This window comes from Crocodylus siamensis, chromosome 6 (assembly GCF_052110815.1).
Source record: "Crocodylus siamensis isolate JL-2025a chromosome 6, ASM5211081v1, whole genome shotgun sequence".
In the NCBI taxonomy this organism is placed as follows: Eukaryota; Metazoa; Chordata; order Crocodylia; family Crocodylidae; genus Crocodylus; species Crocodylus siamensis.
Genome location: NC_143400.1, coordinates 8,684,110 through 8,752,719, shown reverse-complemented (window position 1 = coordinate 8,752,719; position 68,610 = coordinate 8,684,110). Strand labels below are relative to the sequence as shown.

Genomic DNA, 68,610 nt, shown 5'->3' with positions numbered 1-68,610 from the left:
GCCGGCAAAGCCCAGAAGCTATGACTGCCACGGGGCTGCACAGCTCTACCCCAGCAGCAGTCTTGGCCCGGAGGCTGGGGACTCATCGTGCCCTCCAGCTTGAGGACCTGGCCAACATCCCCAGCTGCAGCAAGCAGCAGAGCCACGCATCGCCACCGCAGCCGGGCTGGGGACGACTGCAACCGCCCCAGCCAGCGACAAAGCCCAGGATCCACAGAAGAAGGGAGCAAGAGAAAGGAGAAGGGTCCGGTGCGGGGGTCAGTCCTGGGGCAGCAAGGTCTGTGGAGCTGCCTCCTGCCTACCTGGCCTTTCAAAGCATCTATCTCCGCCTGGATGCGCTGGATGGTCCTGGTGAGCTCAGAGATCTCGGCCTTGGTGTTTCGGAGGTCGTCCCCGTGCTTGCTGGCTGTGCTGCGGAGCTCCTCATACTGCATGGCAGGCAAAGAGATGAGGGGATGGGGCAATGCAAACCACATCACCCAGGACCTTAGGGAAAGGACCCTCATGGCCAGGGCCAGCTCCTTACAGCAAGGCCGACTGCAGGAGCTTCCTGCCAGGGACACGGCTCAGCTGGAACCGAGATTTCAAAGCACCTCGCACCCCCTGCGTTGACTGCCAGGCCCCCTGCGCTGGCAGAGATGCTCGCTCCCACCATGCACGTGAGACTGGGGACATTTTGCTCGCCCCTCAGCCGAGCGGCAACCCAGGACAGGGATTTTGCAAGGCTGCATCCAGTTGAGAGCTGGGGGGGGGGAGGGGGTCAGAAACTATGGGGAGCTCAAAGCAAGCTCAATGTGACATTGCTTCCCTGGCATGGGGAGAATGCCACACAGCCAACGCTGGGGGGCATCCCAGGAGCTGGGACCCGTCCGTGGGGCAGGGAATCCCAGCAGCCCCTCGTGGGTTCAGCCGTCTCAGCCCAGCAGGCACCTCATCCGGGTTGGAGAAGGCCAGGGCAGAAGCAGCAGTGTCTCGGGGAGCGGCAGCAAGGGGTGGTTCTGGCCTGGGCCATGTGGGAACCGGGACTGGTCTTGCCAGGGTGTGGCGAGCCCAGCCCATGTGCAATCCCAGCCCACACAGACTGCAGCTTCAAAACAGAGGAGGTGAGAGAGGTGCAGGGAAATCCCTGCCTGGATTTCCACACGGACATATAGGCCCCCACCCTGAGCCCCGCTGTCTTCCTGCTCTTCCTTGGCCACTGCAAAGCCCAGCCTCAGCCTCAACAGACCAAGCAACGGGTCTCGGGGGAGGAATCCCGCAGCCTCGTCACCTGGAGTCAAGTTGTTTTGACCCCGCTCCCTCCCCCATCCAAGGCTCCTCGAGCCCCAGGCCCCACTGCCGTGCCCCCCGCAGCCTCCAGGATTGGAAGGAAGTGGGATTTCTCAGCCTCCACTTCAGACCTGCTGGGCACCAACCAGCTCAGCAGTTAAGGGCACTCGGCAGCTCTCTGACGATGAAGCCCAAGGCTGTCTCCAACCCTGGGGGACCAGAGGCCAGTGGAGGGGAACAGGAGGGATCTCAAGGCTGCAAAAGGATGGAGCAGGCTCCACCGCTGTGCCTGCCCCAGCCACTATGGGTCACTTGTGGGTGGCAGGCATGTAGGTGACTCTTAAGACGGACTGGTCCTACTGGAGAGTGGGGCAGTGGCCACAGAGCTGTCTGCTCACACCCCTGGCCCCCACCCCACAGCCTCACCTTGACCTTGTACATGCCCTCAGCCTCCGCCCGGCTCTGGTTGGCGATCTCCTCGTACTGGTTTCGCACGTCGGCGATGATGCTGTCCAAGTCCAGGCTGCGGTTGTTGTCCATGGACAGGACCACGGAGGTCGTGGAGACCTGAGACTGCAAGTTCTGCAGCTCCTGTGACATGGCGGCAGAGAGTCAGGCTTGCGGCAAGCACCGGGAACTCGGTGCACCCACCAGCCGCCCCGGGGCCTTGCAGCCGGCTCAGGTGAGTCAGCGCTGGATGGATAATGCCTGTCCCACACTATCCGCTAGGCCTTATGTCACCGGTGGCAAGGTGACGTCTGAGCTCCCCTCCTAATAACAGCAGATCAGATGGGCGTTGTCTGGCTGCTGGCGTGCCCCAGGACTGGGCCTTTAAGCAAGTTCTTCCTTGCCTGCGAGAACTCAACATAACTCGGTGGCATTCACCCTGCAGGACAGGAGGAAAAGATAGTGCCGGCGCAGCGAGACATACCTCTTCGTACAGCTGCCTCAGGAAGTTGATCTCGTCGGTCAGGCCCTCCAGGCGGGACTCCAGCTCCACCTTGTTCATGTAAGCCTCGTCCACGTCCTGTGGGAACCGAGCACAAGCGCCGTTAGGGGGGCGAGAGACAGAAACCCAGCCCAGCGCTCCGCAGCGATACCCGCCGGCCTCACCTTCTTGAGCAGCACGAATTCGTTCTCCTTCTCGGTGCGGTGGTTGATTTCATCCTCGTACCTGCCAGCAGAGGAAGGGAATTGTGCATTAGATGTGGGCACTGCTGGGGGACAGGGAAGCCCACCTGGGCACCCTCTCAAATAAAACCCAGGACAGGATTTCAGGGAAACCAAGAATCACAGAAAATGAGGGTTGGGAGGGACCTCGGGGTGTCACATCTAGTCCAACCCCCTGCTCCAAGCAGGACCAGCCCCAATTTAATCATCTCAGCCAAGGCTTTATGTAGCCAGGTCTTCAAAACCTCCAAGGATGGAGATGCCACCACCCCTCTGAGGAGCTTGTTCCAGTGCTTCACCACCTTCCTAATGAGAAAGCGTTTCCTAATATCTAACCTAAACCTCCCTCGCTGCAACTGGAGACCATTGTTCCTTGTTCTGTCATCTGCCCGCACTGAGAACAGTCCAGCTCATCATCCCTAATCATTCAGACTCGGGGGGGCAGCCTGGGCTGGGGCATCATGCTTGCTCCCTCTTGCAGCGGTGGAGGGGGACGGTGCAGCAAGACTGAGAGCAAACCCCAAGGTAAGACGTGGGCAAATGCCACCCCTCCCCAAGGGCTGTCTCCACCAGGCTGGGCAGAATTAACCCAGGTTAAGAGCTGTGTCATCTGTCCACTGCTTTGCTGATGTGGGTGCATTGCACTGCAGAAGACACTGGTGTGAGAACATCTGTCCATGCCCCAAGAGAAGCAAGGCCATGAGGCAGTGGGTGCAGCCTGCCGGAGCAATGAGCCGGCGGATTCCCTGACCGGGGACAGGTCCTGGGCTCCAGAGGCAGGGGTAGGGGTGGCCTGGCATTGCCCCTTCCAAGGGTCAGTGGCACTCACTTGCTCCTGAACTCCTCCACCAGGCCCTGCACATTGCCCAGCTCAGACTCCAGCCGCAACTTGTCCTGGTCCAACCCCTCCAGCTGCCGGCGCAGGTTGGTGATGTAGGCCTCGAATATGCCCGTCATGTTGCTGCGGGTCGTGCGCTGGCCCTGAAGCAGGCTCCACTTGGTCTCCAGCATCTGGTTCTGCTGCTCCAGGAACCGGACCTGGGATGGGGGAAGGAAGGGGAAGGAGGAAAGGGGTGAGCCCGTGCCCACAGCCTGGCACCCATCCATGCTCTGGAACCACTCACATGCTTGCAACCCATGTACTGGCATGACCAGGGCCCAGTCCTCTAGCTAGAGGCGCAGAACTGGACCAGAGCCTGGTACCAGCATGGGGCAAACAAGCCACAAACCAACACACCGCTGCATACTCCGCTCCCAGCTCCCCTACTGCAAACTGCAACAGCACTGGGAAGCAGGCAGGGCCAAATCCCATTCCCATTTGCACCATCAAATTCACTTCAGTGGAGAAACCTGGATTGAAACCAGTGTAACAGAGAGCCAAAGCAGGCCATAAATGCATTGGGTCTGATTTCCAGGGATGCCAAGGCCAATTTACCCCTGTTTGGGTGGCCTAAAGGGGCCTGGGTGTAAATGAGAAGCAGGCCCAGTTCAATAAGTTGAGTTGCTGTTGATTTTCACCCGAGAAAGGAAGAATCTGGCCCTTTAGGTGCTTGGAAAGTGAGGATGATCCATGAGGCTGGGGGCAGCCAGGGGTCACTGCACCACCTCAGTCCCTACCAGAGCCGTGGGGGTCTTCGCTGCTCAGAGCAAGCTGTATCTGCAGGAAGGCAGCCTCCATGCAAAAGCCCCATTCGCCTCCAGGGGCAGGGGCAGCAGGGCATGCCTAAAGGGGCACAGTACCACGGGTGGGAGCGCCCCACCCCCAGCATCTCCCCAGAGCCGCCACAGAGACCTTGGGGGCTTGCCCACGGGTGGATCTGGGCTGTAGCACAGCCTGCTTGGGAGATGGGAGCTATGGGAACCAACTGGGGGCTGGGGACAGAGCCTGCATCGGGCGTTGCTAAGCAAGAGATCAGACACCGGCACAAATCAGGAGGAGCTGGCATAGGACAGAGGAGAATGGTGCATTTCTACCAGTGTGGCCAGCTGCTCCCTGCCTGCACACCGCCAGGCAGGCCCACAGCAGGTGGGCAAAGGGACACGAATTGATTATTAAGCAGCCTGCAAGCCGAGAGGAGCTTGGGGTGTTTGGACGCCAGGGATGCCCCAGTAACGGGTGGTGGGATGTCGAGCCCCACACCCAGCCTCAGTCTGCAGGCCATGAAAGACACATTTGCTTTACCCCTCGGTGCAAACAGCTCCCCGTTGCCCAGGGTGTGAGGGGCTTTCAAGAGATCAGGATGTTTGCATTAGTTAATCATTTCCACCACGGCCCAGCTTTGTGACGTAGCCCAAGATGAACCCAGGTGTCAGAGTCCCAGGCAGGACGGAGCGGTGAGAAGAGGCAGAAGTGGGCCCAGGGGCAGGAGGTGAAGGCGGGGGCTGGCATGGTGTGACAGGCAGCGAGCAGCCTCCTGCTGCGTGATGGGACCCCAGGATCAAGCAGCTGCCTCCTGGCCTGCTGGCCCCGGGGTGCAATGGGGGGTCAATGGCAGGCAAGCATTTCAGAAGCCTGGAGGTGGGGAAAGACCCATCGCAGGGGTGGGGAGCCTCCTCGACAGCATCTGTTCCAGGAGCAAAGATCTGGGGCCCCTTGGGTGTGGAGGTGCCTGGCTGGACCCCCAAGACTCGGCTCTCAGGCGTGCCCCACCCTGCAGGCCTGAGCTGAGGCTGGGAGCCAGGACCAGCCCAGAAGAAACAGGTACACACATGCACACACGCACAGCTTGCATTGAGAAGAGCAATGAACTGTTACACGTGTACACACACCCGCACTCACAACTTGAACTGAGAACAATAGACTGTTACACCTATACACACACAAACACACACACGCAGCTTGTACTGAGAACAATGACGGCTGTTACATCTGTACACACACGCATGCATGCACGCACACACTGAGAACAATGAAATACTACACCTGCACACACACACATACACACAGAGAGAGCTTGCACTGAGAACAATGAAATGCTACACCTGCACGCACGCACACATACACACACACACACACACACACACAGAGCTTGCACTGAGAACAACGGACACATACACCTGCACGCACACACACACGCACATTCCTTCCATGCAAAATACTAGCGACTCACACCCCTGCTTGCATGTGCGCGTGCACACACACACACACACACACACACACACACAGCCCTGCCATGCAGAGCACTGGGGAATCCCACCCACCCAGGGTCCCCTGTTAAGAACAGGCCGGATCTCGCCCACACCTGGCACAGAGGCCAGTGGAGTCACACCCACATGCTCCTAGGAGAGCTCTAGGGGCCGAGCCCTGTGCAGCACTGTGTGGACACACAGGGAAGGGACCACGTTTCCACGCCCCTAAACCCACATGGGCAACACGCCCAGTGTGTCCAGGGGTGCTCAGGCTGACATCCCAGGCCGCTCCACAGATACCCCTGGACACCAGGAGAGCCGGGTTTGCACCCGCCCGGGGACTCTGCCCTTTCCCTGCCAGGAGAGCTCGGGGCTCTGCTTTCCCACCCCTGCAGGAGATACTTTGAGCTCAGGGGAGGCCCCAGCACTCTGCAAACCGGTCCCACGGTGGGAACCTGAGCCAAGATCCTTTCCTCTTCCATGGCTGCAGGGGTAGAAACATGACCCCTTGGTGTAACCGCTGGGCCTTGTCTCCCCGCCCTCCCCCCGGTGCCAGCCCACTCTGGCCCACGTGGGTCTCACCGGGGGACAATGGAGCAAAACCAGACCCATCTCCTCCCACGACAACAGGTTGCACCGGCCTGTCGCCGAGACACACCTACCTGCCGCCCTGCCTCACCTTGTCGATGAAGGAAGCAAACTTGTTGTTGAGGCTCTTGATCTGCTCCTTCTCCTGGGTCCGCACCTGCTGCAAGTCGGGGTCAATCTCCAGGTTCAGGGGCGCCAGCAGGCTCTTGTTGATGCTCACAGCCGTGATGCCACCACCGGCGCCCAGGCCCGGCGCTGGGCCTCGGAGCCCCCTGGCATCCACCCGGGCATAGTTGGCAACGGGCGGGGAAGCCCGGGTGAAGTTGGAGGTGAAGGAGCGGCTGCTGAAGGTGCGGGGAGCCCCAGTGTAGGAGCTGCTCTTGAAGCTCTGTCTGCTGCTGACCGACATTTTGCTCAGGCCAGGCTGGCAGGGGCAAGCTCAGGCTGGAGGCTGGGACACTGCGGGCGCTGGGTGTGCGCAACCTTATATCCCAGCCAGAGAAGGGGTGGGGAACCTGGAGCTTGGATACCTGAGTGGCTGCAGAAGGCAAAAGGGGCTGAGCTAACCCAGGCAGCACCTGCCACCTCCAAAGTTAACTCCTTCAGCAGCAGAGAGGAGCTGGGGGCTCGCCCCTTCCAGCCCTTCAACTGGAAGGGGTTGCAAGAGCTCTCTGCCGGAGGAGGGCAGCAGTCCATGGGATAAAGAGAGAGCAGGAAAGCAAGCCAAAAATCCACGGGGACCCTTGATTCCCAAACTGACTTTAACCCACGACTCACTGCCATTCATAGAATCATAGAAATTTAGGGTTGAAAGGGGCCTCAGGGGGTCATATCTAGTCCAACCCCCTGCTCCAAGCATGAACTGAGATTAGGACCCCCTTGCTCTCCCAGGAAGCAGCCAGAGCACGCACAAGTCCAGGCCAGCTTTATCTCCGCCCGCACATCATAAATAACAGGCCAGGCAGGAGCAGGGGTGATAAGTATTCCTGCAAGAAGCGGTGCCTGGATTGCAGCCCCTTGCACACACAGAGCTGAGGCCTGGCATGGATCAGGACGTGCGTGCTCCCCTCCACCAGCCCACTGGCTATAGGGCATGCCAGGCCTCCTGTCATATTGCTGGTGCCAGTCTAGTGGGTCCCCTGGCACCCAGACCCACCCCACGGCAGTGGCAGCAGGGGTGGGGAACCACAGCACAAATGTCTGGCATGCAGGGTGGGGGAGGCAGGACGAGCTGTATTTGTGCAGCTGGGCTAGAAAGGCGGCCGCGGATGCAGGTCGGCGGAAAGTGGTCCCGTGGCCAGACTGTGGAGGGCCAAGCCTGCGGGGCTGGTGTGACCCTCTGCTAGGGCCACACGCAGAGGAGCCAAGAAGGCTCCTAGGAGGCATCAGCAGAGAAGGCAAAATGTGTAGCAAACCGTTCTCCAGCAGGAGCTGCTGAGCCGGGAGGCAGCTGGGTTGCTCAACGGCCCATTTTGAAGGAAATAAAGACTCCCCCCAGGCTCCCGTGTCAGCCTGCCAGCTTCCAGCCCGACACCCCTCTGGCCAGGGCAGACTCGCGTTGCATGGCGTCCCTGCCTGTCATCTGAATCCAAAAACGCTTCAAACAGCCCAGAGGCCAAGCAGCAGCAACTTGCTTCACTCACGCCGGACAAGAGCTCTCTTGCCTTTCCAGCAAACTGACCCGCCCCAGTTTGTTCCTCCCTGGCCTGCCTCCAAATGAACAAGGGGCTTTTCATTTCAAATTTCCCCAGAAATCAAATGTCGGCTGGCGTCGGTCGCAACAACGCACTTACAGAAGAGGATATGTGAGGTTTCCTGTAGCTATCTATACATACACATGGCATGTACATGCATGTATCTTGGATCTTGCATGCATGCATGCATGTGTGCGTGCGTGTGTGTGTGTAAAGAGCCAAGGGTATGACAGCAGCATGCATGCATGTGTGCGTGCGTGTGTGTGTGTAAAGAGCCAAGGGTATGACAGCAAGTCTCAAAATTATATTGGAAGAGACTCATCTCTCATGGATATGCTCCCCTCCTCTCTCTACCCATCTCCTTGCCATGCATCCATCCACACACATCCCCACGTATTTATGGCGTGTGCCACGAGGTGGTCTCGGCCCAGGTGGTTGTTCTAAGCTGGCAGGGGAGACCCCTTCTCAGCCTTGAATGACTTGGTGTAGTTGAGGGCAAAGGCCTGTCCCTTGCACTGCGGGCAGGCTGACCCCTGCCAGGGTCTGTAATGCCTCCAGTGGGTGGATCTATTGATCCCAGGCTTTCCGTCTAGCTTGTTCCTTCGGCTCGGGGCCAGCATGACTAGCAGTAATCTGAACTCCAAGGCCTCCAGGCTTGGGTCTTGCACATAGGAAGCTGCCATGGCTTTGGGAGTATCTGAAACCAAAGCCCCGGGCTGAAGAGTCTGGGAGGGAGGAGACGTGCCGGTGGTTGCGCCACCTGGACTGGAACGATTGAGCGATGCTCGGTAGAGAGAATTTGGACTTGATTGGTCTGATTGGGCCTGAGAGACAAAATTGCAAAAAGAAAAACCCCGTTCCTGAATATTTATTGTTCTGTCCATCCACAGTCCTCATGTTCTCCCCCCTGTTCACACCCCCATACACTCCTCCCCTGGCACCTCACGATGAGGCTGCCTGCTCTGAGGCTCTGCCTGGTTTGCAGCTGCTCACTGCCGGGAAATGCTGGGCCTCAGCACAAAACCGAGGAGGGAGGCTCATCACCCGCGTCCTCGTCCCACGACCAGCAGAGGCTTCTCACAGCCATGGCAGGGCAAGGCAGGTTGCGCATGAGGGTGCATTGCCTTGCCTTGTGTCCAATGGGTTCATTTACACGCATCCTCCCGTTCTCCCGGAGCTGGGGATTAGCTTGTCTGGGGAGTGCATTGTCCTTCTGTTCAGGGCATTGTAGGTGAATCAGGGAGGGGAGGATGCAGCAAAGCTGCCGGGAACTTAATGCCCTGCAGGTCCATGCACATGCCTGGCAGCAGAGGCATGCAAAGACCAGGAAGAGCTGGGCGTGCAGAGATCAAGGCCGGCTGGTGGGCTGATCCAGGGCAGATAGAGGCTCCCAGAACAATAGGCAGAGAGGACAAGGCAGGAGTAGAGGCTTTTCCCAGTGGTGAGGACAGGAGTTCCTCCGTGGCTCCAGGGCTGGGCGGTTTGGTGCGTCCCACCCTGCAGGGGACGTGGTTGTGGTCATGCAGTCTGGTCCCCTTCCCAGGGTGGGGACAGGAGCCAAATCCACCAAATCAGTCCCATGTTCTCGCAACTGAGCGGAGCTCACTCGTTCCAGCCCAGGCGGCGCGGCCACCAACAAGTCTCCTCCCGCCCAGACTCTTCCACCTGGTCTTCAGATACTCCCAAATCCATGGCAGCTTCCTACGTGCAAGCCCCTAGGCCTTGGAGTACAGATGACCCCTAGTCTCACTGAGTCAAAAGGCAGAAGGAGCCAGCAGTCCCCCCATCACCATAAATTGTGGGACCAAGATCCTCCCGTTGGGAGGCATTAGACTCTGGCAGGGGTCAGCCTGCCCGCAGTGCAAGGGACAGGCCTTCCCCCTCTAACTACAGGCAGTCCTAGGACTTAGGACACAACTGCTTCCTGAAAACCCTGTCTTAAGTCGAAACGTTGTAACTCAGTACCAATTTCCCATAGGAAACAATATGATAAATGGAGGTTTGGTTCCTGAACCAAGGCCCGATGCCCTATTTTCACCAAAAATAACCCCGAATTTTGTACTCAATCAATTATAGATGAGTAAGATAGCAACATTAATGTATTTATATTGTAAATAGCAATCCTATTGATTTGGAAGGACTTCTTTGAGGAGACTTTGCTGAACTTTTTGAAGGGCTCTTGGTTGGACTTTTTGAAGGGCTATTGGCTGAGGTCTTCTCAGGAGTGCTGGTGGCAGGTTTTTCTGGAGTCTTGTCATAGATTTCATAGACATCAGGGCTGGAAGGGACCTCGGGAGATCATCGAGTCCAGCCCCCTGCCCAAAGGGCAGGAAGTCAGCTGGGGTCATAGGATCCCAGCAAGATAAGCATCCAGTTTACTCTTGAAGGTGTTCAATGTAGGAGCTTGAACCACCTCCGCTGGCAGGCTGTTCCAGACCTTGGGGGCTCGGACAGTAAAGAAATTCTTCCTTATGTCCAGCCTGAAGCGGTCTTGCAGGAGTTTGTGACCATTCGACCTCGTCATCCCTTGGGGCGCTCTGGTGAACAAACGTTCCCCCAGATCCTGGTGGTCACCCCTGATAAACTTATAGGTGGCCATCAGATCACTCCTGAGCCTGTGCTTTTCCAGGCTAAAGAGCCCCATGGCTCTCAGCCTGTCATCGTAAGGTCTGTTTTCCTGACCTCTGATCATGCGCGTGGCTCTCCTCTGGACTCTCTCAAGCTTCTCCACGTCCTTTTTGAATTGTGGAGCCCAAAACTGGACGCAGTACTCCAGCTGCGGCCTCACCAAGGCCGAGTACAAGGGGAGAATGACGTCCCGGGATTTGCTCGAGAAGCATCTATGGATGCAAGCCAGCATTTTGGTCGCTTTATTAGCCGCAGCATCGCATTTGAGGCTCATGTTCATCTTGTGGTCAATGATGACCCCCAAGTCTCTTTCTTCTGTAGCGCTAACCAACGTAGCACTGCTGAGCCTATAAGGGTGCTGCAGGTTTTTCCTCCCAAGGTGGAGAACCTTGCATTTTTCGGTGTTAAACACCATGAGGTTCTCGTCTGCCCATGTGCTGAGCTTGTCCAGGTCAGCCTGGATCACCCGCCTATCTTCTGGCGTGGATGCTTTGCCCCAAAGTTTGGTGTCATCGGCGAACTTGGCCAGTCCACTCCTGACTCCAATGTCCACATCGTTAATGAAGATGTTGAACAGGATGGGTCCCAGGAGAGAGCCTTGAGGGACCCCACTGGTTACAGGGCACCATGATGAGTGACTGCCATCAATCACAACCCTCTGGGTCCGACCACGGAGCCAGTTTCCCAGCCAGCGGATCGTGGTGGAGCCAAGGCCACAACTGGGCAGTTTGGCCAAGAGGTGATCATGGGATACCAGATCAAAAGCTTTTTTGAAGCCAAGATATATGACATCAATCTCATCTCCCTCGTCCAGGTGATAGGTCACCTGGTCGTAGAAGGAAATGAGATTGGTCAAACAAGACCTACCCACAACAAACCCGTGCTGGCTATCCCTTAGGATGTTAGCCTGGGCCAGTCCCTCAAGGATGGCCTCCTTAATAAACTTTTCTAAGATCTTCCCCAGGATAGAAGTCAGGCTAATGGGCCTGTAGTTAGCCGGATCCACTCTCCTCCCTTTCTTGAAGATCGGCACCACATTGGCCTTCTTCCAGTCTTCGGGCACTACAGCAGAGCGCCAGGAGTTTTCAAAGACCCGTGCCAGGGGCTGGGCTATGACGCTCGCCAGCTCCTTGAGTACCCTGGGGTGCAGGTTGTCAGGGCCGGCTGACTTGAAGGTATTCAGCTTCTCAAGGTGTTCCTTCACGAGGTCAGCATTTATGGAGGGTAGGGGATCCCCATCACCCGGATCTCCCTGTCCCATAGCTGGCATGGGCATCCCATGGGACTGATGAAAGACTGATGCAAAGTACCTATTTAATAGGTTGGCTTTTTCCTGGGCGTCAGTTGTCAGTTGCCCCATCTGGTTTAGCAGGGGTCCAGCATTGCCCTTGCTTTTCCTCTGGCTCCCCACATATCTGAAAAAGGACTTTTTGTTGTCCTTGATGCTTGAAGCTAGTTGGAGTTCAGTTGCAGCCTTGGCTTTCCTGCAGGACCGGACCAGCGCAGAATAATCCTCCTTGGAGGTGAATCCCGTCCTCCATCCTTTGTAGGCTTTCCTTTTTAGCCGCAGGAGGTCCGCTAGGTCCCTGGAGAGCCTGCTTTCTTAAAGAAAGTGTCCAAGGAAGTTTGGACAGATGCTCTCCAGGGAGTTGGGCGATGCAGCGACCTTGTTCACTGGCACAGCATGGCATTGGACCAAGCGTTGCAAAGTCAAAACCGAGGTCAGAAAGTTGAAACAGGGTGTCAGTTTGTGAACATTGTAAGTGCAAAATGTAACTCGAAACGTTGTAAGTTGAGGACTGCCTGTACACTGGGTCATTCACAGTCAAGAAGAAGTGGATCTCCCCTGCCAGGTACGTTGTTAGCACAAACTACAGAGGGGAGGCACCTTCGCCAGCGGGTGGAAGGAGCTGTGCTGCATTGCCGGGCACTGGAGGCCCCCCTCCCCTGACACGTGCCCTCTCTACCATGCCCTGTGCTGATTAATCCCCATCGCCAAACTGCTGCAGCCCCTAATACCATAAATCCCTCCTCTCCCACCTCACTAGAGGAAGGAGCACTGGTATCATTTCTCACTCATCCCCTTATCAGGAAAAAAATGTACACCCCCAACACAGATTTTGCTCCTGCTGATAAGAGAAAAAAGCAGGCTGGGGCCAGGGCTCGTGGGCAGGTGGGGCCCATCAGACAAGCCGCTGCTGGCTTACAAGGAGCAGAGGGGCTGCGGCTGCAGGCGCAAAGGGAACTGGGCTTGGCCGGTCCGGCTTGTCTGTGCCACCAAGAAGCCAAGCACTTCCTTGTCTCGCTCACCGTCACTCCCAAAGCTCTTCCTGAGGAGCCCCCTAGTTCTCGCCTCCACTGGCAGATGGGGAAACTGAGGCACCGAGCAGGGGAAAGGAGCTGCCAAGAGTCACGCAGCCCAGGTGAGATGCCCCCTGGGCCTTTGCCCTGCTGTAGGGCTGTGCCCAGGGAGGGCAAGGTGCTTTAGATATGTATACAGCACCCATAAACAAGCCATCCCACCTGCCAGGTGCACTCAGCCACTTCCTCTCTGCTTGCTGCTCCACCCTGGTCTTTAGGGCCACAGCTTGTCATCTCCCTGGCACCGAGGATGTCTCCTCTGTAGGTGCTGGTGTCCCCAGGGTGGGCACATGCCCCTCTGCTAGCACTGATCCAGGGCCAGCAGGGCCAGGGCCCTGAAGCCATCAGACAACCCATGGGAGGAGGAAGCCATGCAAGATGGGGACAAGGTCAGGCGAGCTGCAGCCTCTTCTCGGAGGTCTTGGACCAGCCACCCAAGCTCTGTTTGCAAGGGCATGAGGGCCCAGGGTCGCACCCGTGTGCCCGCTGCTATGGCTGAGTCCCCGGAGAGAACCATGGCCCTGCCACTCCAGTGGCCAGCAAGAACATGGGAGGGGGCTCCGCACGCTCTGCAGCGCTCAAGCCACCAGCCAACGCTGGTCACTGGGAGGCCAAAACCATCAGTGGGTCAGGAGACGGCTCCGCACACCTCTACCCGCCCAGCCACACAGTTGCATGGACCGGCTGCAGCAAAGTCAGAGGCAGTTGCATGGACCGGCTGCAGTGAAGCCAGCAAGGGGCAAAAGCCTGCAAGACCTCAGAGCCCCTTCAAGAAAGGACACGGGGCTAATGCTCAACCTCGGGCATGAGGCCACTGCCCCGTTTGTCCCCAGATGCTCAGAGGTTAGGACAGGATGGAGGCAAAGGCCTGGATCAGTACAGACACCTGACTGAGCAGCGGGGGTCCCAGACAACACGTTTTGGCCAGTTTGTGTCCTGTGTCAGAAGCGCCCTGTGGCAATGCAGGAACCTCCTGGTATACAGGCCTGCCAAGCTCAAGGAAACAGGCTGTTAAAATGTTTCCAAGCGAACTTCAGTCCTACCACTGGAAATCGGTGAGTGAGGATGGAGAAGACATCGCCAACTTCATCTGGAAAAGCGACACCTGGCACAGGTTGTTCAAAGACGCCTGGGAAACTGGTGCCACCTTAGTTAGGGGGCACGTGCTCCCCCAGCAACCAGTCAGCAACCAGGGGGAGTCTCCCCATGGCCAATCTCACCAACCGGGTGGGGGGTCCCCCCACAGCCGATCGTGCTGACCGGGAAGTGGCTGCAGCACTCCTGGAAGTGGCCATGGCATTTCATCCGGCGCTCCCACTCCCTGGCCAGCACTTGCAGAGTGGGCACCGATGCTCCTGCCTGCTCTCCCCCCGGCCCATCGCCCAAGCAGGGACCACAGCCTGTCAGGGGGTGCACCAGCGCTGTCAGGGGTACACATGCACCCCCTATGTGTCACCACTTCAAAAACCCCCTGGGAGGGGAAGTGGACAGAGAGAACAAAAAGGACAGAGATACAACTGGACCTGGACACAGCAAGAAGGACTACAACAGAATCGGCAGCTGGGGAAGTGACAGTGACATCAGCAGCGACACGGACAGTGAATGAATTGAGAATATAAGCCCCAAATCGGGGTTTGGGCTAAAGGACTGCAATTTGGGTAGGTGAGGGTGGAGGGTGGGTGGGCAGAGGTGTAGGGGAGGGGTTGCAGTTATTGTAAAGGGAAGCACAGGTTTCTTAATGCAGTTTTAAGAAGTACGCTAGAAAGCTTATGGTAGGGAATATATATAAATAACTCTCTATATACTGTACATAGAAATACATTTTAATTACAAAAAAAAAAAGCAAGAGACTGTTTCTTCTGCCAGGGCTTTGGTCCCACCCAGCTCTGCACAGGGAGGCTGTTTGCACTTCAAACAGCCAGAGGTTGCTTCCAAAAACAATCCCTTGGGGCTCGGCAAGGGGAGATGGGGAATTCCAGCAGGGATCGCACCACAGCCGCCAGCGGCCTCTGCCCTCAGGAATGCAATGTGGGGGATGTCCAAGCTGGGGGTGTGGAGGGGGAGTTACTGCCTGGAATAGTTAACCCTTGCACTGAGGACAGTGTAGTGGAAAGAGATCTTTGTGGGGGGGCTGAGACACCTAGCACCCCGGGGCCTCACAGTACCCAGCACCATGAGGGTCTGGTTCCATTTGCAGCACCCAGATGCTACCAGGACCTGAATAAGGCCATGCCTCCACAGGTCCATAGCATCCCCATCACCTCATCTGGGTCCCACACAGCTGCCTGACTGCTGGAAAACCTCCCTCCCTGATACCAGGGCAGCAGAAGGGGCAAGGCCATAGCATGCTAGAGTGGGCAAACGAAGCCAGCAAAGAGACGGGGCTGGCAGGGTGGTGTTCACACTGCTTGTACCCATCCACATCCCTTGCACTAACACTTTACACCGGGAACTCTACAGCAAGGCTCTAGGGACTGGTCTGTACTGGGAGGTGCATTGGCTCCAGGATCCTCCCTCCCTACAGATCCTCCGGCCAGACCCACGGGCTTGGGCAGACAGCAGAGACATGGATGCCTGGCTCTGGAATCCGTCCGCCTTCTCAGATCCCCAGGCCGCAGACCGCCCTGGGTGTCAGGCTTTGTTTGCTCGGCTGTGGCTGCTGGCTATGTTTGCCTTCCCTTCCACAGGCCAGAGGCTGGCTGGCAGCTGGGCTCACGGTTCCTAGAGTAAGCCTGGGATACTTGCAGGGGTCATTAAGGCAGTGGATAATGATCCCCAGGGAGACAAGCAGCAACAAATCCTGCCAGCCAGCGGGAACCTGGCACAGCTCAGAGCAAGGGAAAATCGCCAGTGGTAAACTGAGCACCCCCATTCCCACTGGTATCACCCCGAAGACCGAAACAAGAGCAGCCTTGAGGGCAGGGAAACATAGACCCTTAAGGCATGCACAAGACTGGGGGGGCTGGCACAGCCAGAGCCCAGCCCCAAAAAGCACGCACAGGGAAGGGTAGCCACAGCTCAGCACTGGAAGCCCTCGCGCCCGGTGACAAGGCACAAGCTGCAACACCGAGAACACCCCACGAGAGGCCGCGGAGAGAGCAGAGGGCTGCGGGCACTGGCCCCAAACCCATGAGGCAGGGGGCGGGTAGTAGAGGCCCAGGGGGCCTATGAAGAGGAGGGTGCCCTGTGCTGCAGGGGAAGCCCGTCAAGTTTACCAGCACCCGCTAAACCCGCCTGGGCTGAAACCCAGCTTAAGCATCCACACATGAAGCCGCACCAGTTGGGCCCCACTAGCCCCGACCGTTAACCCAGTAGCCCCAGCCTCCTTAGACTCTGGGCCCCATCTTGGAGAACCCCAGCTCATTGCTTTCCCCTGCCTTGTGACTATGAGAGAAATACGGGAGTGGCTCTTCTCTTGCAAAGAGCCCAGCAAGGCTGCAGCAGGGCAGGGTGCTCCGGACCCCTGGATTCCTGGTGAATCGTGTCGGTGCTTGCAACCCTAACGGTCTCAGTAGTGTGGGGCTCTCACAGCTGAGAATCGCTGCAATGAAGCCATTGACATAGGGCGATCAGGCCTGCACTCGGCTTCCGGCCAAGGGTGTGTGAGATGGTAGAGATGGCTGGAGAGCAGATGCAAGGAGGCTACGCACACCTTTCCCCCCCAGCCCCTTCCCTGGTGCAGGGTGCGAAAGGGAACCCCAGGCGGCTGCCAGCAGGTCCCTGGGCACTGCCGCAGGCTCTGGGAGTCTTGCAGAGGCCAGGCACTGGGTGCGGAGTTGCAAGGAGGATACCAAGACACGCAGCGACCATTTCAGCATCCAAATCATACCCTCCGCTGCTTTCCTCACCCCTCCTCTGCTGCAATAGCAACCCCGGCCCCAGGCCCTGAAGCAATCGCCGCAGCCCCCATTTGGAAAAAAAAAGGGGATGATCACAGCTGCCTTTAGCCTTTCGTCCCTGGGCTGGTGCAGGGAGCGGCTCCCAGGGGCTAGGAATGTGAAAACTAGCACACAGATCACAAAGCCCCGCCTGTGACTCACCTCCCAGGAATGCACTGGAAGGGGGAGATTGGAGCAGGGGGGCAAAAGCCATCAGCAGAGGCTGCGGTATCATTCAAATCTCCAGCAGCCGTCCACATGGGCCATCCTTGTCCCCACCCTGATCCCAGATCTGGGGATATCCTGGCCTATTGTTCTCCACCCGCTGCATTCATCAGGCACAGAAGGCAGGCTGGAGAGCTCTGTGCAGCAGCTCTTGCTGGGCCAAACCCACCCAGATCCCCACTTCTACCCAGTCGGAGCCTGCGAGCAACTGCGGGACATGCTGTAGCTAAGCCAGGAGTGTCCTGTCTGCCAGGACAGGGCCAAATGCCAGCTGCCTCTGACTACTGCCACCCCATCCCTCACCCAGGAGCTGGCTGCTCCTGAAGAACACCATGCACATTGTAGGCACTGCTCAGTGGGTCCTGGGGAAATGCCTCAGCCCCGATTGCAAGTGGAGAAATGGAGGCCAGGGAGATCAAGGGACTTGTCACACAGCAGAAAAGAGAATCCAGGAGTCCTGGCACACACCCGTAAACCCCCCAGTAATGATAAGCTATGTTCCCTTAGCAATGTCAGGAAGGGAAACCAGGAGTCCTGCACTAGCCAGAAGCCACTAGGGTTAGGGACAGACATCACACATAAACTGGCTTAAGTGATCAGAAACTGGCTTAAACCTGTAGCAGAACAGATGTTCAGTGCACATAAACTAGTCTGAAACCAGTTTGAGATAAACCTGGTTGAAGGTAGTATCAGACTTAACTGATTTGGGCCAGGCCAGTTTATGCAATATCTGTCCCAGACCCATTGCTGGTTTAAGTTAAACCAGATTCCCCCAGGATCCCGGTATTTTCTCTGGGCTGGGCGGAGCTCTCTGCTCCACAGCAGAGGGGAGGGGCCTGCAGCTCCTCCCCTCCCCTCCCCAGCTCCCCTGCTGAGCTCCAGCCAGGGGAGCTGGCCCCTCCCCTCTGCTCCCTGGCTGGAGCTCAGCAGAGACTGCAGGTGTCTGCCTGGCTTCTCCCTGCTTCTCCCCTCCTCTCCCCACTCCCTGCTAAACAGGGATTGCCCCATCCCCTCTGCCTTACACAGACACCTCTCGGCATTAGCTAGCAGACCACGTGCTGGCTACGGTCCGTGCTGTGGCAGACAGGACAAAGGCAGAATCAACAGGTAGCTGGCAATGTCCCTCTGTTGTTTTCTTAATGGGATAATAAACACTGAGTTAGGGGTGATAAACACTGCGTTATCAATTCTCTGCTGAGTTGGTCAGAAGTGGGGGAACCCCTTCCTAATCAGGCCATGCCCTGCCCCCCCCCACTTAGCTAAGTACTATGGAAGGGAAGGGTGGGCTGCTGTAGCACCCCAGGAGCCACTCCAGCCATGTGCCTGCATTTCTGGGATGTCTGTACAGTTACACACTGATTCAGCCTAGCCAGGTTAAACTAACCTGCAAAGTCAATTCAGGCTCAGTCTTTTTGAATGTCTGTTGCTAGCTCAGGAATCAGAGAAGAGACCCAGGAGTCCTGACTCCCAGTCCCCTGCCCTAACCAAGGAGCCTAACTTATTCCAGGAGGCAAGACCCCAGCCCAAGGGCTCCACATCCCAGTGTGTCAGTAGGAGCTGCAAAGGGCAGGAAGGAAGGAAGCTCCCAGGAGATTCAAACCATCCCTGGGCCAAACCAGCCCCAGTGAGTCACTAGGAGCTGAGTGATGGGTGCACCTCAGGGGACAGGTCCATGGTTCTGACTCCAGGCAGGACACAGCTGGAGGACGCCAGGACCCAGGCTGGCTCCACTTTCAAAGCACTCTGCACCTGAGAGGGCTGCCAGGGGCATGGACCCCAGCACCTCCATTGTCCCCAACCAGCAGCTCAGCCCTGGCACACAACAAGAGATGCTGCCTGAACCCCTAAGACCAGGAGGGTACCAGACCACAGCCCGGCAGCCACTGGAGCAAGCCGGTATCTGTTCCCCACCTCACCCCAGGTGAGTCGCAGAGGGAGGCCAGGTAGGTGCCCGCAGGCGTCTCTGGCTTCCCAGCTCCTGAGGGCATTACACCGGCAAGAACTTGTCTGACTGGAGTGGCCAGAGCTAACAAACACGGAAAGAGCATCCCCCAGCCGCTGGCGCTGCTGCATAAACAGCCTTACCAACACCCGGGAGATCCACCGCCTCTGGGGCGGGCCGCCCCCCCCCATCTTCCCCTGGGCCTTCAGTGTCACAACCTCCACAGCTACTCCATGGGAGGCGCCATGTGCACGCTCTCATGCCACATTAAATCCAGGGTCCCAGAGGTGCGGTGCAGGTGGCACTTTACCACAGGGGAAGAGATGACACACGAGCAGTCCCCTCCTTGTTTCTGGGCAGCAATTAGCATGGCGAGGCCCTACAGAGACCTCTAGAGTTGTGTGTAGCTTCCTTGACACCAGGGGAGCAAATCCGAAGTTTGCGTGGCCCCAGAGCTTAGGAGATTTAGAGGCGCCAGTTGCTGCAGATGAGCCACACCAAGGACAGAAAAGCAGGGTTGCAGCCACAGACACAAGGGACCCACCTGGTTTGCCTGATGCGCCAGGCTGGGGGGGGTGTCAAAGGAGGCGGCTGCTGGGGGGATCAGCAACATCAAAGCAAGAGACAGCAGCCAGATCAGCCATGTCCATCCCTGGCCTTTCATCCTTCAAGGGGTGGGGTAGGGTGTGGGGGTCTTATCAGCAGCCTTCCTTCCCCAAAAGGGCACAGAGGAGCTCAGTTGATGGCCCACAGACCAGGGACTACAATAGGTCAGTGCTGGTCACCCCCTCCCCAAATCCAGCTGGGCCCAGGAACGCGATGCACCTCCCGGCACAGCTCATGCTGGACTTTTGCAGGGCTGGAGGGGCCAAAGAGGCACGCACCGGCCCATGCCCCAGTACTAACTGCTAGGCTGTGCTGCCTTGGCCAGGTAGCTCCTCCAGCTGCCTCGAGGAGGGACACAGAGCCTCTCCCAAGCCTTGGCATCCTGAACTCCCAAATTCTGGTCCAGTTGAGCCAGAACCGCTGTGCAAAGGGGCCCAGGAGTCTCCCAGTTGTACCCAATCCAGGGGGATCGTTCCAGCCCCTTTTAGCCTCAACCGCCAAGACGGACCCCGTTCAAGACGATCCACCGCTCCCTTGTTTATTTAATAGCCAAGCCCTTTTGTTCCGGCTTTGACACCCTGGTGCTTTCTATGCACCAGTGCTCATTATTTGCCTACACACGCACAAGCACGCACACGCTCGCTCACACACACGCACGCCCCTAGCAAGCAACCAGCGCTGTCCCTAGAGAGCTGCTGATCGAGGCAGGGCAGGAGAACGACCAGAGGTGATGGGGTGCCCAGGGCCTCCCAGCCAGTCAGTGCCAAAGCCAGAAAGATGCCACGGGCCAGGACACGGAGCTGCTGCTCTTGGGCTCTGTTTGAACGCACCTCACAACCTGTTCCCAGCTGGCGTAAACCCAAAGCAAGTCCCACTGACCTGCAGGGCCTTCCCCATGCAGAGCTGGTAATGAAGAGGACAGAGGCAGGGGCATTACCATATAGTCTCACATACCGCACCCCCTCAATAAAACACGCGCCTTGTTTTCGGACGGCGGAATATAGGGGAAAAAATAAGATTTTCCCCCAGGGTCACAGCTGACATAGAGTAGTGGCATATAACATGCAGCGCTGCGGGTCCAAATCACTACACGCATCTCCCGTATTTGTGTAGGTCCTACAATAAGCAGACCGGAGCTCGCAGCATGTGCTTGCGGCCTGAAGCCTGCCCTGCTCTGTCCAAGCAGCCCAGCACAGTGCTATCTGCACCCCACCTCCTAATCCACCTCTCTTAGTGCTGCCTAATGCCAACGTGCTCACACAGCCCCAAGGACACACTGTCCTGGCCCCTGCCCTTTCCCCTTTCACTGGCTCCATGAATGAATTAATATTGATACAGCCACACACACACACCAGCCCCCTGCAGCATCGACCCTACCCAGCACATCCTCCTGCCAGGGTTGGGCTCTGTTTGAACACGGCCATGTGCAGCAGCTGAGATGAACCAGATGAAGACCAGCTCAGTGGGGACGAGACCAGCAGCTCCAGGCCCCCCGGGAAAGCATCCTGCACTCAAACCAGCCCCACAGAGCAAGGCAAGACCTGCCAGATCCCTGCGGGGAGAACCCCCCACCAGCTCAGCAATGAAGCATGCCCGGAAACCCAGTGCCTCCAGGCCAGTATCTCCAAACCTGGCATCCTGCACCCAGTGTTTGCAGGAAAGAGCCACTTTGGACTAGTTTATGGGGAAAAGGTGATTTCGGTACCAGCCAGACCCACCCCTTTCAATGCAGCCAAGCTCAAATTCCACCCCACCCCTTTTTTTAATCTCTTTTTGCAACATGTGGGGTAGGAACGTTGCAATGGAGAGGTCTCTGGGGTCCAACCACAGCCTTTTCCAGCTTGCAAAAGCTTCTAGGCTCTTAGTTCAGTTTAATAACTCCCTTCCTTCCACTTCAGACTGGGGGAAATGTTGGAAGTCTTCGCCTCCCGGGGAAACCCAGAACTGGGCCCTTTGCCCCTTGGGAGGTGCCTGGGCTGGTCGGAGCAGCTGGGGAGATGTTCAGAGGCTGTAGTTGGGGAGTACATCTAGCTAGATGGATGCCAGCCTGGCCTGGGCCAAGACAGGAGCAGGCTCTCGGCTGGGGGAGCCACTGAAGCTCTAGCTTTGCAGCTGAGCCGAGTCACATTGAGGAGGACCCCAACCACAGCCCCCAGCACCCCAGAGGGGTAAGAGTATCCCAGGGCCATGCCCATGCCATGCAGGAGAGACCAAGGAAACCCGCAGAGGTCCCAGCCTCCTAGCTCATGGCTGGTTGGTGCAACAAGGGCAGCGCGTGTGTCTGCGGGGGCAGTTTCATGCCACAGGCATCTGCTCATCAGCCCCACCTGGCTTTTATGTATGCGCCAGGCTGGACCTCTGAGGACATGACTGCTTGCAACACACAATGCCAGGAAGCAGAGGCGGGGGGGAAGTGGCGTGCTGGCAGCTGCCTCTTGCCCTGTTACCCACTCAACGCGGCAGCATGGCAAAGCTAGGCACTGGGGCTGGGCCGGGTACTCGCCTCCCTGCGACCAGCGTGCATCAGAGCTGCCAAACCATGCCCTGCCCTTCCTGTCATAAATCCAGAGCACTCCACTGAAACGGGCAGAGCCGGAGCCCAGTCAGGCTGGGTAAGCAGAGGAGCATCAGGTCTGTGGCTGCTGTGGCTCGTTCCAGCTGCCAGCGAGCATCAGGCCTTCTGCAGCGAGGAAATGTGGGAAGGCGTTGGAGGGCTATGGAGGCTTGCATGATTTAGCCTGTATGCTCTGGACAAAGCAGGCGGGTCCCTGGCCCCAAGGGCAAGCGTGTGCGTGTGCATGTGCAAAAGCCCAGGTGACCTCACCCATTTAAAAAGCCTATCATCAGCCTCTGGCCAGGCAGAGACTTCCCCGGTTAAAGCAGTCCAACCCCACCCCGCCGCACCCCAGAAAGGAACGGCCCAGACTGGAAGGGCTGAGGAGGGGGCTGTGCCTCTGCTCCCTGCAGATCCTGACGAAGAAAAACTAGTCTTGAGGAAGATGCACGCTGGATTGCAGCAGGACAACTCCCTGCCTAGAAGCTGCCCCGGCCTCCCCCTCGGGTCCACCCAGCCCCAGGTACCCACTGCCCCCAGGCTCACCCCCCCCCCGCAGCACTGCCTTGCTCTAACAGATGTTTATGCCCCACAGAGATCCCTGATCTGGCCTTCTCCTGGCCAAGGAAGGTGAAGACCAGGTCTGCACCAGTCCTAGGAGCCTCTTTTGACCCAGCCAGATGTGGCCACCAGGCTCAGGGATGCAGTGCCCTGCCCCGCAGCCCGAGATGCAGCCCCTCACGGCGCCGCTGGGCCCTGGGCATGCTCTACAGAGAGCCCTTCCCTGCCACACCTGACTGCGGCAACACCCTGCACACGCACAAAATGCACACGGTCCCCCCTCCCGTTATCCCGGCACAGGCTGAAAGAGCCCAGCAGGCATCCCACGAGCAACTCCAGGAAAGCCACTAGGGCTAGCCTGGGGTGTGCCCAGCTGTAACGTCTTGAGGCAGAGGAATTCAGAGCCAGCTGGATCCCCCAGCCCAGCAACGGGTCAAAGCCTGTAGGAACTGGCAGTGTGAGTGGCCCCCTCCATGAAGCAGGCTGCTGCAGCCCCAAGTCCAGGTGTGTCTGCACCCACAACAAAGCCACCTGCAAGGCCAGATGGAAGCCCGGGGTGCAATGTGCCAAGGGGACAGCGGGGCAGAGGCAGGCCAGGCAGAGCAGCAGGCAGGGCTCGGAAATGGAGGAGCGAAGCCAGGCACAGCCCGAGCCAGCATGGGACTGAGAGCAGCCAGGGGAAGCTGTGGCTCGGGGGCTAGCGGGCAGGGACATGGTCTCCAGCTGGTCAGTCCCTCCACCATTCAAGGCGGAAAGAGAATGGCACCAAGAAGTCCCGTCTCTGCCGACACACTTCAAAGCCAGCAGCAAGACCCCAAATTTGTGGCTAGCCCTAGGGTGGGGAGGCAGCCAGGCCCTCCGGGCAGCAGGGAAGGGGCTGCTCTCCCTTCCCTACCCCCCAGCCAGCACCCACCTGCCCCAGGGAGAGGACTCTCAGCCTGGACCCAGGCCTCAGGGACCGCAGGACAAGACCCAGCAAGAGGAGGCCAGCACCAGGCAAGCCAAACCCAACCCCGTGTTCAAGTCCGCTGGTCCGGACGATCTTCACCCTAGGGTTCTACAGGAACTGGCTGAGGTCATTGCAGGACCCCTGGCACGGCTCTATGAGCACTCGTGGTGCTCTGGCGAGGTGCCGGAGGACTGGAAGAGGGCCAATGTGGTCCCTATCTTCAAAAAGGGAAAAAAAGAGGACCCGGGAAATTACAGGCCAGTTAGTCTGACCTCAATCCCGGGTAAGCTCTTTGAAAAAATTATCCTGGCACACATCCAGGAGGGCCTTGCGGGGGAATGCATGCTCAGGGGCAACCAACATGGGTTTATCAGTGGCAGGTCTTGTCAGACCAACCTGGTGGCCTTTTACGATCAGGTCACCAAATCATTAGACGCAGGGGTTGCTGTGGATGTAGTCTTTTTGGACTTCCGGAAGGCTTTCGACACTGTCTCTCACCCTGTCCTCATCAAAAAGCTGGGAGACTGTGGTGTCGATGCCCACACGGTCAAATGGGTCGCCAACTGGTTGGAGGGCCGCACCCAGAGGGTGGTGGTGGATGGGTTCTTCTCGACCTGGAAGGACGTGGGCAGTGGGGTCCCGCAGGGCTCGGTCCTCGGGCCCGCACTGTTCAACATCTTCATCAGTGACTTGGATGAGGGGGTAGAAAGCACCCTGTTCAAGTTTGCTGATGACACTAAGATGTGGGGGGATGTGGGTGCACTAGAAGGGTGCAATAGGCTACAAGCTGACCTTGACAGGTTGCAACGGTGGGCGGATGAGAATAAGATGGGGTTTAACACTGATAAGTGCAAGGTGTTGCACATGGGGAGGAAGAACCGGCACCACACTTACAGGTTGGGGAACTCTCCTCTTGCCAGCACGGAGACGGAAAAGGATCTTGGAGTCGTCATTGACTCCACGATGAACATGGGCCGGCAGTGTGGGGAGGCAGTCAAGAAGGCCAACCGTACCCTATCATGCATCCACAGATGCATCTCGAGCAGGTCCAGGGAGGTGATCCTCCCCCTCTATGCGGCACTGGTCAGGCCGCAGCTGGAGTACTGCGTCCAGTTCTGGGCGCCACACTTCAAGAGGGACGTGGACAATATGGAAAGAGTTCAGAGGAGGGCCACTCGTATGATCAGGGGTCAGCAGGGCAGGCCTTATGAGGATAGGCTACGGGACCTGAACCTGTTTAGCCTCCACAAGAGAAGGCTAAGGGGGGACCTTGTGGCCTGCTACAAACTGGTCAGGGGGGATCAGCAGGTATTGGGGGAGTCCCTGTTCCCCCGTGCGCTGCCAGGAGTGACCAGGAATAACGGTCACAAACTGGCGGAGGGTAAGTTTAGATTAGATATTAGGAGGCGCTACTTCACAGTCAGGGTGGCTAGGGCCTGGAACCAGCTTCCAGGGGAAGTGGTGCAGGCTCCTAGCCTGGGGATTTTTAAAAGGAAGTTAGATGAGCACCTTGCCGGGGTCATCTGACCCCGGTGCTCTTTCCTGCTAAGGCAGGGGGTCGGACTAGATGATCTACCTAGGTCCCTTCCGACTCTAGCTACTATGAAACTATGAAACCCAACCCTGGCCCCTCCCCGTGCCTCAGTTTCCCTCTGTGGTTCGTGCCCATCTAGGCACGCGCCCCTCGCTCCCAGCCCTGCTGCAGCCCCCACAGGCCTGCACCTGTGATTTAGCAGCCAGGCGCTGGCTGCCCAGGGAACACCTCCGTGCACAAGGCTGCATCTCAGGGCAGCGCTGGAATGTGGGTGCAACCTGCTAATGACTCGCTAGGTCACAGCCCGGTGCTACCGCAGGCAGGAGGGGCAGCCGAGATGAGCACGGGCCAAGCAGGGGCAACATGCCACATAGTGGCAGCAGCGGGGGAGGGGAGGGGGGCGAGCACGCGGGTGTCAGCCCAGGCCATGGCGGTGCAAACGAGCTTCGAGAACAACCAGGAGATCGGCTGCTTCGCCATGCTCACCAATGCCTACTGCCTGATGGCCACGGGTGGCACCAAGAGCTTCTGCAGCTCGGGGCATGTGCCTAGAGGGGCAGCTGCGGGGCTGGCAGGAGGTGCTGCTGTTGATATTGGGGCTCAGACCTCATCTCTTTTGCTATTGTGGGTGGCGGGTGGGAGGGGGAGCACGCTTGGCTTTGCACTTGGTGGTGGCAGTCGAGCTGTGCCCAGGTTCTGATGAACAAGCGAAGTGGTGCTGGCTCCTACCCTGGGGGTCTTTAAGAGGAGGCTGGATGAACACCTTGCCGGGGTCGTTTGACACCCGCATGGCAGGGGGTCGGACTTGATGTTCTGCTCAGGTCCCTTCTGACCCTACCGACTATGAAACTATATTTCCAATGTGTGTGGAGGGCATGGGCTGGGCTCAGCTCCCAGCAGCTCTGGGATCAGCACAGGGACACCTGGAGAAAGAGTGAGGGACTTTGCCAAGGCCATGCCAGAAGTCAGTGGCAGAGTTCAGAAATGACGCCCACAAGCCTTGGTTCTCCCGCCCTGCTCTTATCTTCACAAAGTGCGGCATTTCTTACCGCTGGGAAGGGAAACTGACTCACGCCCCGGCAATGCCAGCCAACACAGTGGAGCTTTGCATACACAGGAAACGGGCCAGGAGAGGAAGAACTCAGGGTTGCTCCAGGCTCATAACCAACAAGAGCTCACAAAGCCACTAACCCAGGCCTCAGCTGCCACCTGCCTAGATGACCGTGTGTATTTGCATATGCAAATCTATCCAAATAAATCCTTTCACCTGTCTGTGCTGAGGCCAGGAAGAACCCCAGCAGAGAAGAGCCTGAAGTTTGCTTTTGCAGCAATACAAACGGACCCCACCTTGCCGCATCCTGCCTCACCTCCAGAGCCCAGAGGAGACCCCTCACCCCCCTGCCCATCCCATAGAGGCCTGGGAAGTGTCATAAAACCAGCCCCATTGCAAGGCTTAGTCAGACCCTCCACCCCGCACAGCCTCAGCAGCCCTGGGCTCACTCGCGCCAGCACGCGGCTCCAGGCTGCAGGCTTGGGCTGAAGCAAAGGGCACAGGAGATTAGCTTGGAAAGCCAAGACAGCCAAGATTTAAATCACAGCCAACAACATGCTGTCCCCCCTCTCCCTCCCCACCTCAAAGATAGCAGCTGGCCAGAGCTGTGTTGTTTAGGCCACACAGGAGCTGGCTGGAGCAGGGATCCCTGGAGAATAGGGATGCGGCCGAACTCACCATTCACCCTAGGCAAAGCCCTCACCCTCCACTGCTGCTTGCCCAGGCTGGCGCTGGTATTCAAGGTGGGGTGGAGCTCAGGTGGGGGCCGTTGGCCATCCAGTCCAAACAAGCAGGGGTCTCAATTTGCTGCAGCCAACAGTGAAAGTGAGTGACAGGGCACAAAACCCCCCAGGGAATGGCAGCCTGCAGAGAATAGGGTCACGCAGATGAGGTGTGCTAAAGCCAAGCAAAGGGCAATCACAGGCCAAGCTGCATTGGACCCAGCCATGAACCGAGCTGCAAGGTGCAGGACACACGGATGGGGTCACGCGGATGGGGCGTGCTAAAGCCAAGCAAAGGGCAAGCACAGGCCAAGCTGCATCTGGACCCAGCCATGAACCGAGCTGCAAGGTGCAGGACACCCCGAAGCCCAGTCGCTGAGTGTGTAATCACATCTGCACAGCCCCCAGCTCAGGGCTGAGCAAAATATGGCCCGTGAGCTGGATTCAGACTGCCGAGGGATTTTGTCCAGCCAATGGCAGGTCCCTTGGTTGCGCCAGGTCCTGGCATGGGGGGCAGCCTGGGCTGTGGCGCATGCAGCTGGTCCCACCGTTCCTGGGCTAAGACAACACGGCAGCTGGACTGCCTGCCTCCTGCTGCCACCAGACCTGGCCCTGTTGCCCAGGCACCCGGCTATCTGCCCCACACCCACCACTGGGGCAGGAGCCGCATGAGCGGGGTGCACAGCCGGGCAGATGGGATGGGGCCGTGGGCAAGCAGGGAGCGGTGTCCGGGAGCGGTGATCACAGAGCGCTGACAGTGCAGGGCCCCAGCAGTGCATCCGCTCCCTGCATGCCCCTGCAACAGGGGCCGGTTCTGCAGGCAGGGGTGTGCAGGGGGCAAATGGTGGCTTTGCTCTGGACCCCATCCCCATGCTGTCATGGCCTCAGAATTGCATTCCCACCCACCCATCCTGCTCTCCGGTCCCGTCCCAGCTGTCCGGCAGAGCGCGGAGCTGAGCCACTTGGGAGTTTTCCTGACGTGTTGTGGGGAGGGAGGGAGGGAGGGAGGGTGGGGAGGTGCTGACCCGGCCCATGACAGCTCACCAAAACTCCCTAAGTGGCCCCCTGGACCAAATAATTGCCCACCCCTGCCCAGCTCCTTCCCCCCTGGTCCTCCTGATCACAGAGCTATACACATGTGCACTTCCACAGAGAACTTAGCATCAGGAAAGCCTACGTTTTTCCAGTATGCAAACCACCAAAAGCCAAAGAATTCAGCCCCAAATGCTCCACTGCCCTCCCGGGGAAGCCAGCAGGCTGCTAAGGGACAGGTCCAGAGAGCGTTTCCAGGGGTGATCACAAAAATAACTCCTGTCCCTAGAAATGCACTTTCCCACCCCAAAAAATCTTAGGGTAGGCTTTTCCCCCAGGGCAGCAGGTTTCAGCATGACCCGGTAACAGGCCAGGCCGATGAGTCCACGTCTGAGATCCCCCGGTCCAGCAGGTCCCAGCAGCCGCAGCTTTTCTGTATGTGCTACGTGGGAGCTCGTGTTCCCTACCCAGCTCTCTCCCATCCAGACCCCACAGGCCTGATCTGGCTGGGCTGATCCTATCGCCGATAACCCCCAACCCTGGAATCTGCCGTGACTTCATTCCAGGATGGTGTGCATGGGGCTCCAAAGCATCCCTGGTGCTGAGCATAAATCAGCCGGGGGCCTGGAGCCATCCAGGGCTGCAACACCGGGCCATGCGGGAGGGAGAGCCGCTGGCACGGGTGCGTGGCTGGGGGCTGGGAGGGGGGATGGGTTGTTGAGATCACAGCCACCCTGGCTGTATCAGGGAAGGGGCCCAGCAGAGCCCGGCTCAGACCCAGTCCCCACCCTGAGCATCTCCCGGCTGGAGCAGCGGGGGAATGATTCGGATCTTTGTGCACGCCAGAGCCAGCTTGAGCCCCCATCCCTGCCTTAAAAGCGGACAGTGTTCCTGTCAGACCCCAGCACCCATCTGTCCCACCCTGCTGCAAGGAGCTGCACAGGCCGTGGGAGAAGGGTCTCTGTCTTAGCCCTGGTCCGCAGATGGCCACGCCACGGCTTGCATCTGTTCTGGGCGCCAGGGGAGGCCTGGAAAAGCAGAGCCAGTCCCAGGGAACTCATGGCCTGGAGGATCCTGTCCGGCCAGAGGAGTGCGGGGGCCGGGGGTCAGCTTGCAAAGCACACGGCTCCCAGCCCAGGAGCTGAATCTGCCTGTTTTGGTTTCAAGGCGGAGAAACCAGCAGGGGGGACTCAGCAAAGAGCAAGAGCAAAGCGGAGGTGGGACATGGGGGCTATGGATGGGAGCAAGGGGAGGAACTAGGCCGGAGGGAAGCACTGCCTCTCCCTGCCCTGATAATGCAGGAATGGGAACAGGGTGGGGCAGATAAGGACCTGCCTTCCTGGCTCCATCCAGCTGCTTCTGCATGAGTCCCCAGCTGGGACTGCACAAAGCTTCGGCTCCAAGGGTCAGGGCCCGGCACCGCCCATGCTGTCTGCCCTCAGAGCAGAGCTGCTGTCCACCCCAGCCCAGCCCAGCCCAGCCCAGCCCTTCCAGCAAGGGCGGGGGCTTTAGATTGTAAAATGCAGTCCTGCGCTCCTTCCCCATTGGTGTGAGAGCAGGCACGTGCCCAGGATCCTTGCTCCATGCCCCTCTCCTCCACAGCTCTGCTTTCTGCTGTGTTCTACTTGGCCTTGCACCGGCCACACCGCGCCCCAGAGCAGGCTGCATTTCAGCAGCAAGGAGGGTCCTCGATGCTCACCCCAGGCCAATTCTCCTGCCCCTGCATCAGGCCCAGGGTAGAGGGAGCAGGGCAAGGGGGCAGTGCGGGGTTGTATGTCCTTTGCTTTGTGCTGCCAGACCCAGAATCCCACAGCAAGAAGCGGGTTGGCAAGATGCCTGGAGGATGATGTTGTCACAGCCCCGGGCCAGCACAGATAGTGTGGGGGCATGCAGGTTAGCAAGCGCCAGGGCCTCACAAACAACACGTGTCCACTGGGACAGCAGGTATAGTAGGTGGGCATGCCTGGAAACCCAGGCTGGTGCCAGGGACCAGGCGGTGGGGCTGAGTGAGCAGGCAGAGCAAAAGCGGGGTGAGATCCCCACTAGGCTCTCCCCTGCCCCCATCTCCAGCCACCACCTCTCTGGGGATGAATGTAGCCCTGGCTTGAAGGTGCTGGGGACCCCAGGCTGGGCGCTGATGCTCAGGGCAGGGGCAGGCGGGTCTGGGGGCTATATGAGGAGCATCAGAGTCAGTCCCTGCCTGGAGTCCCCTCCCAGCTGGAGTCCCCCCAACCTCAGGACACCATCCAGGGACTCCTTCATAGCCCAGCTGGGGCCATACCTACAACGCAGTGGGAACCAGTGCACCCCCCGGCTTCCCAGCCCTCCTCTGGCCGGACCCCCCCTCCCGACTAAACCCCACCACTCCTGCCCAAAACCCACCCCACCCCACCCTGCAAGCTTGGTCACTCCAGCTCCTTCCCAACCCCAGCTCCAGGGAGCCCAGGTGAGCAGCCCCCGCGGGAACAAAGAGCAAAGCTGAGGATTATCTGGGCCCCACCTTCCCCAGCAGAGGCAGAGGCAGAGCCAGAGGCAGGGAGGTGGAGCTGGGGAGCCCTCCTACCCCTCCCTGGCTCCTGGCTATAAATCCCAGGCCTGCTGGGCTGTATCCACCCTCCAGCCCTGTCCAGGCTCTGTCCTTTGCAGCTGAGAGTCTCTCTGTCTAGGCACCATGAGTATCAGCAGATCAGTCTACTCCAGCACCCGGCGGCCCGTGAGCAGCAGCCAAGGCATCACCACGATCAGGAAGACCACCGCGGCTAGTGTCTATGCTGGGGCAGGGGGCTCAGGCTCCAGGATCTCCGTGCCTTGGGGCAGCGGTGGGGGCTATGGAGCCAGCAGCAGCTACCTGGGGGGTTCGGGGGGCAGCGGTGGGGGCTATGGAGCCAGCAGCATCTACCTGGGGGGCTCAGCAGTCATCCACAATGAGAAGGAGACCATGCAGGACCTGAACGACCGCCTGGCTTCCTACCTGGAAAAGGTGCGGAGCCTGGAGACCGAGAACCACAAACTGGAGGTCCAGATCCGGGACTTCCTGGACAAAAAGGGGCCCAGCACCCAGGACTGGAGCCGCTACTGGGACATCATCGAGGACCTGAGGAGCAAGGTGAGATGGGCCTCGCCCTCACCGCCACAGCCCCAGCCCCCGGGGGCGCTCGGATACACCTGAGACCCCCCCAGGTGCCCCCCAGCAGGGACCTCCAGAGCCTCCGTATAGCCTTGCCCTGCCCCACGTTCACACCCTGTGGGCTGCCGATGCCACAGCAGGTGAAGGGGCCCAGCCCAGCGCTGTGGGAGGGCTGGAGCTGCCAGCAGGGCTGGGGTTAGCAGATCCCACCCAGGGCATGGAGCATTTGCTCCCCAGCAGGCCTGATCCTGGCACTCCAGCCTGGGCCCGCGACTGCCACGTCAGACTATGTCCCTGGGGTACAAAGAGCAGGATGTCGGCACCTCCTTGGCAGCCCAGTCCCCACCCTCTCCTCCTCTTCCTCACCCCAGAGGCCCCTGGGTGGGGATCATTCCCACCTGGGAGCCAGCGGGGAGCAGCAGGTGCAAGAGGAGGCAAAAGCAGGGTTGGAGATGCCACCCCCCAGCTGCAGGGGTGGGGCAGAGAAGCCGCCCAAGCAGGCGTCGGGGGCAAAGGGAGCTGCAGGAAGGGAGAAGCTGCAGGTGGAGGGGACAGCTGGAAAGCACCTGCCCCGTCCCCTGCCACCCCTCCCGGGGTGGGCGGGAGAGGAGAATCAGCCTGGGGTATTTGCCCCTGTGGGCATGACCCTCCTTTTCCAGCACCCCCTCCTCCCCTGGAGCCAGGCATCTGGGCTCTAACCATTAGACTAAATTACACCCCAGCAGCCCCCAGGGCCAGCTGGGAGCAGGGGGAGCGGCCTGCTTACACCCAGGGAGGTTTCCCCACTAGGCCACCCGCCACGACCCTGCTCAGAGTGGTCTGGCCCCGGACAGTGTCTCCTTGCCCGGACCCGAGCGAGGCCGGCGTAGGGCAGTGCTGCCCGCTCAAGGACTGTTATAGGGAACAACAACCCCGGGGCTGAAAAGCAAGTGGCCCTAAACTTTAGGCCACCACTAACCCAAGGTCACCCAATGACGGAGCTGCGAAGGGGAGCCTGGTGTGGCTCCCTGGCGAGAGGAGCCTAGGCGCCCGGGCTCCCACGGAAACCCGCCGCGGGACTGGCACTGTTTATTTTGGCCTGGAGGCGATGGTGGTGAATGGTAAAGGAGGCAACTGTGTCTTTAAGCGCCCGCCCCACCTTGCCGCCTTGTTGCCAGGGCAACACACCTGTCTTACCCTTTGCTAATTGCACCTGTGCTGGGCTAACGAACAATGGCAGTGGCTGGCAGGGGCCCAGGGACTCAGGTTACAGCTGTCCCGGGAGCAGGTCTGGGCCAGGGAGAGGCTGAAGCGGGGTTGCAATAGGGCAGGTGCCCGGGTGCAGGGGGTGGGGGCCCTGTTTTGCTCCATGGCAGGGATGGGGACTCACCCCGATGCCCCCAGATCCCGCCTGGCACTGCCCCCGTGACACTGCCTCTTGACCCCCCAGATCTACGAGGAGTCTGTGGACAACGCTCGCATTGTCCTGCAGATCGACAATGCCCGCCTGGCCGCTGACGACTTCAGGGTCAAGTGCGTCCCCTCTGCCCCCCTTCCCTGGGTGGGCTTGGGGCTGAGGCTGCCCTTGCAGGGGGAAGGGAAGCTGGGGGCATGGGGGTCACGCTGTCCGCACCCCAAGTGCCAGGCACCTATGGGCACCCAATGTCCCTTCCCTGTCTATGAGTGGGTGCAGAAGCATCCCCCCAAACCGTATGGGGACCCCCAGCCCTGAGCTCCCCCATCCAACCCCTCCATGGTCCATCCACGGTGCAGGTATGAGGCCGAGCTGGCCATCCGGCAGTCGGTGGAGGCCGACATCGCGGGGCTGCGCAAGGTCATCGACGACACCAACGTGAGCCGGCTGCAGCTGGAGACCGAGATCGAGAACCTCAAGGAGGAGCTGATCTTCATGAAGAAGAACCATGAGGATGTGAGGCCATGCCAGGGTGCTTAGGGGGAAGGGGAGGAAATGCTGGGGTCATCCCCCCGCCACAGGGGCTCATGGCTGTGTGTCCCCACCCCGCAGGAGGTGAAGAGCCTGCAGGCTCAGATCTCCGGCTCGGGGCTGACGGTGGAGGTGGACGCCCCCAAGACCCATGACCTGGGCAAGATCATGACGGACATCCGGGCCCAGTACGAAGCCCTGGCACAGAAGAACCGCGAGGACCTAGACAAGTACTGGAACCAGCAGGTGAGCTGCCCCCGAGCCCCGCCACCACCTCCAGGCCCTCCCCAACACCCGAGCTCCTGCGACTGGCTGCAAGGGAGATACCCCACCTCCACCCCCAGGACCCTCCTATCTTGCCCTGTGCCTGCAGATCACCGAGAGCACCATCGAGGTCACCCAGAGCACCAAGGACATGGACACGGCCCAGGGCACCCTCACAGAGCTGCGCCGCACCTTCCAGACCCTGGAGATCGAGCTCGAGTCCCTGCACAACCTGGTACGTGCCCGCCATCCCCGTCCCCCTCACCAGGTGCCTCCTCGCCCCCTCCACTCTCAGCGGGGGGAGCAGCACCCAGAGGGGACCCCGCTGACCACCCGTGCCCTGATCCCTGCCCCCGCAGAAGGCCAGCCTGGAAGCCAACCTAATGGAGGTGGAGAACCGCTACGGGATGCAACTGGAGCATCTCAACGGGCTCCTCCTGCGGACCGAGGCGGAGCTGATGCAGGTGCGGAGCGAGGTGCAGCGCCAGGCCGAGGAGTACCAGGCCTTGCTCAACATCAAGGTCAAGCTGGAAGCTGAGATCGCTACCTACCGCCGGCTGCTGGAGGGCGGCGAAGAATTCAGGTGAGCCCTGCAGGGGGTCGGGGGGCCGTGCCTGATCCCAGCATCACCCCCCTCACCTGCTATGGGCAGGCCCTGGGAGATCCCCCAGCCCCTTACCCCCATGGGGGTGGCACTGCCATCCCCTTCCTCAGCATGCAATGCCCAGAGGGGTCCCCTCCTGGAGGGTGGCAGGGGGTGGCTGAGGTCTGACCTGGGGCCTGACCACCATCTCTGCCCCAGCCTGAAAGATGCGCTGATGGAGGAGAGCAGCCACAAGGTGTTGCATGTCAGCACCACCAAGCACCAGGATGGGCAGCTGGTGTCCGAAACCACCGAAACCATGGCCCTGAAGTGAGGGCCCCACCAAGGCACCACACCACACTGTGCTCACTCCCCTCCCACACGCTGCCCCACCCTGGCCCACCCAGAGCCCCCCAGGGACCCACTGCCTGCTCAGACGGCTGATAGTGCAATAAAAAGCTGCCGAGCACCTGGGGGAATCGCTCCTCTTGGATTCTTTCAGCCCCCGTGGCCTTCGGGGAGGTTGGGAGGGGGCTGGGGGGAGGTAGAGCGATGCTGGGGCTTGCACCAGTGGGGAAGCCAACCATGACCCTGCAGCATGTGGGTGTGTGTCCCGAGGCCGGTGTGCCACAATGAATGTGACACAGGAGATGGGGCAAAACGGACCTATGGCCTGAGCCACTGAAGGGCAGTGCTTCTGGTTACCCGGATAGATAAACTGAGGCCCAGGGTGGGTTATGTGCCTGGCACAAGGCCGTGAAGTCAGTCAGTGGCGGAGCTGGGAGTAGCAGCCGCCTGCTCCACCCACCACATTCCTACCCCTGGTTGGAGGCAGAAGCCAGGAGTCCTGACGGCCGGCCAACGCCTGCCACAGCCACTGCATCACACGGCCTGCTGAGAGTCGAGAAAATAACCCAGGGGTCTGGGTCCCCTGCCTGACCCATTCGACCGTGCCCCCTCCCCAGCACTGGATGCCCACCTCTGCTCCCTGGCTCTGAGAGGCTGCACTCAGCCCTTCCCCTGCCTGTGGGCTCCTCTGTGGGCAAAGCTGGCTTCTGGGGCCTGGCTCCCAGCCACTGCAGGAGCAGCTGCCTTCCCCCATCTCCCCCCAGCCCAGCCCAGTCCCAGAGCTCCAGCTGTTCCCAAGCCAGCTCCATATGTGCCCTGCCAGGAGGAGGGTGTTCACCTCTGCCCACCCAGCATGCCCACTGCTGTCACCCTGGCACAAAGAATGCGGGGCTGGGAGGGCCCCAGGACACGAGCTGCAGAGCATCACAAGCACGCTGGACAGGCTCCTGCACATGCCGGCTGCTCCCCGGGACGCTGGCAGAAGCGGCTTCGCAGGGGTCCTGGAGTGAGCACGGTGCAGGGATGGACGCTCATGCATGCATTTACACACATGTGCACTTGCACATGCATAGGCTTGCATGCACATGCATCCATGCTCGCATGGACTTGCACACGTGCCCTTGTGCACTCATGCATTCACTTATGCGTGCATTCACATGCCTGCGCTTACACGTGTACTCGCGTGCACTTACACACACATGCACTCGCACACACTTGCCCTGTTCAGCTAGTGTCCAACAGAGGCTAGCTTCTCCCCATGGGGCTCACAGCTCTCAGGTGGGGGCCTCTGCTCATACCATGGGGTCTCCTCCAGGCCGGCCCTAGCTGAGGCGTGGTTGGAGCCGGGGGCTCCCTGGTGGTCCCAAAGTGGGGCACGGTGGGTGCTCCTGGCACGCCGTGGACAGGGGATGGGACTGGGGGGCGTCAGCCATAGCTCACACGCTCAGGGTCCAGCCCATCAGCACCTTCGGGATTCAGGACATCCCCTGCTACACACACGCACGCACATGCACTCAGGCTGTGCAGGACAAGGCTTCCCTGCTGGGTGCATCCCTGAGCTTCCCGGTCTCGCCGCTCTCTGCCTGGGGTGCGCAGCTAACCTCTTCCCCGAAGCCCTTCCTTGCCATTCCAGTAGCAGGTGTCCCTCCATCCTGCCCACAGGCACTCCCGGTGCCCCCCTCTCCCTCCGCACCCCTCGCAGCCCTGTCCCGTGCAAGCCACAAACCTGTCCCTGCCCCAGCTCAGGCCACATGGAAACCCTGTGGGTGGCCAGGACACCTGGGCTCCACTCCTGGACCTACAATGGGGGAGGAGGTGGTGGAGAGCTACGCCACAAGGCACCTGCTTCAGGAACATTTCGCCTTGTCTGCCAAGGAAGTGGCAGTGCCGGGGCAGACAGAAGCCCCCCGCCACCCCCGTGGGGTCAGGGGCCTGGAAGACTCAGTCTTTCGCCTCTCCCTTGACTCAGCCTGTCTCCCAGCAGCTCTGGGGCCTCCCCTCCTGGACTCTGCTCCAGGGCTTTGATCCCAGGGGCCCAGCGGGGTAGGGAACAGGGCCAGGGCTGGGGCAGCAGCCAGGCCTGGCGAGGGTAGCCAGGGAGCGCCAAGGCAGAGGTACAAAGGGCGGTGCAAAGCCAGGGGCTGCCAAGCACTGTGTGTGCAAGGGGAGGGGTGTGTATGAGCGTGTCACCGCTGGGATAACCTTGACCTGCCAGTCTGTTGCTAGGAACAAGAGCCCCTTATGTCACCGCCTTATCTGCAGACACAAAGCCCTTTCATCTACCCACCTGGGGCTGCCTGGCACCAGGGTCCGGCTCCCAGGCAGAGATAAGGGCAGGATGGGAGAGACTGGGATTCTCCCCCACTTCCACCAGGTAGGCCCTGTGGGAGTCACAGGCTGCGAGCTTCCCCACAGCTGCATGCCATTGCAACCAGGGCTGTGAGCTTTCCCACAGCAGTGCCACCCTGCGTCCAGGGCCACGAGCTTCCCCGCAGCAGTACCTCACCACGTCCAGGGCTGCAATCTTTCCTGCAGCAGTGCCCAGCTGAGACTCTACCCCTTGGAGGCTCCTGGCAGCAATCCAGCTCTGGCCAGGTGGAGCAGAAGTGAAAGTTGGCGCAGGCTCTGAACCGGTTCCTCTTTCCCAGCACAGCCCTTGGCTCAGGTGCAGCAAACTCCCTTGCAACGGTGCCCTGATAAGGAACTCACAACAGCAGCCGCCTGAGGAACAGGATTTGAGAAGCGCTGCCACATCAGAGATTTTCATGTCCCCTGTCCAAAGGTAGCAAGCTCCCTAGTGAATGGGATGCATGAGGCACCGGTGGGGACGGGGGGGCCGTAGGCTCCAAGTACCCTAATTCTCTGTCTATTCCTCATGGCGGCAGCAGGACAAGTGTCCAGGTGTCTGTCCAGACCCATCCCTGTTCATCCCTTGGCCTCACACCTGACCAAGAGGCATGATGAGATAGGGCTCATCCATGGGGAGAAAGATCTGGGACCTGCTGTGCCAGCACATCTGGTCCCAGGTGGCATAGCAGCCAGAGTGCATGCTGCAGGTGGGTTCATCAGCATCAGATAGCCTGGGAGTGGGGTCCCGCTGCATCCTCAGAGCACCCCCCAGCTCCCGGGCACTGCCTGGCACCAGTCCAGGGCTCTTGGGGAGAGCTGGACACAGGGGCTTTCTGTGCCAGGAGTGAGGTCTTCTCCCTGGGGTCCATCCAAAACCAGGGCACAGTCCTGAACTGGGCCAGCCCCTCAGCCCCCACCATTCTACCCGTGGCATCAGTGGGAGATTCCTGTGTCTTGCAAGATGCCCTCCCCTATAGCAGTACCTGGCACATGGATGCAAGCAGCAGAGCAGAGGCTTCTGGCACTGCCCCAGAGTAGCAGATGCAGATTTTGGCCCAAAGGACCTGGATGCACAGAGATCCCAGGGACGGGGAACCAGGTCCTCCTGGGTCTCTGCAGCTGGAGACAGAGGAAGCATCTCAAGCAGCCCCTGCCTTCACAGCTGAGTCTGCAGCACCATCGTGTGGCCGCTCTGGCCCACTCCTGCTAAGCCACCGACATTTTGTGCCATGTGGGTCAGCTCCCTGCACGCTGCACAAGCAGGCAGTGCCAGCCACTGCCCTGATGGCAACTAGCTAGTCCCATAGCCAGCCGCAAGCCGTGCACAGCCCAGCATGCACAGGGTTCATGGACAGGGGACAGGCAAGAAGGAAAACCTCGAGGAAGCAAGATGCTCTGTTCCCTCGGGACCTGGCACCAGTGCAACCATTTCTGGGCCATAATTAGTGAACAGAGGCTGCAACATGAGCACAGGCAGATCTGGAGTTTTGGAGGTGGAGGCAGATGGTGAGGTGCATCCTCACATATAGGACACCATGCATTTTTCCTCCACTTCACAATGAACTAGAAGCTTTACTAGTGTGCTGGGGTATTATTCAGTTTAAGGTGGAAGCAAAAGCAAATCTAACTTCACGGGAATGAGTTCAAAACAACCTGCAGAGCTGGGAAAGAGGAGCTTCACGACCAGGAGCAGCACCAGGCAGAAGTGCAGAGCCACGGCTAGCTTGACTGGTGGAACATCAAGACCACTGAAAAGGAGAGAGGGTCATTAACACCTGTGCAACAAAGAGTTTAGAAGGGATCAGGCATGTGATAACACACCCTGAAGTCAATTGACTCTCATGGGATGGGGCCAACGCAGAATCAAGATAGACTTGGTGCTAGGGATTTTTTTTTTGCAATAAAATTTTGTTTCCAGGCCAAATCAGTTCTGAATTAGGTTCCACATTTCAAATGAGCAGAGCTCAGTGCTTTCAGTCTGTGTGGCGCACCCGCCGGCAAGTCTCCTCCCTCCCAAACTCTTCAACCCGGGGCTTCAGACACTCCCAAATCCATGGTGGCTTCCCACACGCAAGCCCCCAGCCCGAAGGCCTTGGAGTTCAGATGCCCCCTAGTCTCACATGCCCTAAGCCAAAAGGCCAAAGGAACAAGCTAGAGGGAAAGCCCAAGAGCAATCCTCCATCACCGTAAATTGTGTAGTCGAGATCCTCCCATTGGGAGGCTTTGGTAGACTCTGGCAAGGGTCAGCCTACCTGCAGTGCAAGGGACAGGTCTTCACCCTCTAAGTACTCCAAGTCATTCAAGGCCAAGGAGAAGGGGTCTCCCCTGCAAGGTCAGTAAAACCACTTGGGCTAAAAACCACCTCTTCCCTGCCAAGAGGCATTGGGAACATGTCCGGGAGCACACCTGCACTGCTCCTGCAGTGGTCTGGGGCATTGCACATGGTTTTGCCCAGTCCCCTGCACCCATCCCACGAATGACAAGCCATGGACCCTTCTCCCCCACTCACAGGCCATCCAGGACACCCATCCAGACTGGGGCCATGCTTCATGAGCCAGATTCAGGCCCCAGGCTGTATGTTTGGCACCCCTGTTCATGGGCGGATCTAGACTTTTGAGAAGGAGGGTGCAGACGGTGAGGTGCATCCTCACATATAAAACACCACGTTTTTCTCCAGTTAAAAATAAACTAGAAGTTTTGCCAAGAGGTGGGGGTCCCAGGGCTATGTTATTCAGTTTAAGGTGGAAGCAAAAACAAATAAAACTTCATTGGAATGAGTTCAGAACAACCTGCAGGCCTGGGAAATAGGAGCTTTATGTCCAGGAGCAGCCACAGAAAGCAGGATTGCAGAACCAAGAACAGCATGACTGGTGGAAGATCAAGACCATTATAAAGAAGTGAGGGCTCTTAAGACCTGTGGATCAGGGAGATGACAATGCACCATGAAATCAGTTGACTCTCTGAGCACCACTTGATTAGAAATGCTGCTGCCACTGTCACACAGACCAAGCTTTGGGCAGAGCAGAGATCAAAGTGGGGTGGGGAATGCAAACACACCAGTGCAGCCCCCGTGGATGCATCCCTGCCCTTCTTATAGACTGACTAGAGTCTGCACAAGTTTTCATGAGTCCAAGCAGACCTATGGCAGACCCTTCAGCCTCCCTGGACACTCCATCACTGACCTGAGCATGGCTGCTTTTAGGCAGCAAACCTTTAAAAAACAATTTGAATGGAAAACTGGGGAATGAGACCTTGCCCCAGACTGGACTGGTTAAGTGTGCTTTAAAAAGGGACTTCATATCTCATGACCTGGGTTAGCTTTTGTGAGCCCCTTGTTCCCTGGGGTTTACTGCTTGTCTCTCCCAGCACTGCCTCCTCTCCCTCCCTCCCTGCCTTTTGTGTTCAAATCACTGTCTTCATTTGCTACCCTGCACAATGCCTGTCCCATCACAGCATCTGATGAGGTAAGCCTGGGCTCATGAAAGCTGGCACTATGTAGGTAATACCTACTTTGGTTAGTCTGTAAGGTGCAAGTCTACACTGCCTCCTCCATGCGATGCTGCCATCTCGTGGCAGGAACACCGAGTGAATAGGGCAGCTCCCCGGAAGAAGCACCAGGACTGATACAGTACAGACAGTCAAAAAGCCTGAGGCTGAATTGATTCCATCTTTGCGGGTTAGTCTAAGCTGCATAGATTGAACTGATAAGCAAGTGACCAGACTTGCACTTTTGATTCCAGAAATGCAGCCACCTGCCTGCAGTGGCCTAGGCCAGAAGTGAGGGGGTGGGCACTAAAGCATCCCTCCCTGCTCAGCTTGAGCAGACAGCTTGGGCCAAGCCCATCCACACTGTGAGGTGGGGTTTATGTGGGAGGTGCAAAGCATGGCACCCCGCAGCACCCTTGAAAGGATCTGAAGACACGCTGGTTGAGAATCACTGTTTTAGGCCATAGAAAGGAAGCCTGTTGTGCTGATTCTGCAAAAGTGACTAGTGCATCGTAGACAGCCTGGACAGCCCTCTCGTATACCTCCGGGGGACCTGTGGATGGAGGAGGACCCACAGCCATAGGAGAATGCCTCCAACTACTCACTAGCCACTATGGGTAGGAACATTTTTTGGGGGTAAAAATATGTCTTTTTATATATACATAAAGGTTTCACACACACACACGCACCTTCTAGTCACTGATCATTGCCTCCTTAACTCACCATAGGTACCGTGCACCCATTACAATATATGCACCCATGGGATAGTGCTCCCATACACCCAACTGCAAGGTATCCCATCTCTTAAACCCTTGTCTCTTAGTCCTATCCCCAAATACAGAGTTTAAAGCTCAGTTCATTTGCTGTTGCTTCTGCTGGAGGACCTGCTGCTGCCCTCATCGCTGTCTTCCAATCCTGTTGTCTTGATGTCCTCTTCGCTGTCACGGTCTGTTTTCCCACTGGGGAGGTCTTGAAAGATCCTATGCCAAGTGTCCCTCTGCCAGGCAGATGGGGCTGTGTCTTCTGCTACCAATTTCTGGTAGCAGGACTGAAGTTTGCTCAAAGTCATTTTAACACAGTCTGCCACTTTTAAGGTTCGTGTGTCTGTGCATCAGGAGGTTCCTGGATTTCCAGGATTTGCAGTGTTAGATGTTCAAGTGTGATTCATAAGATGAACCCAGAAATTTAAAATGGGAATTCATAGCATTAAAACCTGTTGTAGTCTCTCTGTTCTTCGCAACAGAATTGCCTTTTTTATAGCCAAAAAGCGAGTGAGAACCAGAGCTGTCATCCTCGGAGCGGTGCCTTGAGTCTAATGAGGGGTGGCTTGAGTCTAAGTTGACAACCAGCACCCTAGAGGAAGATATTGCATATTATTATGCATATCCCAGTAACAGTGATGGGCACTTTGTGAATGTAGTGAGATGTCAAAGAGCTGGGAATGTAAACAGATCAGACAGGCAGGGGTTGGGGCAACACTGGAGCAGGGGAGTCATTCATGTCCCGATGCCCCCAGGGCAGTGCCCTAACTGCTACACCCTTTTGCCTCCCACTTGCTTTCATACTTGTCCATATATTCGTGGCATATATGGACAAGAGCATAGCACAGGCAAATGTTCCTTCTCCATTCCCAGTCCTCGCTCATGTCTGGAAGATCATCCCTATAGAAAACACCAGCCTCGTTTCACCTGCTGGATTATGGCATTAGGGACAGAATATAACACTTCTCCATTAATATTTTCCACCTATGTACACTGTATTGTCATCTCAAAGCACTTCACCTGTATGCATCCTAGCCTGTTTATCATCATTAACTTCGCTCTTACTCCCGTTTTACATTAAGTCTGGCCCAAAACCAAGAAGGGAGTCGCTGCAAACAGAACGTCCTGTCGGGTCTCCCGACGTCGACTGACGTGTGATCACCCCTTATTGTATCCCAGTTTGTTCTGGATAAAGCTGCAGCCAGAAAAGGAGCTAATAAACATTATTCCTTTCAAAAGAGGACGGCGGTCTTGGACACTGCCAGCTCCTTTAAGGGAGACGGCGAGAACCCGGCGGCGTGCAGCGTTCTGCGGCGGTTGGGCCGAGATGGGGCTGTCCCTCAGCAAAAACCGGACGGCACCTGGGCATGGGGGACCTGGCCAGAAACCGGGGACCAGGGAAGCAAGGATTACCTGGCTTCCCTCTCGCCTCTGCATAGGTAAGGGGGGCTGAATCCAAGGCTTCCTTGGGATGGGTGGGATCGGGGAGGCGGGGACGCCCGGGTAGACTCAAAGCAATTACATGTCACCCTGCCTCAGTTTCCCCATTCGTAATAACAGGGGTGCATGAGAAGAGTTGAGCCTGTGCTGCCAGCAGTAATAGTAAGAACAGTCTGGAGAAGTGGAGACTTTGGAGGCTCTTGCTCATAAATAAAAAACAGGGTCAGATATCACATGGACGCTCGGGAACAGCAGGCCCGATCCCGGCTGGCATCGAAAGCCCTCGTTTTGGGCTCTGTCGTGGTCCAGTCATGAGCTAAGCAGGGCTGGCTGGGTCCGTAAGAAGGTGGAGAGCTGCACTGCATAGGGCGCCAAATTTGCTTCCAAGCCAGCCATGAAGCGCCACCCCAGCACCGTGCAGCTCTGCTCCGGCGGGTCGGCTTTGCACCTGAAGCCCCAGTGCAGTGCCAGGGGCAGGACGGGAACCGTGCTGCAGCCAGGGCTGGTTTTCAGACGAGGGGTAAAAACCGAGAAAGGAGCCGTTCACGTCCCCTGGCAGCCGATCCCATTGTGCCAGCCGTCGGGGGCTGCGGAAAGACTCCCAGTGCTTTGGGAAGGCATTAGCCTTGCTGCCGGGGGATGACCCTTCACTTCCCGTCCTATGCGGCCAGCAAAAGCAGGTGAACGGCCTCCTCTGCAGTGCCAGGAGCTGCACGCGGCACCCCCGGCCACCGCTGCGTCCACGATCCAAGATACGTAGGTCGGCCTGACCCCGCCACAGCGATGCGGCGCCCTCGGACCGGGAACGAGGGGCTGGCGAAGCTCAAACCCTGCCCCGCCACCTCCACTGGCCCAGGAAAGCCACCATGGGCAGGGGCACGACTGCAGCAGCCCAGCACCGCCGGCCTGGTTGCACTGGTGCAGTGGCAGGGGTTGTGCCCGGGGTCTGGCAGCAGTCCCCACCCCAGAGCTGGCTGCAGCGCCCCGGGCTCCAGCTGCCCCCCAAACTGCCCCAGCTGCTCTACTGCCCCCAATCATACCCCCTCCAGTCCCCAAACTGCCCCTTGCCGCTCTACTGCCTCCCAGGCATAGTCTTCTCCCCCCAACTGCCCCAGCTGCTCTATTGCCCCCAATCACAGCCCCCCTCCAAATTGCAGTACTGCCCCCAGTCATCCCCAATAACTGCCCCTTGGTGCAATTAGCTGCCCCCTCCCACAAGATGCCGGGGGGAGGAGGCAGAGAACCCGACACGGGCGGCGACGCCAAGCCGAAGCCCTCTCCCGCTTTCCCGCCCGCCCGCAGCGCGCAGCCCCACCTGCCTGCCGCGCCCCACAGAGCCGCCGCGCCAAGCCGAGGCCCCGCCCCGCGGGCGGGAGGGCGCGCCGCTATAGTCACGTGACGGCCGCATCCGGGTCCTTTGCCTTCTCTGCCTCGGCCCAACATGGCGGCGTCAGGTGAGTGCGGCTCGGCCGCCGCGGCCCAAGGCCCGCGCCCGCCGCCCTGTCGGCCCCGCGCCTGGGGGGAGCCCAGCCCCGCGGCCCCCGTTCCCCCCACACACACCCTCGGGTCCGCGCCCCCCTCCCGGAACAGTTTGGGCTGGCGCCGCGGCCGGTGATTGACGGGGGGGAGGGGGGGCGGAACCCTTGGGCGCGCAGTGCGCAGGCGCGGGAGGGGGAGGGGGCGGTGGAAGAGCGGCGCCCACGTGGGCGCGGCCGGGCCCCGCCCCCCCCGCGTGGCCTGGCCTCGTGGCACCCCGATCTCCCCTCCCCGTGTGCACCCCCCACCGGTCCTGCTTGGTCTCGGGTCCTCCCTGCCCCATGCTGGGGGGTCTGCGGGGATTATCAAAAAAAACCTTTAAAAAGGCCCCTCAGGGCTGGGAGAGACTGGAGTCTGCCAAAATATCGAGTAGCATCTTTGTCCCATGATCTACGCATCATCGGCTTTCATGCTTCCTGGCACTGAGTTTGCAAAGCAAAGCATGGGGTCTACAAAGGTGTCGGGGTCGCGCTGCAGCTATCTCATCTGAGCCTGTCTTATTTTTATGTTTTTTTGGAAGAAGAAGAAACTCTCATTTCCCTCCCCTGGCCCCATCTCTTAATTGCAGTCGCCCGCTACCTAAGGCTGATGGCATTTCAGTCGGCGCTGTTCCACATGGCGCTCCGAAGAGAAGCGGCAGAGCACGCATGCTTTGTGTCGTGTTTCTTGTGCGCAAGGTGGAACCGGCGCAGGGGAATGACACTGGGGTGGGGGGAAGTCGAGGCATCAGTGCACTAGATAGGGCCGTTTTCTTCCCTTCCCTCAACTTGCTAGCGCTCTTTCCCTTTCCGGGCAGAGTGTGCCTCGGCAAGCGCACAACGTTTTTACTGCAGAAACATCGCTCTCGCTACGTGACGGCAGTATCTGGGTGCGTGGATCCGAAGTGCGATTTGCCAGCACTGAAACACCCTTCAATTCACAGGTGTCATTTGGAGTTCGTGCTACCAGCAGAACTGTAGGGTCCCATATTTCCTAGCTAACAGCAGAGGAAGGAGATGCACCTCCCTTTTTCCTTGGTGCCTGCACAGGCGTGTTTATGGCTGATCACAATGTGCGTGTGCATTGATGGGACCGTCAGAGCAGAAGCTAAAGCCAAACCCAGCCATTAGCTACAGATCAAGAGGGAAAGAAAAAAAAAACCGCTCTCGGGCCCGAAAGCCATGGGCTTAGTATATTGTAAGAGTACTGTCATATGGGTCTAGCTGAACCCGGAAAATTATTCTCAGGCTTGCTTGGGGAAAACTTCATGGGGTGAGTAAAAATATGTTGCTAGCTTTTCCATTGCTATAATGAAAGATGAGCATTAGGTTTTATTCCTACTTGGGTCAAGTTGCCCAGTAATTTCTGAATGAGCACTGATAAAAACAACCCTACGTTTTTGGAAATGCAGGGTGCTCATAGCAAGTGCCTCTACATCTGGGGAATGGCAGTGTCAAGGAGATATGATTGTTGGAGATAGCAGTGGGAGAAATCCAAGGGGGATTTCATTTGACCCATATCCTTTATCCTTAAGCATAGATGTTAAGGAAACATCCTGGAAGGGCTTGGGCCTCCCAAGATAAATGGGGAGTGGTTGAGGGATGGCTGCCTCCTTGATAGGAGCAAAGAGGGTGTTGGCTGTCAGAAAGCCTGACCTGCCTAGGAGGGCTGCTTTGGTTCAGGTACCTTTCCTTGCCTTGGGTCTCTCCCAGCCCCCATCGAGGTTGTGGCAGCTTTGGTGATGCATAAGCAGTATGCAGCCTCCTGCAACAGAAGTTGCTTCATACTGTTCCTTTCCTGCCTGTGACTTGTCAGCCATTTGATGCAAATTGAACAAACAGCCAGCCTGCAGGGTTTCTGGAATAGGCGGCTGCTAGTTAGCAGCCCATTTGCCAGGGTTTAGAAAGCCATCTCCGGCACTCCTAGGTCAGGGTGGGAAGAAGGGGGTGGCTGGGTGTGGAACGCACCTTTTAGCCCCTTCTCTTTTCCAGCTGCACTTGCCTGCAGCAGGAGGGTTCTTCAGCTTCCTTTCTCAAGGCAGGCACTGCAGTAGGTCATTGCTGCTGATCAGCCAGTTCTTTTATCCACTGCTGACGTCATATTTCCATGAGTTTACCCTTGGCAAACTGAACTTTAACCATTCCAGAGGGCTAGCCTGCTCTTCCTTCCCAGCACTTGGAGACTGCAGCGCTTTACCGGTGCCTAGATTCCCCGAGAGATGCACCTTTCTAGAAAAAAGCTCTTGCAGCCCCTGTTTGTATTTCTTCAGCAGAGGCTTCTCTATTGCATTGTGGATTGGTGGAACTGCTGCTCCCCAGAGCCCTTTGCAGGAAGGGGAGGCACTTGAGACCATTGCAGTTTTTCTCCTTCACCTTAAGCCAGCTCTTAAGAACCTGGGAATGTTTTTTTTTCTGGAAGCCTCCAAAGCTGCAGAGTGGGGGCAGCATGTGGCTTGTATGCGACTTCCTTAATGTTCTGCGACTGAAGCAGCTAATGCATCTGCTGAAAACTCCTGAATCTTGCCCCAGGTTGGACATTTCAGTCTGATTTATTTTTAGCTTCGTTCATGCAACCAGCAAGACTTTTTAGCAATCCTTGCCATGCTAATGTGTTGCAGGAACTGGGAAGGTAGCAGCAAGGCAGGAAAGATGCTTGGTTTTTCTTTTTTCAGTGCAATAGGAAGATTCTGCCTATACAGTTTGGAGGGGAAAGAAGCATCTAAAGGACTGAATTGTTGCAGAGTCGCACAGACTATAAAGGTGGTTGTTATTTTTACAAATTCTTTATGCCTTAAGCTGATATTGTAGGTAACCTTTGAAACTGCTCCGGCAACAGTGGTTGCACAGATGTGTGAGGGCCCAACTGCAAGTCCCGTAACTCCCATAGTCAGGAGCTGCCCGTAGATGCCTCTTGCCAATACAGGGCTCACCTGGATGGCCTGAGTGCTATTGAAGGGCTCCTGAGAAGTCCTGCCCACTTCTCTGCTGCATGACGGAGTAAAACGGGCTTGCAGAGTGCCCTGGGAGAACTTCCTGTAGGTGAATTCCCTGGCATATGGCTCTTACCAGCACTGAGTCTTTGCTTTCCTCTTGGCCAAGGGAATTGTGGCCTCTCCACTGGAGCCCGCTGCTAGAACACAACTTGGGGGCTGGAAGAACTGTATGGCTCCCAGTTCTTGTTTTCCAGGCCTCTGGTCTTACTGCTTGTGTTTCAAGGTATTTGATGCACCCCACCCCACCCCACCCCCACTCCCCACCCAGCCTCGCATTCAGTGCTGAATGTGTGATTTCACAATTGCTTCCATGGCAACTGACTGAGATAGTAAAAACCCAAGATCATTGGACTTAATTGCTGGCTTTAAACTCTGGGGTAGGGGGGAAGGACAAGCAGTTCAAACAACTGTCATGTATCTTTGTCTAGGACCTGCCCAGTTACCATGCAGGCAGCTGCGGAAAGTAAGTATACTGAACTGAAGTTGCTGCTTTTGAACTCTGTCTGACTTCAACACATCTGGTTGCCTGAGCTGCCCTTCCAGTTGCCAGAGCATTGCAGGCGGAGGTCTTCTGTCACCTGAAAGGCAATTTAGTTGAAAGGACAGTATTCGCTTTCCACTGCTGATGCTAGTGGAGGTATCCTTGCTACTGAAGTGCAATTGCCACTCCTAGCTGGAATGCGTATAGGGATCTCTGCATTCAAACCCATTTCAAGGAGACTTGTCTTGTGCTGGGGACTGGATGAACTGGTGCTCAAAGGGGGAGTGAGATGGTGCTGGGCATGCTGCTAAGGAGAGCTGGGTGGAGGGACTGAAGAAAAATGGACACAGGGTTTCGCTTCAATCTAGCAGTGATTTTAAAACTGTCCTTTAAATGCATTTAAAGGTGCTGAATGCATAAGTAAGCTTGCTCCTGCATCTTACTAGCCAGTCCTGGGAAAGTCATGGGTGATCCAGAAAGCTGTGAGCACAGAGGAAGTGCTACAGCAAAACTTCCTATGAGCCATCTCCCAGGAATCCTAAGGCTGCTTCTATAGGTTGGGCTGATCTTGATAGTGGAACTTGTTGGCCTGTCTAGATAGCGTTAGGACTCCAAGTGAGATCTGGCAGGAGTGTACAGCCCATGTGTTGCCCTGTCGGCTGTTTGGTGGTGATCTGTGAGACCTGCCCACAATTGGAGCCTGTATTCAGGGGCACAGATGACAGCAGGGTGGGTGTGGGCATAAACAATTGGCCCTGATATACAGGTCACAGATATGGGTGTTTTAGCTGTTGCATATCTTCCTCTGCCAGGCTGCAAAATGTTGTTTCCAGGTCTGACGCGTGAAGTCCTCCCTCAGGCACTTGCAAAGAAGCCATTGATAGGGTCTCCTTTGGTTCACAGGGCTTCAGTACTGACAGCTCAGAGCTGGACAGCTTGGCTTCTGCTTTGCAAGAGATAAAAAGGAAGGTTTCTGAGAACATAAATTAGATTTGGCCATCACCACTGCAGGGACTTCCCATGGGGTAGGGCTGTTCTGGGCTAGCCCTGTGTGTTGGTATAAGGCATCTGAACGAAATCGGTTCTGGCCAAGGACACTTCTGGGGTAGCTGTAGGTGTTCTGTAGGGTGGAAAATCCAGTGTGTTGCAGCACAGGGCTAAAGTAACAAGGCAGAGGCTTCTTGCCACACTAAAATCTGACTCAAGACCAAAAGGGGATAATGGGATGCAGTCAGGGGGTAATGAAGGGCAAGAGATAAGGGTGTGGGCTCGGTAATACAGTGTGAAGAAGCATTTATTGTTTGACCCCAACTTGCTGCAGTGTCTCAGTGTCAAGCACTGTACAGATTCATGCTTGTGATCAGCCTGTAGTTCTTATACGGATGCGCATCCAAAAATTCCAGAAGAAGCAATGCCTTAATTGCTGCTCAGGGAGGAAATGGCTCTCTGCAAAGAGAATGGCAGGCATTGCTGGCTCACTGGATGTTACAGAAAACTCTGTAAAGTTTGCACAATAATTAGCAGTTCTAATTGCTTGCATTTATTGAAAGAGCCAGTTGTCAGGATACAAATCCCAATAAATTCTTGCACTGCCACCAAAGAGCAGAAGACAAACAGTCGCAAATGGTCCTTTTGAGATGCCTCAAGTATTTGAATGCTCAGCTGGAGATGTTTTAGAGAGGCCTGGTTTTCAGAAGTGCCACACAGGCCTGTTTGGAAGATAATGCCCCCATAAGATGTCATATTAGGCCCCCAAAGTCATAAGAACATAAGTACCATACTGGGTCAAACCAGTGGTCTTTCTATCTTGTCTTCCCCAGCTGCAGAAGGGATACTACAGAGGTAGAGCATTGAACTGGACTTATCTGAATTGATCTATCCCTTATTCAATTTCCTCCCAGCATCCACTACCATGGGTTTAGAGATGCCAGGGGAAACATTTCCAACCCTTCTGTTGAGCAGCTATTAATAGTTCTATCATCCATTAATGTATCCAGTCCCTTTTAAACTGGCTATATTTTGTCTGCTTCTACCACCTCCTGTGGCAATGAATTCCACAAAGTAACTATTGTGTAGGGAAAAAAAAAATACTACTTTCTCATGTTGGTTTGAAAACTCTTGCCTGTTCTCTTTAGTGAGTGCCCCCTAGTTCTAATGTTCTGGGACTTGGTTCCCTGTTCACTTGGACCATGGGTTTCGTGATGTTATAGACCTCTTATCCTATTCCCCTTCCCTAGCTTTCTCCTTTCCAAATGAAGACCTAGCTTTTTTAGTCTTCCTGGTATGGCAGGAGCTGCATTCCCTTAATCATTTTTGATTGCCCATTAATTCTACTGCATGGTTTCTGAGACGTGGGGACCAGAACTGCATACAGGATGTATCTACATGTTCATTAATGTACAGTAGATACTGCACATTTAGTTTAGTATTTGCTTAATGAAGCACTAATTACACGCACAGTAACTATAGATGTCACACACTGCTGCTGGCGCACTGTTATTTTGTGATGCTTACTGCACAGTAGCCTAATAACACTGCACAATGTAGTGTATTAGCATGGTTTTTGACCAGCGCGCTACTGCACAATGTTATTAGGCACTGCGCAGTAAGCATCTTATGTAGGCATGCCCACAGGGGGGCACCACAGATTTATATAATGGCACAATGCTGTCCTCTGTCTTGTTCTACTCCCTTCTTAATGATGCTCAACATTTTATTGTCTTTTTTTTTTTAGTCACTGCTGCACATGGAGCTGACATTTTTAGAGAACTGTCTACAATGGCTCCATGGCCTTTATCTTGAGTCTTAACACCTAGTTCAGATCCCAGCATTGAGTCCCTATAGCTGAGGTTATTTTTCCCCAGGTGCATTACCTTGCACTTGTCAACACTTGAGTTCATCTGCCTTTATTTTTTGTGTGTCCACTCATTTAGCTTGGTGAGCTCTTTCTGCAGCTCTTCTCTTTTGGCTTGGGGCTTGACTAACCAAAATCACTTGGTATTGTCTGCAAACTCAGAGACTTTACTGCGCACCCCCATTTCCAGGTCATCAGTGAAAGGTCATCAGTGAAAATATTGAACAAAATTTGCCCTAGCACAGATCCTGCTTTTGACCTCCCTCCATCCTAAAAAGTAGCCCCACTCTTTGCTTCATATCTTTTAGCTGGCTTTCTATTCACAAATGAACCTTCCGTCTAATTCTGTGGCAGTCTTTCTGAAAATGCAGGTTGTGGTGACAGAATTGAGCTGCCTTCCCTCATTTAAAATGCCCAGTTGCTTGTAATAATCCACCATACTTGACTTAAATTTGAACGCTGCAGAAGCACTGAGCAGTAACATGCATACTCAGTTAAGCAAATGTAAGTCTGGAGAGTTGCTTTGCACACCGTAGACATGCATGCTGGTCTTATGCTTAATTTTGCCAGGTATGGCCCCTATGGAATTACCTACCTTGCATGTGCATGCCACGCATTTCTCTTCAATGTGTGAAGCTGTTCTCATTTCAGAATAGTGTGCATGTGACATGAGTGCTACCAAGGTGTGGATTTGCACTGTCACTTTATTTCACTGTATGCGCCAAAGTCGCATCTCCCTGCTGCCGGGTGAATTTGATTAGCTGGCTTGTTGAATCCCCTGTTGCAAAGAGAAACGATTTTGAGATAACACCAAGTTTACCTTTTAAAACCCTCCAGGCAAAAATTATAGGTCTCATGGCTTCCATAATAATCCCCTAGTTATGCTTAAGCAACGTTAGCCTGTTACTGTGTGAATAAGTGCACTTCTTGTGTCCAGCTGTTACCAAAATGTCTGACCTCTTGCACATCCCACCTTGGAATGGTTAGAACTGTAGCTTCAATGTTGTATTATGGCAAGATTAATTTAATTAAATGCAACTTATTTGCCAAGCAGCTAGGATTCAGAAATTCCATATGCACTTAAATTTCAAATGCATTTTGCAAGCAAGAGACATGCTTCTTACCATGTGAGCACTCGCTGTGCTGAGAGATGGGGACAGCACTATCCTATATGGAAAGATGATCTCAGCTTCATAAAACGCATGGCACCTTACCTTCCTACAACAGCCTTGCTTCCCAGGGCCTTTCTGGAGACATTGAGATCTGTTTTGACACTGATTTCTGTTTGTCAGGTTATTATAAGGAATACGTTATTCCAGGAATAATTTTATTGCAGGAATAAATATATATACAGAGAGAGAATTCTTTTAGCAGAGTCAAAAACAGCACAGCATTTTGTGTGCACATCAAAGATTGCTATCAACGAGGGGGGAAAGCATACCAGTTCAGTGCAACTGTGCTAGCATGCTCCTGAAAGTTTCCAAGATGTGACCTGAGTTGTTTGAGTATGCAAATGGATTTTAATGTAATCCCTTCCTGGATTTGGTATATGTTAGCTCTGGAGCAAATCAGCTCAGCTCTGATGTCAGTACAGCTTGCTTTTTGGGTTTGATGCAATTTCATAAGATGGTGCCTGAATATTAGCTTGTGCATTTGTTGCTATCCTGGATATGTGTGGCTTTTACCAACATAAACAGGAAATTCTCTTCAGGAGGCTTTCTGTCATGGACACTTCTGGCCCTTGTCAGCATATAAAAACCTCAGTTTCTCTGCTTGATTTCCCCGCCCCTGTGAAGTAGGAAAATGCCAGCATCCTTACAAATGAGTACCTAAAGCACAGAGACTTGGGTCTTGTCCATTGAGGGGGGTGGACTCTGCTGCTATATCTTTGTTACATAGTCCAGAGGAATCTTTCTGATTGCCTGGAAGTAAAGACTGATAGGCCAGGATGGACTTGGAAGGGCTTGGAAAAAAGTGGGGATTGTCAGAATGAGACTTAGGAGCCTCCTAGTTCTTTGCCAGCTGTATAATCCTGTGCCTTTGGAAAGGTCTCAAAGAGCAGCAGCAGTGCTGTCTTTGCAGTGCCCCACAGCATACAAGAAGTGGAAACCAACATTCGAAGCCCTGGGAATTCCCACTAGTGTGGGTGCAGGAGATGCTAATGAAAATTGCAGGAGTCCATTTCTGTGGAGGAGGGTCACAAAAATGACCTTTCCAGTCTGTAGCTTAGGCAGTCACCTTGTAACCTAAAGTATTGTGACATGCAGGTGGCCTCCATGCTCCCATTTGGGCATTCTGGGACCATGTGGAGGTTTGGCCTGGAAATGCTGTGCATCACCTGCCCGCTCCTGAGCATGAAGAATACTTATTGACTGGACCCGCATCAGCTTGAGTAGTACACACCCTGTGCCTCCTTAGCCTGAGTATGCTGGGCAGCACCCCCTCCAGTTCTTCTCCCCTTCTCCTGTCAGGCATCTAGATATGCTGGGAAGTTACTCACTTTGGTTCCCTTTCTCACTTTTTAGCAGCTAAAAAGAAGAACAAGAAGGGGAAGACCCTTACACTGACGGACTTTCTGGCGGAGGATGGTGGCACCGGTAGCTGTCCTGCACCTACCTATATTCCCAAACCAGTCAGCTGGGCAGACGAGACAGATGACCTGGAAGGAGATGGTAATGTCATTTCCCACTTGCGTGCTATTAGTATTCTGCAGTTGAGCACTGCTCTGACATGCTTTTGTGCTGATGAAGCATAGTGATGACTGTGCGCCTCTGAAATTAATGGATGAGAAGGAAAAGTTGCTCTTAATTTTTTCAGGGTTTTTTTTGATCATTGACAGCATAGACAGTTCCTCTCCACTTGCATCTTTTACATGGCAGTGGGGGCAGGTCAGAAGTTTTCAGTGACTCTCAGGTTAGTAGAGCCAGCTACTAACACTCGGCTCCCTGGGCTCATTCTTTGGCAGTGTCCCGCAGCAGCGTTGTCTATATTTCATAGTGCTCGCTTCCCTTGGTAGCTGTCCTTTTTTGTATGGGTAGATATGTGGTATATGTAGGTATATAATTTATTTATTGATTTATTTTCTGGAAAGCAGTTACAATATGAAAATCAGCTGCATTCTGCATGTCAGCAGGTTGGTCTGAACTCACCTGGATGCAGAAAGCTTTGATTTGGGGGCTTTAAGTGGGCAGCTCTCAGGGGCTGCCTTGAGCTTGCTGAGATCTGTTCTGTCTGCTATAGTAAATTCTCTTTTTGCCTCCCTTTTATCTCCAGCTGCTTGACTAAATTGGCAAGGGCTCACTCTTAAGGATGAGGAAACAAAAAGCCTTCTGAGACTCGCATAGCTCAATCTGTGTAGCTTATCCAAAACAAGATTAAGAGCAACTCCTTCAGCTTGGAAGAATCTGCATGAGAAATAGAAATTTACTAAGAAGGCTCTTTAGTGTAGCAGACAAAAAAGAAAAATCAAGATGCAGTAGTTGAGTCTGCCCAGATTTCCAACAGGAAGGCTGACGAAGCATTGGAATGGCTTCCTTGGGGACTGTGGTGGGTTTTCCATCACTAGGAGCTCTCCAAATCAAGAGGATGTTCCTCTAAACTTGAGTTCCTGTATCTTCAGTTTGGAGAAGTTGCCTGGTAACGAGCTCATACTGAACAATCACAATGCCCCCTCTGGCCTTGTGATCTCAGACTCTTGGATTTGCTTTCCTTCGCTCAGATCTGTTTGTGAGCCTTGTTGCCCCATATTTTTTGTGCAGAATCTTTGCTGTACTTTGAGGGAAAGGACCCTGAAAGCAATGACCAGTGATTTTAATATTGCGGAGCCCTCTTTCTTGACGATCTCTAACTCTTGTTTTTACAACAAGGAGGCTGTAAGTGAATGTCCTTGTCATTCCCTTTTTGCAGCAAAGCTGGGATGTTATTACAAGCTTTGGTTATTATAAATAAGAAGCACATAGTTTGTTTTGATGACATGCAAACCATCTCTTGTAGTTTCCACCACTTGGCATAGTAACGACGATGATGTTTACCGTGCCCCTCCTATTGACCGCTCCATCCTGCCCACCGCACCTCGGGCTGCTCGGGAACCCAATATAGACAGAAGCCGTCTCCCCAGGTCACCCCCCTACACCGCCTTTCTGGGAAACTTGCCCTATGACGTGTCAGAAGAATCCATCAAGGACTTCTTCAGAGGACTCAATGTAAGTATGGTGCATCCTTCTAAGAGTTCGGGATTCTAAAGGCTTCTTTGGAGCAACTCACTTTTCCCCTTTCCCCAGGAAGGGGCCATGCAAGCTGCTTGCTACCAGGATAGTCTGGTAGTACTCTACAGCCGGCAGTAGTGTCAGGAAAGATCCCTGTTCTCTAGCCGTCTGCAGCAGACTTCCTTATCCAGCCACATGCTGCTGAGCAGTGGCTCTGCGACTGTGGCAGGGGACTGCCGAGAGTGTGTTCTCCAGTTCAGGTTGGCAGCTCTTGGCTGCCTACCAGCAGGCTGCCACTGCTTTGACCAGTGCTCAACAGCAGTGGGGCAGGGGAGCTCTCTGAGAAGAGCATTTTCTAGGCACCATGTCGATTCTCTGTCCTGCTTTTACATCAAGTGCAAAGAAGAGTTCTGCCTCTCTGGCTAATGGAGCAAGAGGAAGCTTCTGGTGGAAGCAGTTTGTGCCAGCCCCTTTCTGCGGCTCCAATTCTAGCCTCCCCCAGAGGTGATCTGGATGGATGTTCCCCTTAGCATGAAGGTACAATGGGAGGGGGAAACTTCAGGTACTTCAAAGTTCAGCTGTCACATGCAAGCACATGTCGGGTCCCAGTGACTTAGCCAGAAGGATAATTCTCCCCCTGATTTTCAGCTGGGGCATCTGCTGGGTTGAGCTGAGGAAGGGGAACTGTTGCATAGAATTATTTTATTGGGGCTTTATTAAGGAGATCCCAAATGTTTTTGTCTTAAACCTGGAGGAGGGATGGGTAAGGATGTACAGAGAACTTGCAAGTAGAGAATTATCCTGTCTCTTCCTGAAATGATCCCAAATATTAGCTACAGTGAGTAGCACTGGATCTTAGCCAGAATGGTACCCGCATGCCAGCCCACCAGCTCTGCTGATCACAGCAGCTTGTTCTGTCCAGGCACAATGACATTGCTCGCCTTTACTGTGCCTATTCAGCTTTTTCGTTACAGCCCCTCTGGCTGCTGATGCAGCATCTGTCTGAGTTGGAAATACTAGTGTGGGGGAAATTCCTGCAGCAGGACCCTAGGATGAGGACACTAGAAGCTTGTGGGTCCATCATAGTGTCCAAACCTTTGAGACAGCTTGACAGCTTTAGTGCTGTAGTGCTGATCCTTGCTACACTGGTGAACAGCAGCTTGCCCTGTCCTTTCCAGTGCATCTTGAATAGGAAAGAAGCAAGATATTTTTAGTGATGGCACATGCTGCAGAAAGATTAAATTAGACTTGGTCAGCTGCTAAGGTGATAGATCTCCCTGTTGGCAGCAGTTGTTCTGACTCCAAGGGAAAAGTGAGCAAACTCCCTATGGAAATCCAAGGGCTGGGGGGCGGCGGGGGAAGAGTATGATATATGTGGCTTGCTCCCCACTTCCATCATCAGGCACCTCTCAAATCACTGCCTACCTATTTCACTAACTTCTGTTTCAAGTGATTCTGCCCTTGGGGCTCATCTGAATGCAGCTAGCTCCCACTGGTCTCCAAAGCCTAAACTTCTTCCCAGACCACTGTAGGCCAGGAAGTGCAACAGGAAAGCACTCTGCTTTAGAGCTCTTCAGTGATGGAATGAGAGAGGGAATGGAAAGCAGTACTGTGGTAGAAGAATTAACTCTGTCCTTCGAAATGACTTGCTGTGTTATAAGCAGTAACGGCAGCTTAAATTCTGTACTACATGCATCATGCAAGCTGTTCTTCCTGCCCAGAGGGGCATTGACCATCTGGGGAAAAAAAATCCAGTTTTGTAATCTGGTCTTCCCACTAAAGAGAGTCAGGAATTGGTTTGAAATAGGACATGATCAGGAGTATTAAGTAACCTGGAACTGGTTGGGGTTCAGAAAAAACCCCTATTCAGTGTCCATCAAGGGAGAAAAATTGGCTGAAGGAGTCTGTAACAATGTGCTCAGCAGCTCCTGCAGACTGCATGGTTGTTCAGCGTTGAGATCCAGGCTGTGTTGGAGTGGTCAGAGCTGCCCAGAACTTGCTCAGCCACTCCTACACAGCAGTATGAAGACTTCAGCCTCCAGGCTGATGGTCAGTCACTCTACTAGCACCAGATCTCTCCCTCCAGACTCACACCTGGGCTCCCAAAGACAGCAATGCTTTAAGCAGGACCCAGGTACATGCAGTTAGAACTAATTAATCCTCTTGCTTGCCTGCAAGTCTGTTGGGACCTGATTTACTTAATCCGTGAATCATAAGTCACATGATTGCCAATAACACCATAACTTGCACGTAGAGACCACCCATCTTCTCTGCTGGATTTAAAGCGCTATATGAATATGTAGCTCAGCAGCTAGTGGCTTACACTAAATCCTATGTGCTCTTTACAGCATTCAGGGAAGATTGAGCCTGCTAATAACTCTCCTCATCTGTTCAACTGCAGATAAGTGCTGTGCGTTTGCCACGGGAGCCTACTAACCCTGAGAGATTGAAAGGTTTTGGGTATGCTGAGTTCGACGACCTGGACTCCATGCTCAGTGCTCTGAGCCTCAATGAAGAGGTGAGCTGCGATATGCAAAGACATAGAATCAAAGTGTCGGCCCCCGAGATTTTGTGCCCAAAGGTGTTTCTGGTACTTGATTTCTCACAGTCTACAAGCTCTTCGTCGTCTGAGCAGTCGCAGCATTCCCTGCAGTTGCATTGCAGCAATGCTTTATGTGGTGTGTCTGACAAATTAAGAAAGCAGTGCCTTCAACTGTTAGCCACAGGTCAAGTGGGTTGGACTAGGAAATGGTTTTGGTGCAGATGAAACAAAATGGCTTCCAAAAGTGTTGAGGGGGAGGGAGTGTTTGATCCTGTATTGTAACGGCCTTAGACAGTCCTGCCCCATCAGTTCAAGAGCTGGGGCAGCCACTGTGCAGCATGTCTAGCACATAGTAGATTGGAGAGGGAGCAGAAAGCAGAGCAGTATATCAGGAAAGGGGTAGGAATAGCTTTAATTTGTGGTACTCCTGCCAAAAAGGTTGGCCCCCACTGTTCTAGCCCATTTCACAGCGGTGCAGGGGAGAGGGTCAATCTGCTTGACAGCCATTGGCAGGTTCCGGTCACTTCCTGGGGCAGGCCCCCATTATGTGGAGAGTGGTGTCCTTCTACATGGCCAGAAACCCAAGGAAAGCTCCAGAGGGGCTTGAGTTCACATGGGTTTTAAATGACATGCTCTCAAATCCGTGCTCTGAGAGAAGCTCCTAGTTTGAGGCAAATGTGTCAGCAACTACATCACTCTCTGCAGAGCAGATGTGAACTCCTGCAGTCTCGGTATGTGAGACCAATGATTGCTCCATTCCAACAGCCCTTCACATTGAAATAAAGGCTTTGAAAAAACACCTCTCAGGAAGTAGTGTTCTAGAGGCTGAATAGGAAGCCAGACAGGCAGAGGTACAGCTGCTGAAAAGCAGGGCAGAGCTGCCAAGCTGCAGTCCACTGGAATCTGGAAGCACGGGTTTCTGCTGGCCCTGCTCTCTCTGCTGGCTTGATCACTGGAGTGAAAGGATTTGTTTTTCTGGTTGGAGTTTGGGGGGGGGGGACAGCATTAGTGACTGGAGGATTTACTGAAACTGAGCATAACAAGGTTTCAGCACTCTGAGAACCATAGACAAGCTGGAGAAACCATATCTTGTCTTACCAGGAGCAGGGTAGTACAGTTCGATGCCACGATGTCTGCTGCTCTCCTTGGCCAGCTCTTCCTGGGGGATTAATTTGAACTGATCTGCCAGGAATCTGAGAGGTGTCCTGTAGCCTCGTTGGGCAATCAGTGTTTACTGCAAAGCTGCTTCACTGCAGTCGCTGTTCCTCATCTCCCCTCTGCAGCTACAAAGCAAATCCTTTCCCCAAGCTCAGATCTCTGTAGAGACCGTGCAGAAGGAGCCCTGGTGACTAACCAGTGTCTGAATTTAGAAAACCTAGTCAAGGGCCTTGTATTACAGTGAGAAACTAGTCTGTGGCATTAAGTAGGGGCCATAAGCAAAATAGTGACCAAGCGGCCACGCCGGAAGCTTGAACCAAGGGGGAATTGCCAACATCTCTTTGGTTTGAGACACCAAGAGCAGTTCTGGCTTCTGTAACCCTCGCACTTGTCAACATCTTTAACGTTCCTCTTCCTCATGGGTGTGTGGAAGACCCACGCAGGTTGTTCCAGAGCAGTGTGCTGCTGGGTGCAAATGTAACTGGGTAAAAACAGGGCCCTCTTTGCCTGTATTTAAATCCATGAGTTTGAAGACTTCTGTGTTTTGACTCAGAATTGACTATAAACCTCTAAGTCCTGGCTGGGTATCATATGGGGACACTGACTTTCTCTTGGTGAGCTTTACTGGCTTCGTTTGTATTTAGGTGACCAGGGGTTGGCATTTTGGCGGTGGGAGTGAGGGGGAAGGAAGGGCTGGTCAGTCTCTTATTCCACTTCCCAGGCAGTGTGAAATTCTTGTGCAGCTCTCCATGGGTCTCTTCAGCCTGTTTCTCCTGTGGTTTAAAAACCCATTACACAATGCTGGGCAAACCCTTTGTTATTATGACAGCTGCTTCCTTGAAGCTGCTGTCTGTCCAGAGTTCACTGCAATAGAGTGCCTCGTCACCTCTGCCTCCTCAGATTCACAGGCTAACTAACGTGTGTTGTTTTCAGTCTCTAGGGAACAGAAGAATACGAGTGGATATTGCTGATCAAGCTCAGGATAAAGGTAAATACTGCTCTAGTTCCAGTCTTCTCTTCAGATAAGCTGAGTGGCTTCTCAAGTGCTGCAGGTGGACTGGGAGCTGTCGTGGCATCCGCCTTTGCACTTGAGATCCCAAATAACTAAAGGCATAACTGGGCAAGCTTTGCCTTCCCCCAGGCTAACAAGGCAGTGGGTAGTTCAGAAGCGACAACTGTGATAAATACAGGCTGTCAAAGGATGTGATTGGGACCTCAGCAGCTTCTGGTTACTTGTTCAGAAATGTTGAGGCAGTCCCTCCATATCCTGTACCCAGTGCCCTTGCTAGCTTAGTTCAGTCACCCTGTGGCTGCTGCCAGGGGCATATCTCCTACAAAGGGGAGCAGTGAGTTTGGAATGTGCTTTGTTAGTCTCACTGCAATTCAGATTCATCGCTTCCCCCTTGCTGGTTGCCCCTTCACCTCCTCCACTGAGCTTAACAGTAGCTGCCTTCGTATTGCAGACAGGGATGACCGCGGCTTTGGCAGAGATCGTGATCGCAACCGGGACACGGAGAGATTTGAGACCGACTGGAGGGCGCGTCCTACTACTGATAGCTTTGATGATTACCCTCCACGTCGGGGCGATGACAGCTTTGGAGGAGACAGTGAGTTGATCGAGAACCTTCCATTTAGTAGCGTGTTATCTAACATCATTACATAGCCAGTGAAATGCTTCCCATGGGGTTGTTCTGGCTTCACATTATTATGTAGGCCCACAGATTGCTTAATAACTTGCTGGATTTGGCTCTTTTGGCTGCAGTGATCCTTTATCTCCTGGGAAACTGGTGTTCTTTGGGCTTGATTTGAACTCTGACCAGGATCAAACTCAGTCCTGGGTAGAGAAGAGCTGGATCCTGTGTAGATGTGTGGGAGAGAGACCTTGTACCTGCATTTTAAGCACCAAACTGGGATTGGGATGAGCTCAGATTTTTAGTCTCAAAATTTCCATAGACTTGTTAAGTAACCTTGGGCAAGTTGGTTCATCTCTGTTGTCCCCCTGTTAATGGGTGACAGTCTTTTCCTGCCTGGCGGAGCTGTTTTAATGTTAGTGTATGTGACTTGCTTGGAACTTTGAAAACTGAAATCTGGCAAAGTGATCCACTGGGGCTGGAGAAGTATTTTGGGTTGAGTGTAAGGGCTGCCTGCAGACCTCCTCCAGTAGCATGTGTCCTGCTTCCCCTCCCATGGGAGGAGGTGCAAGTCCTCCAGGGCTTCCTACCTCACCCTGTAATCTCTCTTCCTGTCTGCAGGGTACCGGGACCGAGATCGCTACGATTCAGACCGGTATCGTGATGGCCCTCGCAGGGATATGGATCGCTTTGGTGGCAGGGATCGTTATGATGACCGTCGAGATTATGACAGAGGTATGGTGGCTGTGGGAGTGTTCCTGTGAACTGTTAGGGCTGTGAGGTTTCATCTTAGTTTTTGTCTGCTTGGTTTTCATCAGTTAGTGAAGGTGTCAGGTCGTCTTTCTTATCCTGTCAGTGTTGAATGGAAGATGTACTGTTCTGTGTCTTGCTCTGCAGTCCTCTTGCACACTGGACTACGGTCATTGGTGATTCGGATTCTTCTAGTACCTATAGGGTGGGCCTTGCTTAGGTGCAGCATCTGTAGGCTTGCTATTGCCCTTTCTTGCCTTCCTATAAAAGGAGGTGCCATCTGATCTAGGGTTTCCGTCCCGTGTGCATCCCTACGTATAACACGTAAGGCCACCAGTAACCCAGACTGCCTTTCCTCTCCTCATGCAGGCTATGATTCCAGGGTAGGCAGTGGCCGGAGAGCCTTTGGCACTGGGTACCGCCGAGATGATGACTTTAGAGGTGGTGGTGACCGTTATGAAGACCGCTACGAGAGGAGGGATGATCGCATGGGCCCGGACAGGTGGAGCTCACGGGATGATTACAGCCGCGGCTCAGATGACATGCGACGTGATGATAGGGGTAAGGATCCTGTTTGGGGATGGGGGTGGGGTGCAGATCCAGCAGCTGGGAAGGAAACCAAACTCTGAGTATGAACAGAATTCTCTCTTGTGCTAGCTTAGTTTGCCGCCTCGAGCAGAGGCTTGTGAGGTTTGCCCTTATTTGCTGTGTTTGGTCTTGTCTTGTAGGTCCAACTCAGAGGCCAAAACTGAACCTGAAGCCCCGGAGTGCCCCCAGGGAGGAAGACACATCAACAGCCCCTGCCACCCAGTCCAGCCGTGCGGCCTCCATCTTTGGGGGTGCCAAGCCTGTGGACACTGCTGCAAGGGAGCGTGAGGTGGAAGAGCGGCTGCAGAAGGAGCAGGAGAAGCTGCAGCGTCAGCTGGAGGATGATAAAAGGCTAGACCGGCGGCCCAGAGAGAGGTAGGTGGGAGAAGGGAACTGCTGGTCAAAGCCCTTCTGCATTTCCTGTACACTCAATTCAGCAAGCCTGTGAGCCAGGTGGTTGTATCGGGTGAGTGGGTTGACTCCCACTGAGGTGACTTGAGGAGCCAGCCTTGTCCTTTGGATGGTGATTTAAGGCTAGGAGTCGGGAAACGGGGTTCTAGTACACTAACACAATGTGCTGTTCTTCCCCCTTCTGCTGCAGGCATCCCAGCTGGCGCAGCGAGGAGAACCAGGAGCGATCGCGGACGGGAAGCGAGTCCTCCCAGACTGGACCCCCTGGCACCTCCGTGGGAACAGGCCCCACAGGAAGAAGTAAGCTGGGCCAGGGGTGGGGGGCCACAAGATAGAGCTAGTCTCCAGGCAGGTTCTCCTGCACAGGTTGACTGTGCACAAAGGAGCTTTCGTTAGGGGTCAGTAGCTTGTACAGAGCCTGTGTACCTCGGGTTGGTTACCAAACATCCATGCTCTTGATGTGAAGTCTTCCAGCTACCATTTCACATAGTATGTGGTCTGAATGATACCCAGGCTGATAACCCAGATCATTACAATGAGCTATGGTGATATCGCTACATAGGAACCCCTAGCTTGGTAACTTGTGGGCAACATCTAGGACCAGCCTGCTGGCTTCAGGCAAGGAAGACCCAAAAGCATAGTTGAAGGGTCAGAAAGGCTGGTGAAACAAGGGACCCAAATTGGCTGGTGAAACAAGGGACCCAAATTGGAAGTGTTGGACTATCTAGACCTTGCTTTGGGGAAAGCTGACTTGTTTACACACCTCATGCTCACTGCTATGTCTTGTCCCCCCAGCCACGCGAAGGAGGGAGAGCGAGAAGTCCTTGGACAACGAGACCTTCGCCAAGGAGGAAGAGGCCCCATCTCCCACCTCCAAGGCCCCCAAAGACGAGAAGCTCCCCCTGAAGGTGATGCCTGCCCCTCCGCCAAAGGAGAATGCCTGGGTGAAGCGCAGCTCCAACCCCCCGGCCCGCTCACAGAGCTCGGACTCGGAGCACCATTCTCCCACGAGGTGAGCTCACCCAGGAGCTAACCTATATAGACCGGTTCCAAGGGAAGGATGGGGTTAAAACAGCTAAGACTTAAAGCTGCTATATTGGTCTCTGCTGAATTGCTGGGACAGAGCCAAGCTGTAAGCAGTGGCCCTGCAGTTGTTTGTTAGGAGCCTCTGTGACTTACGTGCTGAAATATGATGGGGGTTCACTTGCCCAGAGGTAAGATCTCGGGAGAAAGCAAACAGCTTTTGGAGTCCCACACAATCCCTGTCCTTCACCTGACAATTCAGGGTCTCTGAAACTGATATACTTTTACTTTTTCTAGCAGCAGCCAGGCAGCACCACCTCTGCATTCACAGGACGGGACACCACCCAGGAGTGCCAACAGGAGAGGTAAGACTATGATCTATGATGGGCTCGATGCCAGTCGCTGGGCAAGGAGGAGGAAAGAACATGTCTGCATCGTGTATGCCAGGGGTGGGCAGTTGTTTCAGCTGGAGGGCTGCTTAACAGGTTTTGGTGAGCTGCAAGGGTATCCCTGCCTCTTGATAAATGCCCTATCCCCTGAATGCCATTTTGGGACCAGAAGTCCCGTCCCCTGACCTTTGCCACCAGATGTCCCTCCCTTTGCCGCAGAAGTCTGCCTTTTGGGAGGGAGAGTGCTGCTATCTTGAAACTGGTTGGGGGAAGGAAAAAACCACACCATATAGTAGATGTTTGATTTTTCTTTTAGTACAACTTCAGCTTGATTTTTAAAAATATTTTTGTCCTGACTTGTATGTTTACATAGTATATCTAGTTCAAAATAGTCTTACTCTTGTGTGTTTGGGGGTGGTTAAGAAAGTATGTGTGGTTGGAGTGTGAAGGGAAGGAAGGGGGGTGTGCAGTGGCTGGGGTGGGGCTGTGGAAGGGTGTGGGAGTGTGTGTAGGTGTTTGGGGGTATGGGAGGGTGTGGAGTGGTGTGTCCTTGGAGCGTGCCAGCCCCATAGCATGGACCCCAGTCCCTGGCTGCAGGTGGCACAGACTGCAGGGCCAGCCCCACACAGCCCAGTAGCACTTCTGCCTGAGTCCCCGGCCCCATGTGGTGAAAGGGGTTATGGGGCAGGCCCAGCACGCAGCTCCTGCGCTCTCATCCCAATCCCCAGCTGCACATGGTGGCAGGGTGCAGGACCAGCCCCATAACATGCAGTTCCCATGCTCCTGCCGGAGTCCCTGGCTGCAGGTGGTGGCAGCATGAAGATCCAACCACACCTGGCCCTACAGTATACAGCTCTCCACACTCCTTCCCCTTTTCCCCCAGCCAGAGTCCCTGGCCCCGGCCCAGTGGAACCACACCTGAATTCCTGCTCTTGCAGGAAGGGAGGCTGGGAACAGCCTTGGGGTCACCAGCAAAAGCCTGTGCCAGGCAGAAGCTCCTTGTCTCCAGCACCCTGAGCTCAGGGCTGGTGGGAAGGGCAGGGGGGGAGTTTCTTAATCGGAGCTGCACCTCCTACAGGGATGTGCTGGCTTGCAGAGAGGCAGCCCAGGACCAGGGCTTACAGCAGGGTATTGCAGGCTGAATGGAATTGCCTGGCAGGCCATATTATACCCACCCCCGTGTAAATGAAATTACCTAACCCTGCAACAAGGAGGGCCTGGGGCCCTTGGGCATGTGTGTGACCAGGATTAGGAGAGGCTGTTCAGTCTGCAGAGTTCTAGCAACTTATGGACAAGTATTAGCCTGCTGCTTTTTAAAACTCACAGAGCCTAGTTGTTCTGTGCCAGCAGAGGGCAGCTATCTTCTCCGGGTGGACTAGTCCTTGCATCCATGGGAGGAGAAAGATGCTCTTGATGGGCAAAGGTGTCAGAGCTGCAGGGGGATGGCAGGCACTTCTCCACGTGTTCAGATTAGCATCATCGGGTCTGTGCTGGAGTCTCCTGCTGGCTGGCGAAGCTTCTTGTAAGGAACGAGACCCCCAGCCCTTCAGAAAGAGGATTTCACAAAAGAAGAAGGGTGGTCCTCAGTTTTTAAACTGAATACAGTGTCTGCTCATCTTAACAGTCCAGGAGTGTAGCGTCCCCTAAACAGGAAGGAGAGGAAAGGAAGCCCAAGCAGCATCCTCAGGAAATGGAAGCCCAGCCCTGGTGAAGCTGTAGACAGAGGAAGCAGGTGGTGGAAGGTGGGATGGTTTTGGGAAGGCTCCAGTCAGTTTTGTGCCCAGGCATATCATTCTCAATGGCAGGGTTTGGCACAGCGCCGCATGTGTCTGCGGCTTGACTTCCTGCCCTTGGGGCAGGGGGCTGGACTCAATGATCTTCGAGGTCCCTTCCAGCCCTTATGTCTGTGAATCTTTAGCTGGGCGGTCTTGCTGGTGTCTTGATAGGCTTCACTGCTCTTTCTTCAGGAGACGAGAACAAGCCTGATGGGGGCAAAGAAAGTCCTCCGAAAAGCCGAAGTGGAAGCTCTGGCCGTGCTCCAGGAGATGAAGGGGAGAGAGAGTCGTGGCCAGAGTCAGATAAGTAAGTCTCCTTCGCTCATACCTCTTCTAGCATGGGGCTGAAGCTAGTTCACTTCTGGGACATGGGGCAGCACTGTACCAGCCCCTTCCGGTCCGGCCTGGGGCAGGTGTGTAATGTGTCTGTTCGGACATCTCACGGCACCAGGGCAGGCCTTTGAAATAGCTGTGGATGTCTCCGTGTTGGCATGTCCCTGCCCAGCCTCCATTATTGTAAAGGAAAAGGGCACAGTCCTCAACCCTTTGTGGGCAACAGTAGAGCCAGGCAGAAGGGAGGACAGGCATGTGTCAGCCAGCTTGCCCCTCTTCTCCCCTCCCCTTTTTCACATGACACTCTGTGGTTAACCACAAAGCATCCCTCGTATAGGCAGGCAGCTTTTCCGTGAACGAGCAGGCTTCGGCTAGAGGCAGCACATCCCCAGTTACAGGGCTCAAGGACCAGAACACCTCTGCCTCCTCCCCGACCTGCGGATCTCCTATTTGTCCGGCAGAGGTCACTAGACTAGTTAGACAGCAGTGTCCTTTCCCCACCGGCTCTAGACATAATGCAAACAAAATCCATGCAGTGGAGCCATCGAGTCGGTCTTGCTTCTCAGGCTCAGTGCAGTGCAGTGCTTGCTGTGTCTGGCCAGAGATCAGTGTGGACCAGGGATCCTGACTGTATAAAGCAGGCTCCCTGCCTTTGTGCTTCATGGGAAACTGGCCATCCCCTCTCACCCTGCACATGAACTCCCCCTCCAGCCCAGGGAACTGTTTTGCTGTGGGCGCACCTCTAGCCTAGTAGGCACCAACTAAACTGGCTGTAGGGGCAGCTGCTCTAGTGAAATGAACTCTTGTTCAACTTAACATCTGACTCTTGCAGGAAAGAAAGCAGGAAGGATCATGACTCAAGATCTGCTTCTGAGCCAAAGAAACTTGAGGAGAATCCGGCCCCTGTAAGCATTGATTTGACTGGCCACTGCTTTAAACAGACAGTGTTGAGACAGGAGGGCTGGTCGTGTCCTCAGATGCTAGACTAGTACAAGGCCTCTGTTCCCAGCTGGGCCATAGAGCTCCTGTGTGTTCTGTTTGGCTCTGTCCCCACATCTCACCCCCCCTTGGGTGGGGATGATTGGGTGGTATAAACATAGAGAGACTGGACACCGTCTCCCCTGTTCAGAGGACAGTTACATTCCTCTGTTTCCCTGCAGTATCAGCAGCACATGCTTACTTCCAGGGTTATACCCCAGCTTGGGGTTAGCTTGGCTCTTGGACACACAAGAGAAATGGGGCCTTTCCCAGCCTGTTTTACCCCATCTGGCCACAGGCTGCAGGTTTTTTATTTAGCCTCATACCCAAAGTGAACTGTTGTGGGCTCCTTGCTCCTTCAGAGTCCTCAGCCTCACGGCTCATTAGCTATTTAACATGCTCCATTTGTGTCCTGCCTCTTACAGAAGTTCAGCCTTGCTAGCAAGTATGCTGCTCTGTCAGTAGATGGCGAGGATGAGATTGAAGACGAATATGCTGATTAAACCTCTCCAGCCCCCGCACTGTCTCCTAGCTGACGGCCACCCAGGACCGCACGGAGAGCAAACCAAACTTCTATCCAGACCAGACCGAAATAAAACCTAAACTCAGCATCTCCGGGAGACCTTTCGTCAACTTTTTAAAAAACAAAAGAAAAGGAAACAATTTCTCTTGCATGCTGCTGCAGCCTTTCAAGTATTGAACTAACTGGAGAAACCTCTGCAAAGTGTAGCGAGAGAAGGACAGGTTTTTAAAGGAGAAAAGGGCCCTGCTGCATCTCCAGAGCAACTCGGCATGGCTTCCATTGTGACTAGACCCCAGGTCCTTTCATTTTAGGGTGGATGCGTGCCATGCTAGCCAGCCAGGTGACCTCTGGAGAGGTGTGAGTGGATGGGGGCAGTAGGGCAGCTAAATTTTGAGGAAGAACTGGCTTTCCCCACCCCCCCCTTCCCCTCCCCCCACTTCATCTTGCTAGCCTAACCGGATGACTTCTGCAACGCTACCTTAATAAAAGATCGCCTTGAAGGTAGGCGGATGTAGTTCTGAGGTTATTCTGGCTTCCTTTCTAAGTGGCCGTCTCCTCTCCAAACTCCAATGCAATTATAAAGCATTGCCCAATGCACTAGGGAAGGAGAAGGCTGCCTGGTTTGTCCTGACAGCAGAGGAGGGGGCAAGGGGCTGGCATGAGGTGCGTGGGGGCGGGGAGGTAGGGGGTGTTGAACAAAGCCTCTATTGAGAAGCCCTGAGCGTGCGTGAGAGTGGGATCTTGCCCCCTGGGGATCACTGGGTACGATGCATCAAGTTGATGCCACCTTGGGGAAGACCCAGATGCTGTGAACCCAGTAGGAATAACCCTGCTGCTTCTGAAGCATGTGCTCTGCTCCTCCAGCGATGCCTGACCTGATCAACCAGCGCCTGGAATGATGGTAGTCTCAGACGGTATCTGCTCTCCTCCGGTGTTCTCCAGCTGCCTGCTGTTGCACCCTTGCCCACAACACACACACATGCGCATGCAGACATTTTTAAATACAGCCCCTCCTAAAGGAAGTTCCCCCCCCACCCACCTTGGAAAAACAGCTTAACCATATGCACTGGGGCTGTTGACTTGATGTGGTCAGGACTTCCTGGGGGTAGCAGGGCACAGGCCTGTCCTACCAGAGTGTCTTCCTGACCTGCTCCCTATTGGATTAATCCAACTCCCACCCTCTCCTTGGGCAAGCAGGTTGGCATCGTGGCTTCCTGGACCTGCAGAGGAGATGGCACCAGGGAGATCTCTGGTCCCTGAAACCGGGAAGGCCTTCAAGGCAGGTTGTCAATGTTTTAGCTGTTTTTATTCCCCCTCCCCAGATTGCCTGAGCTGCTGGCAGGTTGTTGGTAATAGCAAGGCACAGCCTGGCTGGCACAAGGTATCCACAGCCCACCAAAGGGTTACCCCAGTTTCAAGAAAACCAGCCCAGGAGCACAGCACCTCTGTTGCAACGTGGATAGGCAAACTGGCTTGGCTTCCAAGGCACGAACACCCACCACTTCTGTCCCATAGTTAAGGGGGAAAGAATCCCGCGCTTGCTGTTCTTGGTTTAGGGCTGCCTCTGTCGGACACTGGCTTTGCTGCATTGCTGTCAGGCTGCAGTGGTTGGTGTTGGTTATTTCAGTGACTTTCTTTAGCTAGTTTTGAAAAAAAAGTAAGGTACCATAGGCAGGATTTAGGGACTGTGCTTCAAAACCAAGAGAGCGGAGCCGAGTGTCAACTGCAGTATTGCCGTAGGTGTAGATAATGGCTCTACTCGAGATAGCTATCGCTGAATTGCATCTGAAAACATAGAGGCGCTTGTTCTCCTCACCCCCCTCCCTCCCCACCCCCTTCTCTGCTGTCCAAACAGGCTCACCCGGATCGAGTTGCGGTTTCCACATTCGGAAGATGACATGTAAAATTTGTACAAAATATCTTCTATGAAAATGATTTGTAATCTGTAGTGGACTTCCTGGGAGATGTCTTTTATTATGTATCCCCCTTGCCCACCCCCTTCATCCCCTTGGGGTTTTTTTGTTTTGTTTTGTTCTGTTTTTGTTTTTCTGTTTTCCTCCAAATAAAAACTAATCTTTAAAATTACCCTCTAATGGCAACTGACTTGCAAGTCTCTGGCTCTCGCCGTGCCCAACTGAGGGCTGGGCCTGTAACCGTGTTCCTTACGCAGCAAGTTCCAGCCTGCCAGGGAAGAGCAAGAAGATCCTGGAACGGCGACCTGGCCTGCAGCTGTGCTGTGTCGCCAGCCAAGTCGTTGGAGCGGGGAGGAGAGAAGTCGCTTCACTCT

General features: G+C 55.4%; 3 protein-coding genes across 6 annotated transcripts in view; 2 read left to right on the top strand and 1 right to left on the bottom strand.

Annotated features, from left to right (window-relative positions):
* The window catches only part of KRT8 (keratin 8), a 10,301-nt gene extending 3,680 nt beyond the window's left edge, over nt 1–6,621 (bottom strand). The window contains exons 1-6 of the mRNA XM_090051551.1: nt 6,248–6,621; nt 3,269–3,477; nt 2,383–2,443; nt 2,201–2,296; nt 1,696–1,860; nt 303–428 (exon numbers count right to left, since the gene is read on the bottom strand). Coding sequence (XP_089907677.1) covers nt 303–428; nt 1,696–1,860; nt 2,201–2,296; nt 2,383–2,443; nt 3,269–3,477; nt 6,248–6,565 — 975 coding nt within the window. The 5' untranslated portion in view covers nt 6,566–6,621. The remainder of the gene's footprint in view (nt 1–302; nt 429–1,695; nt 1,861–2,200; nt 2,297–2,382; nt 2,444–3,268; nt 3,478–6,247) is intronic.
* A 23,880-nt stretch (nt 6,622–30,501) lies between these two features.
* Nucleotides 30,502–34,265, top strand: KRT18 (keratin 18). The gene is made up of 7 exons (XM_090053497.1): nt 30,502–30,999; nt 32,450–32,532; nt 32,773–32,929; nt 33,026–33,190; nt 33,318–33,443; nt 33,568–33,791; nt 34,011–34,265. The coding sequence occupies exons 1-7, from the start codon at nt 30,565–30,567 to the stop codon at nt 34,123–34,125; spliced, it is 1,305 nt and encodes a 434-aa protein (XP_089909623.1). The 5' UTR covers nt 30,502–30,564; the 3' UTR covers nt 34,126–34,265.
* A 9,274-nt stretch (nt 34,266–43,539) lies between these two features.
* On the top strand, nt 43,540–68,408 carry EIF4B (eukaryotic translation initiation factor 4B). 4 transcript variants are annotated; one of them, XM_090050944.1, is made up of 17 exons: nt 43,565–43,629; nt 46,362–46,449; nt 47,111–47,145; nt 52,543–52,689; nt 54,011–54,219; nt 56,624–56,740; nt 58,856–58,910; nt 59,386–59,529; nt 60,175–60,288; nt 60,673–60,864; nt 61,032–61,266; nt 61,493–61,602; nt 62,098–62,314; nt 62,626–62,690; nt 64,682–64,796; nt 65,655–65,727; nt 66,226–68,408. In XM_090050944.1, exons 3-17 carry the CDS (start codon nt 47,127–47,129, stop codon nt 66,301–66,303), a joined length of 1,890 nt encoding a protein of 629 aa, XP_089907070.1. In that variant the 5' UTR covers nt 43,565–43,629; nt 46,362–46,449; nt 47,111–47,126; the 3' UTR covers nt 66,304–68,408. The 4 variants fall into 4 exon arrangements, with proteins under 4 accessions (XP_089907071.1, XP_089907072.1, XP_089907070.1 ...); XM_090050943.1 differs by having other exon boundaries at nt 62,623–62,690; XM_090050945.1 differs by lacking the exons at nt 46,362–46,449; nt 47,111–47,145 and having other exon boundaries at nt 43,540–43,629; nt 62,623–62,690.
* The last annotated feature ends 202 nt before the right edge of the window (nt 68,409–68,610 follow it).

What these genes read in the sequence shown, in the direction of transcription:
- KRT18 (XM_090053497.1), top strand. Translation starts at nt 30,565, where the DNA reads ATGAGTATCAGCAGATCAGTCTACTCCAGCACCCGGCGGCCCGTGAGC. An exon ending in GCTGACGACTTCAGGGTCAA is followed by an intron (nt 32,533 to 32,772) that starts GTGCGTCCCCTC and finishes TCCACGGTGCAG; the next exon opens with GTATGAGGCCGAGCTGGCCA. An exon ending in ACAAGTACTGGAACCAGCAG is followed by an intron (nt 33,191 to 33,317) that starts GTGAGCTGCCCC and finishes CTGTGCCTGCAG; the next exon opens with ATCACCGAGAGCACCATCGA.
- EIF4B (XM_090050943.1), top strand. An exon ending in AACAGGCCCCACAGGAAGAA is followed by an intron (nt 61,603 to 62,097) that starts GTAAGCTGGGCC and finishes TTGTCCCCCCAG; the next exon opens with CCACGCGAAGGAGGGAGAGC. An exon ending in TTGAGGAGAATCCGGCCCCT is followed by an intron (nt 65,728 to 66,225) that starts GTAAGCATTGAT and finishes TGCCTCTTACAG; the next exon opens with AAGTTCAGCCTTGCTAGCAA.